This window comes from Bactrocera tryoni, chromosome 1 (genome assembly GCF_016617805.1).
Source record: "Bactrocera tryoni isolate S06 chromosome 1, CSIRO_BtryS06_freeze2, whole genome shotgun sequence".
NCBI lineage: Eukaryota > Metazoa > Arthropoda > Insecta > Diptera > Tephritidae > Bactrocera > Bactrocera tryoni.
In genome coordinates, this window is record NC_052499.1 from 47,480,719 (window position 1) to 47,552,807 (window position 72,089).

The window sequence follows — 72,089 nt, forward strand, 5'->3', positions numbered from 1 at the left end:
ATTTGGTCGCCCAGTCTTGGTTAAGAGCGTCCAGTGCGTGGGCATATTCAATAGTGCGCGTGCTAAGAACCGCTTGCATTGCTGCTGTGCTCGTGCAACGTGTGTAAAATTTAAATCCGCAACTTGCATTCATGCGCCTGGTCACTCGTTCGCTTGCCTGTTCTTTCGGTTTTGGTTTCGCCTCATTCGCCTTCAGTGTTGCGGTGACAATATGTCGCCCTATTTTTGGCTGAAGTTTGACTGCCGTTGCCGGCATTATAATCTTTATCGTTTTAGCAAACCTGCCGCGCACCCGTCGTGCCTTGGCTCGTGCGCTGTGCTCGCCTCCGTAGCTTCGTCGCTTCATCTGTGGTATGCTTCTGTTTGTTGTCGCCAAGTATTGTGACGCCACTTGTCTGTTGACATTTGCAAAGATTGGCTTCAGTTTCATTTCTGCTGGCTATCTCCGCTTGTTTAGCAACAGCTATAAACAAATACAAGCATTCATACTTATATAATATATAAGTATACATATATGGTATATGCATTAGGATGGGATGGTTTTCGGCTTGTTTTGGATATTGTTTTAGATAACTGAATAAGGGATATTTGATATGAGATATATGTTACTTGATATTGAATACTGGATATTTGGTATTGGACATGCGATATTGATTACTGGATATTGAGTGTTGGATGTTGGGTATTAGATATTAGATATAGGATATATGATATAGGATGATGGATATTGGATATTCGATATTGCATGTTGGATATTGGATAGATATTGATATTGACATTTCTGCTATTCAAAAGCGAAATTCACCCGCCTTAAAGCATTTCTCCACGTACGAGGTTGGTTAAAGAAGTACTTCATCTACTAAAAAAAAAACTAAAATTTTTAATAACGACATTTATTATTCTTTCTGTTCGACACGCTTGTCTCAGCATTCCTAAAATTTTAATTTAAAAAAGTTTAAAAAAAAATTGCCTTGAAGTTCGCAAAAAAGGCTTGGGGTGTCGTTGACCACCGCATTGGAAATAAAAATCTCGCTCTTCCCGGTTGCTTCGGTACAAGTTTGCTAAGTGAAGTCCACTCTTCGTAAGGTCAGCTGCGCAACGGAAGATCCACGTTTCATCGGCGACCGTGAAATGGCACAGAAAGGTTTTTGAATTGCGCTTTAATAGGTTCCAGCACCGTTGTGAAGAGAGCAAATGGGACAATGAGCGCATCGACAATTTTCTAATGCTCGAAACTTCTTGCATGGTGTGACCTACGCGATTATTTACGTCACGTACATACTAAAATATCTCGCTAATCAGGAACTGAATCCGCGAATACGAGATCGTATGTATACTCTAGTACGTTAACCTCAATCATAGCCATTTTCGGGACACTTGGTTGGTAAGGAACAAAAACCAATGTGCAACCACGTTGAAACTCGTTTGAATGACTTTTGCTGATCGCAGTCGTTGGAAAAGAGTGACGGCATTCAACATTCTTTGCATTTACCGAGAGATTTCCTTTCCAAAAACAAGAATTGAAGTACGGTCGATATTATTTTTTTCCATTTTGCCTAAAAACAGAGCACGTCCTCTACGATTCCGATTCGAGTCAATTTATAGCAGCAACTTTACAAAAGTATCGTGCGTTTTTTGAGCTAGTAGCGCTTTCGGCCGGCAAGACTAAGTAGTTATCGTACCGCTGCCGTATATATATCACTGTACATGTGTTTGTATGTGTGTAAATATGTATATGCTTGAACGAATTTTTTAAGTGAATAACACATACTACACATACATGCATACTTATGGACATTGATTACAGCAAGGGCGTTAAATAATATAATAGCAGTGCAATTAGTTCCTATTCAAACAGTATTTTCCATTTAGAATAGAGTGTTGATGTTCTCAATGTTCCAATCACAAAATGGGTGTTTCGAAATGATGCATATGTATATATTAGGGTGGGTAAAAAAAGTTTCTTTACTAAATTTATTTGTTACTCTGAAAAAATGGTTGATAGACAGCTCTAGATTCGTCAAGTATGAGCTCTTAATTGTAATCTAATCTGATTGTATCTAATTTTTCCTTATAATTGTATTTTGAGTACCAAGCGAAAAAATTGTATTGATTTTTTTTTTACCCACCCTAATATATAGATATAAATTCTCGCTGTAGCACTTGGCTAGAATCAGCAACACACAAATGCTCAATAAAAGGCATCTTTTGAGAAGCAACTTAATTTAGTAGTGTGAGGCGTATCTGTCGAATAAGGTCTCATATTGCACAATATTAAAATGTTTGCTATATATGTATATATTATTTTTAACTGTGACACAGCTGGTTAAAATAGTAGCAGTGATAAGAATAAATATATGTAATTATATAAGATAAGAAATCTGGCTTTTAATATAGAAACTAAGCTCCAAGTATACTAGCGATGAATTAATCTTCTAAAACTTTCATTTATGTTGCTGAATTTTGTACATACAAGTGTTAATTTCAAAAGCACCGCATTTTAAGTTCATCATTGCGTATACGTGATTTTTTTAACCGATGAAAATCAACCGAAAAATCAATAAATGCATGTCCAAATTTCAGTTCATTGTTCATGCATTTTTTTTGTTGTAATAATGTGGTTAATTTATCTTATGGACAGACATATATAGCTATATTCCATAAATCACACATATGTATATTAGGCCGGGTCGATTTGTGGGGAGGCAAAAAAATCGCCCATTGCTCTATGAAAATCATATTCTAGGGATCAAAATAAGATACTTTGCCGAAGGAACCATACCTCTGAAACGAATTTTGATGTCCCCCAATTTGGGTCGAACTTTTGGGTAAGGGCAAATTTTGAAAAATCCCACTTTGACCCATTCAGATTTGCTCCCAATCAGAGTCCAAATGTATGACCGACCCACTAACTTTGGACGGCTTATCCACCCATGCCAGTGGCACACCCCCTGGAACTCCCCTGGGGGGGTTCCCCATACCAATCATTTCAAAAAATCACCATTTTTGGTGATTTACATGAAAAAATCAGCTAAATTGCTATGTTTTTTCTTTATTTTTATTTATTTATTTATAATAATATCTATTTTTTCTCTTAAGAAATTTATTTAGTCAGAACATATGTAAATGAAAAAATACATTGTATATGGTTGGAGTATGAAGCATATGCCGATCAAATTGCAAAATGCCTTAAACAATTTAATAATTCTTTGAAATTAATTATGTTTTGTTTGAAATTCGCTTCAATAATGGTGCAGATTTTGCTCAATCAGGATTCATTTATATTTGATGAGTGCATACTTCAAAACAGTTGCTTATTGCCAAATGATAGTTATGTTATATTGTCTAGTTTATTAACCAGTATTATAACTATTCTAGCCGAAAGTTCCAGTAGCTAGTGCTTCTTTCCAATCAAAATGTAAAATAATAATTGTATTACTATTTTACATCTAATAATAAAATAACTATTCACTAGTCAGTTCCATACTTCCATTACTTTGTTCAAAATAATATAAGTTCCACGTAAACTAATTACGAAGCACAGGGCTATGCACGTTATTAAATATTCGAAAAAAAATTCTTTCCACACAAAACTTAAATTTTCAAAAGTCTTACATTTTATGAGCACCAATGCGTATACGTGACTTTTTTCAGTAGCATAATATATTATTTGATATTTAGACCATGCACAGGATTTATTAAGTTCGCTACGAAGTGGATAAGGAAACGTCGGAGGTCCTGTAAAATATACATACATATACTATCTATATAAATGATCAGTGTCATGCCCGTCACCTGGTCTATATACGAACTAGTGACTCAGTTTATTGAGCTATCGACCTGAAATTTTGCATACATCTTTTCTTTCACAAGAAGTTGCTCATCTGTTGGAACCGTCGAAATCGAACCACTATAGCATATAGCTGTCATACAAACTGAACGATCCGAATCAAGTGCTTGTAAGGAAAACTATCTCATTTGATGTGGTATCTTCACAAATTTTGGCATGGCTTATTGTCTAATGAAATAAAGCAAACTCCGAAAAAATTGTTCAGATCGGAAGGCTATAGCATGCAGCTGCCATACAAATTAAGCGACCAAAGCCAAGTTTTTTTTAAAGAATTTGTGAAGGCTATTATAGCTGCAATGAAACAGAAGTTAACATTTTTTTTATATTACTGAATATCTGGTGACTACTATGCTTTCATTGAACGGAATATACATAGTTTTCGTTTTGGGTCTTACTTCTCTTTCAAATTATCAGCTTAAATTGGTTATATACTGCTTCCATTTAAGCAAACTTTGTCTTCCAGGGTTCATAGCTAGCAAGCATGCGTATATTTAAAGTATCACATACATATATTCTTTATTTATTTGTTGCTGTTGCTTGCTCAAAACCATACATTACAATTTTCTAACAATCTTTGCTCTCATTTTTCTCAGCTTCATACTCATAACGACGATCTCATATAACAGCAAATTAGCCAATTCGTCGCGAAAGTGGCAATTGCTAGATTTGATTATTACTTGCATGATTGTATGCGTCTGTGTGTCTGTTTGAGTGTGTGTGTGTGTGACTGTATGTGCTGAATTAACTTGATATCTTGATGGCATTGACTTTGCTATACAATTCTATATTATTAACGGGATTTTCTAAAGGACAATGCCATTGACATTGCTGAGATGCTCTAAAGCAGCAACAATGCGAAGCAACCACAAACGCATTTTTGCATAGGTATGTGTGTGTATGCGTGCATTTCTCAATAAATGGTAAACAAAACTCACTTTTTACTGCATAATTCGGATTTTTACCGCTCCTGCAGCCGCACGCTTGTATGTTGTATGTGTGTGTGTGTGTGTGTGTGTGCATTATGTGCGCTTTCATCAAATCTAATTGAATTTTTCGCTGGCGTCTGCTTTGTGCTGCCACAATTTGTTCACACCTCATTCGCGCACCTTTCAACGAGCAGCCAACATATGCACAAACACACATGCATATATGTATATATAGTATATATGTATATACATATTTTATATATCTATGTGTGCTTGCGTGTGCGCGCTTAATTGGATATTGTTATTTCGGTTTATTGAAGCGCATGAAAAGTGAGCAACACTTTCAATGCCAAAGTGAAGATAAACTTGCCGCCGCTGCCGTCGTGTGTGTGTCTAACTGAGCAAATAGCCAACGCGTCGAATTGACTCATTTGAGGATCATCACTTTACGGAGTACATGTCTCTATGCATCATATATGTGCGTTTGTGTGGGTGTAGTGGTGCGAACTTGTGTGCTTATTTCACTCAACTTTGCTCGTGCTCCGCAAAATTGTCGATTTCTATGCAAAAATGTATTAATTCATTCGCGAGATGCGGTCCAAAGCGTTAGCACGGCATTGTTGCGGTAACGGTAACTAACTGTATAAGCAGGAACGAGCACAGTGGCGAACGAGTGACGCTTAAAGTGATTGCAAAATTTGCATTATAAGTGCATAGCGCGCGTCTAACGGTATATTTAATATGTACGTGTATATATGCAAGTGTCTGTGGTGACAAACTTTGCTTTAAAAAACAATTTGAGTGGGAATGTTTTAGGTGATAAAACAAAAAAAAAGCAAAACAAAAATTGTAAAAAGAAAAATCAAAAAATTAAAAAACCAAAAAAATAAAAAAAAATTAAAGAAAACACGAAAAACTTAATTGTGACTTGTAAGTTTACTAAAATTAATAAATAAAAAAATATTAAATAAATAAAAATATGCAATAAAATTGTAGCAAAAAGCACTGAGGTGCTCATTGATTACGTAAGAAGGTGAATTTCAAAATAATTTTTTTTTATAAAAAATGAAATTGGAAATTAATTGAGGCATGCAAAAGATCCTGAAATATTGAAATTAAAAAAAATGACCAAATTATTAAAGAAAAAAATATAAAAAATAAATACAAATATTTAAATAACATAAACAACATCAATTATGCGTAAATGTAAATAATAACATGACAATTTTAATTTATTTTAAATAAAATAATTTTTTTAAAAAAACAAATTTTTTTTAAGAAAATGTTAAATATGTATTAAAAAATAGTCGAAAAAGTCTTTTCGTATTTCTAATCAAACTTCAACGTATTTTTTTATATTTATAATAATAAATAAATAAACAGATATGTACCATTTTGGTCGACCACTTTTTGCCATTTTTCCACTAGAGACATTATTTCATTAGTGTAGAGCTTTCATTAGTGCAAATCGTTATTTCGAAATTTCCAGAATGGAAGCGAGCGAACCATTGTTTCGCTACACGAACTGATATAGCATCGTCTCTGTATATGTATATATATATATTTTTCCCGTAGTTCCTAGGTGGAACATAGGGCTTCTGTAAACTTTACAAATTTCATTGCTGGCTTCCTTTTCTATACAAAAATTTAAAAACAAAGCGAACTTCGCCATTATTTTCACAAATTTTTGAACAGCTGTTACTTTTTTTTCAAATTCCCCGAATTAAAATTTTTTGTTTTGTTTATTTTTGTTGAATGAAGCTTAAAATCTCATCTTTCCAACACCTATATGACATAATGTGCTTGGTAGCACTGCATATATACGACTGCAACGACATCTATTGACAAAATACGAAAAGTCTTTTTCGACCACCCAATAAATAAAAAAATATAAATATCTCTTCAATTGAAATGAGTTCAATTAAGCTTTGCAAAATTATTATTAAGCACGCAGGTAGAGTTGCTGTCTGACAACACACCTAGAAATTTACGAGGTCCGAACTTAAAATGCCCTCACTCTATTGTCTCCCCGCTGAACCAACCTGTGCTTCAAATGAAGTTCAGCAGTACAAAACTTGTTATCTACGCAACCTCTGAAGACCATCAAGCCGATAGTTGAGATTCTTTTCCTATATAATGCTTGGGATTCGCATAAAAGATATTGTAAAATCTCTTCTTCTTCTACCTCCTCTCAGCTTACATTTCGTTGTACTCTACTTTTTTAAAGAAAAAACACAGAAACTTCAAATTTAATGGATGATCTTTGTTCCAATTCTTTGGCATTTATTTTTTGAGGATTATCTCTTTCTAATAATAACCGCGGCTACGCCTCAAATAGTCTATACGCTGCGACCAATTTTCGATGACTCGTTCGAGCATTTCGACTATTTTGACTGATGGTTTGCTCCAAGGCCTGAGTTGAAGCAGGATTTTTCGCATAAAGTTTAGACACTACATATTCCCACAGAAAAAAGTCTAACGGTGTGATATCACACTTGATCTTGGTAGCCCAACGATCGGGCCAGCTCACCGAAGTGTTTTCTCAATAAATCGATTAACTGATGCGATGTGTGGGTAGTGGCTCCGTCTAGTTGAAACCAAATGTCGTCGAGACACGACTTTCCAGGCATCAAATAATCGGTTATCGTGGCGCGATAACGGTCGTCATTGGCGGCTACGGCGGCATCATTTTTGAGCAAATATGGACCGATGATTCCACCGGCCTATAAACCACACCAAACCGTTGTTTTTTCTAAATGAAATACCAGCTCTAGAATCTCTTTAGGTTGCGTTTCGTCCGAATTGCGGCAAATTTATTCATTTACATACTCATTGAACCGGAAATGGGCCTCACCGCTAGAGAAAATTTGCCTCGAAAAAATTTAATTTTCTTGGAACTAACGAAGTGGATTTCATATTTAGTAAGAAACTTTTTGATAAAAATAATAAAATTATTTTTTCAAAAAATTGGCAGACGAAATAAATGAAAATAAAAAGAAAATATCATGCAATAAAAAAGAATTAAATCAAAAATTAAAATAAAATAAATTTAGTAAAATAAAATAAGTTAGAAAAAAATTTATATTTAAATTAATGAGTTAATTTAATTTAATTTATTTAAATAAAAGAAAAATAAATTAAATTAAAATGAAGTTTATAATGTCAAATAATGTAGAAAGAAATAAAACGAAACAAAATATCACATATACATTATTCAATTTAATTAAATAAGTGAAAAAATTAATAGGAAAAAATAAATAAAAAAATAGCAAACAAGGCAGTTTTGATAAAAAATATTCCAACTAAAATGAACTAATTAAATATTAAAGAAGCTACAGATTAGTTTTATTTAATATTTTTCTTTGAAGTGCATGTACGAAGCGACTTTTTAAACTTGAAATAATGCATGAAGGCAACCAAATATGCAAACAGCAGTGATAACGGTACTTATATTGAACAAAACACTAACATGAAGAACAACAGTTGAAACATGAACTTCGCCGGATTAGCAATGAATCTAAGCTCCAATTTAACAGCAAATCAAACTATATACGACAACGACGATAACAACAACAACAACGAACTACATAACAACATAACTGCTCACAACAACTCCTACTATTATACAAGCAATAGCAACAGCGGCAAAATGTTAGAGGCGCAAAACATCACAACGGCATTACTGAATGCCACCACACAAAGTCTCATCGATCCCGAATTCGAACAGTACGAGGAAATCGATGAATTATCACCCGAATTACGCAACTTCGTGCGCATTGTTGTACCCTTCTGTTTTGGCATTTTCGCCGTGTCGGGCTTCTTCGGCAATACGCTCGTCATACTCGTCGTACTCTTCAATCAACAAATGCATTCCACCACAAATCTGCTAATTGTCAATTTAGCCGTTGCCGATCTGCTTTTCGTCGTTTTCTGCATACCATTCACCGCAACCGATTATATAACCGAGTATTGGCCCTTCGGTGATTTGTGGTGTCGTGCGGTGCAATACCTAATCGTTGTTACGGCTTTCGCGAGCATTTACACGTTGGTGCTGATGTCGGTCGATCGTTTTTTGGCCGTCGTACATCCAATACGTTCGCGACAATTGCGCACCGAGAAGGTGACGAAGATTGCAATCGTTACAATGTGGGTGATCATTTTGTCCATATCGTTTCCGGTGCCACTAGTGCATGGATTAACGGTAAGTGATGAGAGTAAGAAGGTATTGTTGTAAGAATTATAATTTAGATTTTAAGTTTGATTAATACTAGAGCAAGTTTTTCTTGCTCCAAGGTTAACCCTTTATAACTCAACTAAGTAAAAACGGAAAAACTGTATCGTTTCCAATAGATTTCGGATAGAAATGAAATACGTGTTTTATAGTTTAAACATTTTTTTTTATTTGGGTGAAAAACAACAAAAAAGGGGATGTGACAGATATGTCACATTATGTAACAACGTCTCTAAGCTCATTATATAATAATATTTGTATTTCGTGAATATTTACATGTTTTTTAAGAAGTGTGAAATTCTTTGAAGCAGTTGTTTTGCTTGTTGTAGCAAACAGCCACACCACATTTTTCACATACCGTTTGTGATACTCCAACACATCCAGGACACTTGCAACGAATTCGTTTTTCTGCCCATACCGGCCAGTGTCCAACTTGATCTTGCCTAACTGCCATAAAAGGAACATGTTGGGCTGGGCCCTTATGCTTTTTAGATTGTATCTCCGCTTCAATTCCTCTTCGTTCCTCTAAACGAAAATCAGCAGATGTCAACTGATTGCCCTCTAATTTTTTTTTATGAGCTCTTTTGTATAAGAGCCAAGCATTAGACATTTCAATGTCTAAAAAGTGATAAAATAGACGAGCGAGCCAACGCTTGCTTCTTAACAATGTTTTATAGCGGCCCATGATGCTATCAATGAGATCAACCCCACCCATGTGCCGATTATGCTCGGCTACAATATAAGGTCTTTCAATATCTATATACCTTTTGTTTGCCTTATCATAGCGGCGTTCTGTGGACTTCGGTAGCTCACCAGCGAAATTAGAAGCAAGAGTTACACTTTTGTTGTCTTTCCAGACAACAGTGGCTATATCTATTCCTCGCACATTTCCAACATATTCTAAGCTGTGACCACGGCTCTTTTTCGAAATATCCTTATCTGTTGGCAGTTTACAGTCAGGTATCCTATTTCGTCGTATTGTTCCTAAACTAAGAATTCCTTCCTTGGCCAAGTATTCTATAAGTGACAATGACGTGAATTAGTTTTCGAAATAAAGTTTATAGTTTTGGTTCTTTGGAATATTTCTGGTTAGTCTCATGACAACAATTGAAGCAGCACCTAAATCTGGTTCTCCGGGTTTCAAAATATTTTCAGTTTCAGATTCCACTTCAAAACCATACGCGAATCCGTTAGTGTCGCAAAGTACAAATATTTTAAATCCACATTTTTTCGGCTTTTTGGGGTTATATCGTTTTAGGTTATGTCGAGCTTTGGTGGAGCAAATTTGCTCATCTACACATAGCTGACTATGTAGCGGAATTTTTTTGCAAGTTTCGTTTAGTTTTGCCAATATTGGTCGAATTTTAAAAAGTCTATCAGCTTCAGCATCTTAGAATTGTCATTAAAGTGAATACATTGTCTCAATTTTTCGAACTTATTCGCTGCCACTGTTTCCTTTATGAAAGGTGTACCGATTTCGTTATTCCAATGTTTCGTCACTCTCGGGAGGTGCCCCAAAGACATCATGTATGTTATCGCGATAAATTGTTGAACGTCGATTTTGGATACATGGAAACTACATATTGTTGGGATCCTTTTCCCTTATGTATAGGTTAGTTTGTTGCGCAATATCTTTCAATTCAAGAGGAAATATTTTTAGGAAAAACTGAATGGGTGTTTCCAAATCCAAAATATCAGCAGGCAGTTCCAGTTTCCAGTGAAACGTATTTGATGTTCGTTTAGTTCAATATTCTTTTTCTTCCAGACTAAAATCGTTTTTAGTTTAGGGCGATATGACGATCGTTTCTGAGTGGCATTTGTAGGCATGGCTGATTCCACTAAGCGAACGTCAATATCTTCCGTTTCATTTTCCAAAAGAGCGTCATTTTGCTCACAATCGAGTTCAAAGTCTGAACTTAGGTCGCCCTTAGGTCGTCTGTAACGCTATTATCGTCAGTTTCGAACCGATCTTCACTACGTTCATAATCTATCAACTCTTCAAGAATTTTATCAGCAGATAAGTTACGAGACGCCATTTTGGTGAAGTATATAAGAAATCAACACAAACAAATTTTTAGTGACCCTTATTACTCAATGTTACAGAAATGGTACAAACCTAAATTTCACTATATATTGTATTAGTGAACATTTTTCGTATTATAGAAATTAAACATAATAGTGAACTTACCTGGATTTTTCCAGTAAATATTTTATTAAACACTGAAAATTTTCTTATTTTTATCTTTTCGGTAATTGCAAGCACGTGCATTCACTAACTTTAGCACAGCGAAAAAGAAAGTAGAATTTTAAAATTGAAAAATACGGAGTGTGACAGTGCTACTACATCATACTAAAAAGGGAAAAATTAATTTTCCTATGTTTTGTACCCTCTAAAAGGATGTTACAAACTCTTCACATGATGCTATAAAGGGCTAGCATAGCACCCCGTTCTGAGGACAAGAGTAAGGCATAGCTTTTTTATACTTGTTAACCCTATTGTACTAGGCCTTCGGGGTAGTTTCAGATGACAAGGTATTAAAACCATCAGTAGACAAGACTGATTCAAACTTTTTTTTTTAAATGTCTAGTAGATGAGTACAATATTCATCCAGGTTGCGCTGCTTCTTCAGATCTTCACTATACTGATAAAAACGATATTGACAAGTATTATTATAGCTAGCTGTAGGCAATATTTTTGGAGATTGTAGCGTTGTCTTGTATAATAATCCACACCAAATTTTGTATAGATACTTTATCAAATAAAAAGAATTCCATACAGAAACTCTATTCTGTGTGTGACAAATATCCTTCGTCCAGAGTACAAAAAGTAAATGAGTAGAAAAAGTAAAGGTGAAAGGTTATTCAAAAACTAAGTAACTTACTTAATGCGATCGAGAGAATTATTTACGACTCCAAACTTACAACTGTAAACAGTGGTATGGGAGCCAAGTCGCGAGTGTGAAGATTGTTTGTTTGATGACAACAGACATTTCATCTTGTCCTCGTCCACTGCCAGACCCATTTGCTTTGCTTTCTTATCAAGTTTGGAAAAATCAGAACTAGAGTATGGTACGGCCTGCGTTATAAATAGGGCATCTAAACAGAGGTGGTGCCTTCCATTTCGAGCTTCAGTAACATTAGACATTTTTATTATAATTAAATTACTCAGTATAAAATGAACTACCGAGAAAACCTCGTCTAAAATTTGAAAACGGACAAAATGACGGCATTTAAAAAGTTAAATTTTTCACATAATTTGGTCATTTTAGTGCTGCCTACATTGGACTTTTGATCAGATCAAGAAACTTATACATATGCTACTGTAATGAAAAAGTTAAGTTAATTTGTTTCAAATTAATTCTCGTCCAAGAAAACACACTATTACTGATTGTGGCTGGATTTTTGTTCTCGAAACAGTGCGAATAGGATTTTTCCGGTATGGCTTTCAAGACCTTCTACGATACTGTTTTTACCCCCTTAATCCGGTTCCGTGTTGGCCTTTTGAGTTTGCTGACTAACCAGAAGTCACACGGAGCCAAATTCGTCGAATATGGTGATTGCGGAACGATCTGAGTCGAGTTTTCGGCTAAAAACCAAGAGTTGTTCGTACCTTCCAGTCAAATAGCTTGATTAACGACGCAAAACGCTTAAGTGATATTATTTTTTGATTGTTTGGCGCGGCGGAAGGAATTCATAGTGCACCACACCACGATTATTAGCGAAAACTATTGGTGGATGTTGATGGTCGTCCAGAGTGCGTGCGGTTCGTTCTCAGCTCGCTTTGAACTCGTTCTTGTTTTAAGTAGGTTAGGTTTACGTTAATCTAGTAGACCACTAAGCCACGCATGGATCAGTTTTTCTCCTTTGCGATACCAGATGGAGTTCTCTTACCACCTCCATGAGGAGTAGACATCGTTTAGGATGCCTGCGCTTGACGCCAATTTTAACAGACTCTGTGCCCCACTATCAATAACTTCTCCAGTGTAAGTCAAGTACATAAGTACTTTCTAAAGTATAACATATCAAAATATGAGAAAGAAAAATGGATCTATTTTTATTTTAAAATTTATAACTTTTATTGACGTTGTATGATTTTTAAATCACGAAGCAACTCTTTGAAATAAAATTCTTTAAATTATTCGAAACCACAACCAAATACAAAAATGCTACATTTTCGTGTGGAAATTTCGAATTTCGCGTGTAAATTTCGAATTTAATTTATGGAAAATTTAGATTCATAATAACGACAACGATTATTCATTCATCATTAGCAGCAGCATAATTATATTTTTACCAACATACACAGAAATATCTGCCGCGCTATAAGCGTTGGCGCAAATATGATTGGCCATCTTTCAACACCTTTTGTTTGGTTTTTCATATGGAAAATTAAAATTGAAAAATAATTAAAACGAAATAAAATACTTTTGGCAAATTGCTCCAAGCGATAAAAACAACAGAGCATTTTTATGACTCCCACATACATACATATGCACAGATGTATGTGTGTCTGATGTGAGCTACTCATAGCAAAGCCACGCATTTGCAGCCTCGCAGCCTCACTGTGAGTATTTGCTTTGATTTGCATTTGGTAGCCGCGAGCAGACAACACATTCTTCAATTTATTGCTTTCGATCTTTGGCACCTTATTCTCCGCCGGGCAACTGTGCAGCAGCTAATTGCCCTACAAAAGCTTAGCCTCCACCCACTGAAGCGGCACATAGCCTCCACACTCACTACCGCTTAGAAGCATGAAAAGCTAGACACTTCTTTCATCGATTAGCCTACCAATTTGCCAAGCAGTCTCGTTCATTCGAACTAGTCATTAGCTCAGCCACGCACCCCATCCAAGTCCACCACCACCCGATCGTATATTTTGTATATTTAAGTCTGCTCAGTGTTTATAATAATATTCTCGTTTTACTTTTCAATTCGTTGTATTTATTTTCACTTGTTGCCTCCTTTGTTGCTTTTTGCATTTGAGCAAAATTTAGAAAGTAGTAAGTTCATTTAAATAAAATTCAAGTATTTATGTTTGCTTCCCGCACACGTGAATTTTATTACAAACACTTGGTGTGGCGCAGCTGGTGTTGAAAGCGCAAATAGCAGAGAATTTTATTGGACTATTCCGTATTAAAGCGAGAATTAATTTTTGCGAAAAGTTTGGTAAAAAAGTAGTGTTTGTTTGGAAAAGGTAGTACAACATATATTCTACGAAAAAAATTTTTTTGGAGGAACTGCTTCAATCAAATTTATTTCTTATTTTGCTCCATTCCAAACTATATTTCCATAAATATATTCCGATATATGAAAAAGTCAACCGGAAGTTTGAAAACCTCTAATTACTGACCCGATTCAACCTATTTTTGACAAACAGGTATAATACTATCAGGAAATGATTTTTTCTGAATTTGAATTATATATCTCACACATTAACCGATATTTTCGGTAAAAGGTCAACTGTAAGCACTGGGTCCACATGCATATTCAGTGCCTAGAAGCTAGAGCAGTTTTGATTCGATTCAGGCACGTTTTAGTCATAAAGTGGCACATCTCAAATGCACTGTTCGTACAGTGTTTTTTCCAGGTATATTAATTGCTTCTTGATTTGTGTGCTGGAAAGTGCAAGTCTCAAATGGAATTTAAAATTGTGTTATATGAGAAGTAGGTAGGTGTGGCAATTTTGGTCGACCACATTTTGCCATTTTTCCGCTGGAGATTTTATTCCCTCAGTGTAAAATTTTTCTGCCTTCTCGTCGTTGTCCTGATGGAAGACGAAGCCCTTTCTGTTGATTAGTTCTAGCCGTTTTTTTTCGATTACTTGCTTCAATCTCATCAGTTGTTGACAGTAAAATGTAGAATCAATCGTTCGACCAGGTTGGAGCGGCTCATAGTGGATGATTCCTTTCCAATCCCATCAAACACTCAGCATAAACTTTCGTGGCGTCAATCCTGGCTTTGCGACCATTTGTTGAGCTTTTCCATGCTTGGACCATGATCCTTCTCGCACATTATTGTCGTATTTGATCCACTTTTCGTCTCCTGTTAGCATTCGCTACAGAAATGGTTCGATTTCACTTCGTTCCTGCAAGGAATCGCAGATGTTAATTCGGTCCATTAAATTTTTCACAGACAATACATGTGGTACCCAAACATCGAGATTCTTTTTGTAGCTAGTATTTTTTAAATGGTACAAAACCATTTGATGATGAATGTTAAGTTTTTTGGCAATATCATGGCTGCTCATGTGACGGTCCTGGTCAATCTTTTCCATAATTTCATCGGCTTTTTCAAGTATAGGTCTACCAGAGCGAGGTGCATCTTTCACATCAAAATTTTCAGAATTGAAGCGAGCGAACCATTGTTCTGCTGATACAGCATCGTCTCCTTAAACTTCACAAATTTCAGTGGTGGTTTCCTTTTTTCATACAAAATTTTCAAAATATAGCGAATTTCTTCATTATTTTCACTCATTTTTGTACAACTGTAACGTTTTTTCAACGAATTTAATTTTTTGGTTAAATGAAGCTTAAAATCTCACCTTTCCAACACTATACTATATGCTATGACACAATGTGATTGGTAGCACTGCAGATATACATACGACTGCAACGACCTCTATTGAAATACGAAAAGCTTTCTCGACTATCCAATATTATACTCTGTAGCAACATGTTGCAAGAGATTAACAATTTGCGAGGAAGATAATGACAAGAGTAGGAAGGATATAAGTTATCATTTTCCGATTTTCTTTATTTACACTTTAGCTGTTATGTATATGTATATATTGGAGGAGAAATAATATGCTCTTAATGACAGTAAAATAAAATAATAATCGGTTATATGGGACAAAAGTTAAACTTTACTTTAAAAAAATTGCTGGCTCGAAACCTGTTTAAGATCCAGAGTATCTTACATAAGTTCTGCAAAATGAGCCGTACACGGTTTGCCGCTTATGCGTTTTTATAAAGAAAAAAGTCTACCCGCCCTAATATACTTGTATATGCAGATTTATCAATATACTTGTCAAATAACAATGCTCTCAACATCGTGGATGTTAGAATAAGCAAATATTTATTTGAATTTTGCCTTCCAACAAAGTAAGTACATTGTAGCATTTGCTGCTTATCAGTTGACTATCGAATTGTCGCAACAAATCGTTTTCTGATAACCCCACACCCGAGCATATAAAACTGGTCATTACTTGTTCTAATCGGCTCGCGATGCGCGCTGATTTGAATTCCATAAGTAATTACGAATAAATATTTTTTGTTGCTGATTAGACTCGTGAGCGATAAGCTAGCAGTTCCAATTATTTAACAGCGTTTTTCTTTTGCTTTTGGTCTCATTAATTCAGGAAATCCAAATAACAAAACAAATGTTTATCTCTCTTATCTCTCGTTGTGTGCGAGACGCATATGACAATGCGCTCGTATCTGAGTACGCATTTTGGGTATCTATGTCGTCATACTATTCATATCAACTGTATATATGGAGGGAAATCATATTTTAGTCAAATTTAATAACAATTTATTTCGCTCAAGCAACTAAATATACTTTCCATATATATATGTATATAGATATATGTAGATACGTGTATATATGGGAGAGGTTTGTGCAATAAATGCTAACTGTATAATTCATCAATTACTCGACTTTAATTGGCACTGATAGTTGATCGGTGTGGCAGCCAGGCGTTTCCACCATCGCCATTTATTTCAAATTAATTTTGTCTAATGAGTTATTTTATGACAAAGCGTGGCATGGCGTAATGATGGCAGGATTAGTACGAGTAAATGAAATATGCTTTTGAAATGTGGTATTTTTGTGTGTTTATTTTGATTTTGGGAGTATAATGAAAGCGCTGGTTAATAAGAAATGTTTTATTATGCAGCTAGGTGAGTGACAAAAAAAATATTTAACGATATCCTTGTATGAACCTTTTGAGAACAAGTGGAGACATTTCAGTCAAACTGAAAGATCAAAATCATGTTCTTGTACGGCATCTTTGGTATTTGGGAATGGTATTCTAGCTTCGGTGTACCCGAACTTAACGATTATTTCTAAATTATATATTTCCACTTATTACAATATGCGAGATAGTGAGGAAATTCCATAGATTAGAAAATAACTGATTCAGCAAAGAATCAACTGTGATGCAGTCACTAAGCTATCTGCGGAGTCCCTCAGCGATTGGCAAAGTTATCTAGTCTTTTTGTAGTGCAACCTAAGAAGTTCTAAGCCCTTATGTGCCCAAAACATACTAAAGCAAATCTAAATTGAAACTCGAAGAAGTTGCTCAAGGGCTATAGCTCGCTGAAGAAAAGGCAGAGCGGTTTAACCATTATTCTTTGAAAAGCTGTGACAGCAATATTGGCTTATACTACTGCGAAGATCAATAACGAATCAGCTTTCTGCGAAAAATTAATATTTTTTTTTGCTTTGGTTTTGAATAAACAATGATTTCAACTAAAGTCGTTGAATTTAGGTACGCAGTAATTGGACATACATATTTTTGGATCAAAAAATTGCCTTCAAAGAGGCATTGACTTAGCTCAATAAATTTGTTGCTAATAATAATATTGATATCATTTACCAAATAAATAGTATTTATTTGACCTAGTTACGAATCGATAACGGAGCTGTCTGTCACATTTTTAGTTACTAAAATGGAGATGAATATATGCCATGCATATGACTATACATATGTACATACATACATATACTCGTATGTGTGCATGCATTTTTTTTTACATCGTTATTATTTTTCCAAAAATAATAGAATCAGAATAATATAAAATATATAAAATTGATAACTTCGCTCACTCGAAAGCACTCGTTGGCATATTTATTTTTATGACTTGCCAGGAAAGGGCATTGTGAACAATAAGCCTAATATTTGACTAAGCACATACGTACACACATATATGTCATATATATTTTTATTTGTGATACACGTGCATATACATATTTACATGCATGTGCTTAATCACAATTAGTTTTTCTATATCATGGCAGTAGTATCGGGGAAGTATCTGTGTGCCGTCACTCTGCCATAAAAGTGTGTTTGATAAAGTGCCAAATCTATTTCGCCCAACACTATTTCGTCGAATAATTAAAATGCATCAACTGCAGACGTTTATTGCCAAGAATTTCCAAAAATAATCAAGTAAATACTTATATAAGTTTACATATTTACACATGTGGACGTAGATATAAATCTAGAAGATATATGTGTGGATGTAAATTATTGACTGCATGCGCCATAAAATTGTAATTGCAATGTGCGTATAGGCATACCCTGTAGGGAAAACACACTCAATTAATTTGTAGTATTCTGCAGTTTTTTACACGATCTTTTCTACTTTTAATGTAAGGAAGAAAGAATTGTCAATTGACATTATCTTAACTCGCTTTATAAGCAGAGTTTCGAACGCGTCCAAAGTAGTCTAAGTTATAATTAAATAATAAAAATAATTTAATAAATTATCGCTCTTAGGCTGCTCATGGGAAAGTTCTCCATTTATTTCTGATCAATTTCTTTCTGAATTTTTACATTATTTTTTCAAATTAACTTTGCTGCTACGAACCTCTTTGCCATTCAAGGCGACATATTCACAATTTATGCTTTCAGTTTATTTACCATAAACTGTTGCCACTTAGGTGAACTTTCTCTGCTTCCAAGTTGCAAAATTTGCCTGACTAAAACACAACTCCCTACAGGGTGCATACAACCAAACATTGTATTTACAAGAACTGGCATATATGTATACTTTTGTGTACATATGTGTGTGTGTTGCTGGTGTGTGTGAGCGAAGGTGTTTTGTATGGCCCATAAAGGTTTGTTTGTAAACATTTCACATTACACGCCTAAATATTTGCTCATCCATAAAGTAGGTGTATATTTAGAGGAAGAAGAATCAAAAATAAAGAAAAACTTGTGTGCATTTTAGATAAAAATGCCCGTGGAAATTCATCAAAATGCATGCAAAGTACGCAATTTAATCATTTTCGTTTCAACTTTAGCATTTGGTTTCAAAATTTTCGAAATGTCTGCTAAATTATTAAGTGAACTTAAATCGTCAATATACAATACGAAGGCAATTTCGAAATCGACATTAAAAATCAAAAATTTATAGTGATTTTTAGTTGCACAAATTTGGCGAAGACATTGGCAATTTATGGTTATGTTCAAAAATATATATCGATATATTTGAGAATATCGATTACCGATATAAATTTAATGGTTATATGTGTTATCATTGTTGTGGCAGAATTCTACCGAGTTAACTAATTTGGCGACGACATTGGAAATTTATCGATGTTTTCAAAAATATATATCGATATATTTGAAAACATCGATTAACGATTTAAATTAAATTTTTATATGTGTTATTTTTGTTGTGGCAGAATTCTGCCGAGTTAACTAATTTGTCGAAATCATTGAGAATTTATCGACACTTTCAAAAATATATAGGTATCGACATATTTGAGAATATCGATTAACGATATAAATTAAATTTTTATATTTGTTATTGTTGTTGTGACAGAATTCTATCAAGTTAACTAATTTGGCAAAAGCATTGAGAATGTATCGATACTTTCAAAAATATATATCGATATATTTGAGATTATCGATTAACGATATAAATTAAATTTTTATATGTGTCGTTGGTTATGTTATTATAGCGACAGAATTCTGTCGAGTTGACAGTCCTTGACGGGATAAAAATACGGGTCCCTTCCGGTTACGTGGACCCGAATGTCTTAGTAACAGTTTTTTTGCTATTATCAATATCGCACACGTGGTACTATCATGAAGGAATGTAAGTGTTGAGATGTTTCCATCACGTCTTCTTCTATACAGCTTCTGCAGCTGGCTTCCGGTAAGACTCTCAACCTTACAGCATGGACGTCGTTAGAACAATGGACTCCCACAACTAGGGAGAAACCAGCTTTACTAAGAGGAAGGATCGATTTCGATCAACCTTTGGCCTAAAGGATCTTGTGACAGTGCATGAATCGGTGGTGGGCAAGCGTTGATCAAACTCCTGAGAAGCCCAGCTATCCAGCAACAGAACACACAAGAAGAGGGGAACACCGACTCTTTCGCATTCTACTGATATCGAGGCTATGATGGCTTTCAGGTCAGCTTTACAGTTACCTGCGATTCCGTTGTGGGCTGGCAGCCATAACAATTTCTTAACAAGCTGTGAACGTACGGTTAAGTAGTTATCTCAAGGCTAATATTACCGCACTGCTACCAGCGCTGAGAGTCAAAATAATACCATTCGTTTGTAATAATCGATATTTTTAAAACAATGACATTTATTTTTTGACGATTATCTCTTTCAAATGCTGACCATGGCTACGTCTCAGATGGTCCATCCGTAGAGTTTAATTTTCGATGACTTGTTCATTGGTAGGATGACTTGTTCAATCGACCGGCCAAGGACGTGAAATTATCAGCTCACCGAAGGGTTCACTTAATAAATCCATTAATTGATATGATGTGTGGGAGATAGCAACGTCTTGTTGAAACCAAATGTCACCGAAATCACGAGCTTTAATTTCATGCATCAAATAGTCGGTTATCGTGGTGCGATAACGGTCGCCATTGACGGTTACGTTCTCACCGGCATCATTTTTGAAGAAATACCGACCGCTGATTCCATCGACCCACAAACCACAGCAAACCATTGTTTTTTTCTGGATAAAATGGCAGCTCTTGAATCCCTTCAGCTTACTCTTAGTCTCAAATGCGACAAGTTCGCCTGTTTACATAGTCTTTCAGCCAGAAATGAGCCACATCGCTAAACGAAATATGGCTCGGAAACATTGGATCTTCTTGGATTTGTTCAATAGCCCATAGAGGGAGGCGATGTCGCTTGGGAAGATCGTGCAGCTGCAGTTCTTGCACAAGCTATATTTTGTACGCTTTCAAGTTAGGTTCCGAAGGTAAAATGTGCACGCCCGCTCGAGATGCCGCTATACGTTCTTCATTGCGTGCTAGACGTGGTCCACTCGATCGAATATTATCCAATAATGAATGAATATGCTTACTAGGCCGCGCGAAACACATTCTTTACAGAACATGAATTTTCATAATAAAGTTGAACGATTTGTAAATAACATGAGAGCTTGACACGGCTCACGCGTGTTCTGTCAAGAAAAGCCTTTTGAAAAAAGCTATCTCTACTAGGATCATCCGTTGTACAGGAAGTGTGCCAATATTGACCATTTATTTTATTGCCACGTATTTCTATTTAAAAATTTTCCGAAACGCTTTCGTAATCACATAGTAAAAATAATTAGCGAACAACCGAATTCTGTTATTTAGTTGCTAACATATTTATTGTCCACACACAACACACACACACTTACTCTTCACATGCATACATATGTACATACATAAATACATGCGAATTTGTAAGCTGAACGTAAAAATGCTAAATATTTGAATAAATCGAAATAAAGCTAATTCGGAGAAAATCCAAATTAAACTAAAATCAAATAAGCTGTTTACATTTTCTCTTTTTTTACGTGTTTTCGTTTTGCAACTCAATTAATGAAAACATTGCCAGCGTGTAAAACGAAAACAAAGTAAAAATTTATGTGAGAAAAATTTTCCAAAATTTTTTAAAGCCTCTATATCGCATTATAATCATTCCGTTGTGAAGTGTGAACAGAAATTATAGAATGAATTTTAAAAATAGCACTTGAGCTGTAATAAAATCATCAAATATAATTTAATAAAATGACTAAAGAAAAATGCAAAATTTTCCAAATGCATTTTTTTAAATATTTGAAATATTATAATTAAGTAAAAACTCAAAAAATCTATAAACAACAATTTACAACTTTAAATGCAATCACAATAAGGCAACGACTCATGCGGAAATATGTATCCATATTTAAATATATATTTACCTCAAGCGCTTGTCATTTATGTGCATTACTTAACTCAACTCGGCGGCAATATTTCAGCGGCCAACACTGAATAACTCATTAAATCATATTAATTTCAAATTTCGACACATAATCAGTGGCCATAATATTAATTTCGCTGCGCCGCAGCTTTGTTTATTATAAATATTACCGTGCTTGTTTGTGCATAGGAAACGCGTATGTTGCCATGGCGTATGAGTAATTTATTTATTTGGGCAATAAATGGACATAATTCAATGCGCCAATGCAATTTCAAATGCTTATACCGAAATTGAGGTTTTATTTATATTATTTTATTAATATGCAAGTATGTATTTGATGAGTTTATGTTTATGCATTTACTAGGGTGTGCAGAATGCTTTTTGGACAGAAATAGGAATCGATATTTTTGGACCACAACAGGAAACGGCAGTTTGACACTTCCTTTTCACTATTTTTTATACTCTCGCAACAAAGTTGCTAAGGAGAGTACTATAGTTTTGTTCACATAACGGTTGTTTGTAAGTCCTAAAACTAAAAGAGTCAGATATAGGGTTATATATATGTATACCAAAGTGATCAGGGTGACGAGTAGAGTTGAAGTCCGGATGTCTGTCTGTCCGTCTATCCGTCTGTCCGTCCGTCTGTCCGTCCGTGCAAGCTGTAACTTGAGTAAAAATTGAGATATCATGATGAAACTTGGTACATGTATTTCTTGGCTCCATAAGAAGGTCAAGTTCGAAGATGGGCAAAATCGGCCCACTGCCATGCCCACAAAATGGCGAAAACCGAAAACCTATAAAGTGTCATAACTAAGCCATAAATAAAGATATTAAAATGAAATTTGGCACAAAGTATCGCATTAGGGAGGCACATATTTGGACGTAATTTTCTTGGAAAAGTGGGCGTGGCCCCGCCCCCTACTAAGTTTTTTGTACATATCTCGGAAACTACTATAGCTATGTCAACCAAACTCTATAGAGTCGTTTCCTTCAGGCATTTCCATATACAGTTTAAAAATGGAAGAAATCGGATAATAACCACGCCCACCTTCCATACAGAGGTTATGTTGAAAATCACTAAAAGTGCGTTAACCGACTAACAAAAAACGTCAGAGACACTAAATTTTACGGAAGAAATGGCAGAAGGAAGTTGCACCCAGGCTTTTTTTAGAAATTGAAAATGGGCGTGGCGTCGCCCACTTATGGACCAAAAACCATATCTCAGGAACTACTGGACCGATTTCAATGAAATTCGGTATATAATATTTTCTTAACACCCTGATGACATGTACGAAATATGGATGAAATCGGTTCACAACCACGCCTTCTTCCAATATAACGCTATTTTGAATTCCATCTGATGCCTTCTTCTGTATAATACGAGTATATACATACATTAGGAACCAATGATGATAGCGGAATAAAACTTTACACAAATACGGTATTTGAGAAATATGTAAATGACGGATAATGAAATCTCGATTATCAGTTTATCCTGCGAGAGTATAAAATGTTCGGCGACACCCGAACTTAGCCCTTCCTTACTTGTTTTAAATTATTTTCCTATCAGTAATATTAAAAAAATATATTAAAATGTTTTAAGCATATTTATATATATATTTGTATATGGTTGTGTATTTTTATAATTTTCTTTCATAATTCTCTGTACAGTAATAGCACTCGCTCCTTATTGCTTCATTCTAAAATTATATCATTTTCACCCTAAAATTTTAGTTGTGCATAATTTAGGTAAATATCCGTCTATACGTTTTTCTCCAACTTGACAACCTTACCAAACCGACCTAGTTTTACTCACTATGAAGTACAAAAACCCGTATTCAGACTGCTGACAAAGTTAAGTTCAGACGGCTCATCCTAGACAGGAAGTTCGCCTGGAAACCCGATAGCAAGGAAAGAGCGAAAAAAGGTAATGGTTGTCTTGTGTTGCCATAGGGGAGCCATTTGCAATAAATGGGGACTCTCACCAAAGCGAAGCAAAGAGCCAAACTATGATCAAAACCAGTGAAAGGAAGTCTTGACTCCTTGTCTCTAACATCGATCTATTTTATGAATGATGAATGAAAGATTCATGGTGCCGGTATTGCATGAAACTGTTAGGCTGATGAGTTTGCTAGGGTCTCAATGATTTCAAGAAACAAATAGAAAATCAGTTGGTTCATTGTGGTTCTCTGTTGGACTTTTGGTCCTCAGGCCAACTTAGAAACCTTATTTCATAAGGGTTCTATGGAACTTTTCGCTCTCAGCAAGGTTGAACTTGCAATGGCTGTTGGTGTTCAAGCTGAACACTTTTCGATCAGGTTCATGCAGTAAGACTGAACATCTTACTGGATGCCAACCGTATTAGCTGTTTCGAAGAAGATGAGATAGACATATGACTCTTCCTCCTAAACTGTCCCGCTTTTTCCAGCATAAGCTAAAAATACCCTCGATTGCATAATCTTGGATTCATTCATTCAGGTGAAACAGCCGATATAGAAATAAAACATCTAGGCAGATTTGTTAGATTCAGGGCTTTTTTGCCGATAGCAAATATACACCAATCAGAGATTTGTCGTAGAGATTCACAAAGCACCGCACTTAACAGTCTAAGTGTGATTATCCGTTCGGTAGAACATTCATCTAACCTAACCTTTATTTTTGTTTAACAAATTGATAGCTGTTTCGAAACCTCAGACAATAAGTAAATCCACAATTTGAAAATAATAAAACTTTTGCACGAATAATGTATTTAGTGTGTTGCACCTTGTGACCCAAAATTTTTTAAATCCAATAAAAACTGTTCAAGCCCCTAGGTACCGAATATTTAGACCTCGGTACCTATAGTTGACTTTTGATCGAAAATATCGATCAATGTGTGATACATATAACTGAAATTAAGGTATAATCCTACTGTTATAATGAAATTTTTGTATGTCTAAAATGGGTTGAATCGGACCAATACTTCCATCATCCAACATCAAGATTTTCGAACTTCCGGGTGACTTTGTACCGCATCGGCCAATAAGTGAGTTATCCCAATGGAAATAAGAGAACGTGTTTTATTCATAGCAGTGTATTTCTGTGCCTAAAATAGATAAATTTTAGCGAAAACTTTGCCTAGTCCTTATAGTATATCTAATAACAGGATTTTCGAACATCCGACTGACTTTACTCTATATGATTGGTTTTACACCTTAAACTACATATTTCCCTGGTTTTGATTCTTGCAAGTTGCAAGAATACAAAATATTCGGTTGCACCCGAAATTAGCCCTTACTTACATGTTTTAAATATTATTATTTGTCTTTAATACCTGTGGCAACGCTTCTTTAGTATATTCTTTGTACACTTCCCAGTTGAACTAAAAAGTGTAATTGCCCTTAAAAAGTGAAGTTTACGATTAAAGCATTTGCCAAAAAAATCCAAAATTTGATGGGGCCTTAAAAGCTCTTTTAATTTCAGACTATTCGGACTCAGAATAACTTAACCACAAACAACGCTTTATATGTATTCACCTTTTTTGTGTTCGTGGGATGATTTTGCCCATCTTCGAGCTTAACCTTCTTATAGAGCCAAGAAATACGTGTACTAAGTTTCATCATGATATCTCAATTTTTACTCAGGTTACAGCTTGCACGGACGGACGGACGGACGGACAAACGGACGGACAGACGGATGGACGGACGGACGGACAGACGGACTGACGGACAGACAGACATCCGCATTTCAACTCTACTCGTCACCCTGATCACTTTGGTATATATAACCCTATATCTGACTCTTTTAGTTTTAGGACTTACAAACAACCGTTATGTGAACAAAACTATAGTACTCTCCTTAGCAACTTTGTTGCGAGAGTATAAAAAGTGTCCAACGTTATTAGGCTATTCGACCATTCACGGGTGTAACACTAATAATAAAAATAGTCATTAGTAAGTCATAGTTGAAGAATCTGAAACATAATTTCTCTTTATCCTCTACATCAATCAGCTGTCTATGCCTGCAATTATAATGATCTAACCTCAAAATTTGAACTTTGTCGACTCAGATAAATAATTAAAACAATTTATTTTTGTGTTTATATAAATTATGCGCAACAAACTAATTCAAATAAAATAATAAAAATATTTAAAATCTAAATATTCACAATTGTACTCACATTCATCTTGCCCGACAGAAACTGGAACCGTTTCCAAATGTCACCTATGCATTTTGTACATTCTACGAAGATAATTTGATCGTCAGCCAAACCAGCTATCAGCTGATATTCTTCGCCTGCTCGTATCTGCTGCCGCTCATGGCAATTAGTGGTCTCTATGTGCGGATGATTATGCGTCTGTGGCATCAGGGCAGCGGCGTACAGATGTCTGTGAAATCGCAACGTGGCCGCAAGCGTGTCACACGTCTCGTTGTGGTTGTTGTTGTGGCATTCGCATCGCTATGGCTGCCAGTACAGGTGAGTACCGTTAATGCTACGCTGCGAGCATAATTTACGCTCTACAAATAGAATCACAACAACTAAATGCTTTTATATATGGATGTGTCATGTATTCTGCATGACTCTCTTCAGCAATACTTTTGCAGAAGCTCTGCGGAGCTTCGTTTTGTTAAAAATTAAATATTATTTTTAGCAGAAATAACATAAATATATCTATGGTATAAGTAACTAGTACAAATATTGTATTTGCAAGAGTAACTATTCGCAGAATCGCATTTTTGGGTCTTCCAATTGGAACTAGTCCTGTGTTGGAAGGTTTAATATTGACATTTTGACACATAAAGTCATATTTCGGTCAACCATAGAGCCCAATAAATTTTGAAGAGCACAAAATAATGGGAAATCAGACGTGGCAAATATAGTAGTAATAATTTGATTCCAGGTTGAAACTATAATGTATAAGATTATCAAAACCATGCTCTCGAAGCTTCTGACGATTCTTTATCTATGCATATGGCCTGGCCTTTGTTTGAAGGAATACAATTCCTAGCCGATTGAACATAGCCGGCCACACCTAAGCGGTTGCTTCCTTCAGACGGTTCAATTGCTGACAGCACATGCTCGAATTCAGAGCTTAGCCGTTGAGGAGCGGCACATGGTAGAGGATCCTCTGCCAATTCCACCAGAAACAAAGTAAAAGCTTCCTGATCGTTAAACTTAGCTTAAGGGGTTACATGGGTTCCTTCGGGTAAAAAACAGTCTTTTTTTAAAAAATGTTTTCTAATATAAAAAATTAAATATTTTATATTTTTTTATTGTTACAAACATACACTATTAACAAAGAAATTCTGAATTTAAAAAATATATATATTTTAAACTCGGCCATTGCGACGACATTTCCGATAACCCCTCGGTAAAAATATGCACCCGCGTTGGCAGGATAACTCCTTAAAGAATCATCTGAAGTGAAAAAAAATACGAAATTTAGCTAAAATATTTACTTAGAACTTGGACGAAGGAAAACAATTTAAATTGGATTTTTTCCAGACAAAAAAATTTAAAGTTTCAGTGAAAATTTTGCGATATTTTACCTTTTCAAATAGTATTAATCGAAAAAAACGTTCTTCGTCCAAGTCTTTAAGAATTTTATCTCAAAGACCTGCGTAAAATTTCATGCAGATCGGTTGAGTAGTTCTCGAGAAATCTTGCCAACTATCTTCAAAAATACAGTTTCGAAAAAATGCGCGTTTAAAGACGGCGCACTTAGCCTAGCTAGCCTCGAGCGCACAAGTTCTCAAGGCTGTAACTCCGAAACTATTACTCGGATCAACTTGAAAATTTAGGACAATATTCTAGAGATTTAGTAGAATTTGATAAAACAATAAATAAATAAATAAATCGATTTTTTGAAACCCGTAATCCCATGTAGCCCCTTAACTACTGTTTGCTCGGGTAACTGATCTCTTTTCACTGTTTTCACTTGAGGTTCTCATAAGTGACCTACTTTTCGTCAACAGTAAATAACTGCTTCAGAAATGGATCGATTTTATTGCGATTGAGCAGCGATTCGCAGTTCAAAACTTGGCGCCTGAGCTTTTTGCGTTAACTTGTGTGGCATTCGTCGAACTTCTTTTTATACGTAGCCTTATTTGAATGGTACCAAGCCACCTTTCTGTGCCATGCTTGGTTAGAAACAAAGCCTAGACGAATGTCGAACTCGACGACAATTATTTTTTGTCACTACCGTTAGCAATGGGTCCGTTAGCAATGGGTCCTTCTAATCGTTCTGTATTTTTGAAAGCGAAAGCAACGGAACGGAGTCGACCATACCGAAATTGCGCATGATTGATCCCTTTAACTATCAGAAGCATAAAACCACTTATATTACCAGCCACTTGACTAGCTTTTTTGCCATTGTCGTAAATTAACATATTTTTCCATTTCTTATGTCCCTCTTTGACAAGTGTCCAAACAATATTGAGTCGAGCAATCACCACACCGTCTGACAGTATTCTTTGATACGAAATCTTATGTCTTTAATGATATATTACGCAAGAAAAATAAAGGATTTATTTTTAGTAGGCCTAAAATAAGTTTAAAATTATAAGATTTGCAAAAAAAGCTTTTCAATAGGTGAGATAAATCGAAAATCTTTGCCCTGATACGCGTCATACTCGATAGAAACGAATAAGTTCTAAGTCTTACTATTTTTTGCCCACTGTAGCTTTGGGTATATAGAGCTAGATCAGAGTCTGGATTGATATCATTGAAAGCTATGTGGCGATCAAGCAAACATAATATACATTTATTGTATATATATTTATCGATATATAAAGTATAAAACGAAAATCACCTTATTGGGTATATTGGTTCTAGAAGAAGTATTGAAACGTCTTAATCCAATTTTAGAGACAAGCAATATTAATGTACGAATAAAAATGTTCAGTAACACCAATAAAATTTCTTACATATTAAACCTTATTTTCGGCTCAAAATCAGCCGTAGGTACACATATAAAAATAAATTTTTACTCACAGAAACTGTGTGTGTGTAAGCACTACAATTTTTCAAATAATCAGGGCGCTATTCTTGTTTGTATGACCAACTTTTTGTAAAAAAAACATTAAATATTTATATGCACATACAAACAATTTCATATATACCCACTCATATATAAATATACACAACTACAAGCATAGCCGGCTGATTGCTGGCCAACCAATTCATTAAATGTCCTTTATTTCATTATAATTCCCCATTAATCCACTTTTAAATGCGTCCGCCTATTTACACTGCACTCCAATTTAAATCTTTTTATTTATTTCCACTCGCCCCCGCACACACTCATGCACCCGCCTCACCATTGGTCGTCGCTCATTATCACTGTACGCTTTTATCTCTCATTTCATGTGTCCTCAATCAGCTGATTTTGCTGCTGAAAACGCTCGGCATCTATCATTCGAACACGAAATTCAAACTTCTGCTGCAAGTCATCGCCCAAACGTTGGCCTACATGAGCTCCTGCATCAATCCGTTGCTGTATGCCTTCCTCTCCGACAACTTCCGCAAGGCTTTCTATAAGGTGAGTACCATCATTTGCTGCCGCACTTGATATTTATTATTTATTTATTCATAAATATTAATTGAATTAATTATAAGTAAAGTTGCATTTGTGCTGGCGTAAATATTGTCAGTATTATTAAAATCCGAACTGCCGGCGATTTATGTCAATAAATATTCGTAAACAAATGTAGCTATTTGCATAACAAAGCGATTACTCGCCATTATTCGCAGTCGGTTCGGCTTTATTATTATCGCCACTTTTCACGAGTACTTTTGTGGCAATACTTTTGCGGCTCTTCTTCACTAGGTCAGCATTTCATTTTGTTGAATTGATTGCAGCCACGAGGCTGTTTCTCTTTCTATTGTTGTTTGCTGTTATCGCCCTGTTTATTTCACTTCTATATGTGGCTTTGGATAAATAAGACGAAGTGCTGTTCAAATTTATTACTATAAAGCACAACAAATATTGCATTACATAGAATTTAGTTTATTATTTTCCATTTGTTGATATAAAAATAACGTAAAAATTATAGCTTATTTCTTCTATCGAAAAAGAAAAGTTTCCAAAAATGAAAAAAAATGTGCTAATTAGGTTAATCAAGTAGGCCAATGAGCCACGCATAGGCCAGCATTGGTCCTTTGCAATACCAGATGGAGTTCAGTTTCTGGGTGCATGAGGAGTAGACATCCCTTAGGATGCTTACGCTTGACGCGAAATTTAACGGACTCTGTTCTCTCACTATTGATATCTCTTCTAGTGTATCATACCGTGGGGACCACAGACGCTTACAGCATTACTCTAGACACTGCCTGCAGTCTTCTCGATCTGTCAGGCCACTGACCAGTTAGTATTCCGATCATGTTCCCACCGTCTCTTCTATCGAGTACCAATAGGAATATTGTGTAATTCCGATCTACTGTGTTGCACACGACTTTTGCAGTTTTGCACCCAAGTAGCTAATTCCATCGGATTTTAATTTTCTTTACCATGCATCTATCCACATCGTCGAATAAACAATGCTTGGGTTTCCCAACATTGATCACGTTTTCGGTTACACCATTCTTAACAATATCGTCCACTATTTCATTGCCTTCGATACCTTTGCGCCCTGCATCCAGTAGAAGTGACGTTTCTTGCTTCTGGCAACACTTTCCACTGCTGCTCTGCTTCTCAAAACACATCTGGTCGATATGCGATACGAGGTTACTGTCTTGATTGCTGCTTGGCTGTCTACGTAGATGTTGACTGTGGAATTGCCTGCAGGTGCATTAGCGACCAGTTCCCCTTTTTTCGCAATAACAAAACCTTCGCTTGAAATATACTGCAGTGGTCCGGCAACTTAAAAGGTTGTCTTCAATAAATAAATTGTTTAAACTGAACCGAGCTCTGTTTGTTATCCTTTTGATAAATTGATATACTGAGCATCCTAACCTCCTTGCACCTTAGTTTCGGTGCGATTCTGGTTTGAGTATCGAACTAACATTTTTTAAATGCCTCGCAGGCGAAGACTTTCTGCAATATACTTTGGTAGAACACTGTAATTTAATTTTTCCTTGATTTTTTATATAAGTTTAGTAGTCCATCAACTTTGCAACATCTCTCCATTCTATGATCTTCTGAAATCTTGGCATTAACTTATTCTGTTTAGAAGCGAGCATCGCTTCAAGATAGGCAAGGTATCATACTCGGCGTTGTAAATGAACTCCAAACAAGCTGGTATTGCGACTGAATTAAGGAGGTCAACGATGATCTTAAAGCAATGTCTTCATTCCTTTAACCAGAAAGCCAACCGTCAATTAAGGCCAACCGTAGCGCCCATACAAAGTCTCATTGCGTTAGATTATGCAAACAGGCAAATGCTAGACTTTTAGTAGGTAAATTGGATAAAATCATTTGGATACCCTGTCATATAGAAAGAAAAGGCCATTGAAAAGCTGATGAGCGGGCCTGCTTGGGGGCAGTTTGAGGCAAAATTCCCCTAAACTGCCGCGATCCATTCAGCAGCTTCAAGAATTGTTGGATGCAATGGACCCTAGACAAACACCTCAGATCTTGGAACCCAAAGGCATACCACAAAGTTACTTTGTGCTAGTTTTGATGGTGCGGACGACCAAAAAGCTTCTACTTCTTGGCAATAGGAAGCTTAGTAACATTGTAAGGGTCATCACAGGGCATACATACCCTTAAGATCCCACCATCAGAAAAAGAGAAAAGTGGATTTGGTAAAATGTAGAGCAAGCACGGAGAGTGATGGGACGCTGGAACATAATCATTGCAAATATCCAGACATTAGCCAGATGAGAGGGAACATATTCCACGGCTACCAATACTCCAACTTAAGATATATTGGGCAGCTGGGATGGAAAAGAATAAGAAATTTCACCGAATTCACGGATTTGGTGGAAAAGGCTACTGGAAATAAGCATCTTCTCTGTGGTTCGCGAGGCTCTCTAGCCACGACTAACTCGAATAAATTACAACAGAAAAATGTAGACCAGTTTATGTCGTATCCAGCGTTCTTGGAGGCCATGCCACTGGCCCATAATGTGAGACAATGCGCTATCCGAAAGTTTTTTTCAATAAATTGATTGCTTTGTTGGCTGTATGGCATGTAACGCCGCCTTGAGGGAACCAAAGGTAGTCCACATCAATCCTCCAATTCAGGAACGAAAAAGTCCTTAAACATGTGTCTATAGCCACGAATAAATAAGAACCAATAATTCCATGAGCCCATAAAACACATGACATGAGCATGTAACGGCGTCTCAGTAATGGTTTAAATTTTTGATTGACCTTCATAGCTGAACAAAATCTTCTTGTGAACGAACCGAACGTTCGACACGCTTGTTGGCTGCTCGGCTTCATTTCTTGCACGAGTCGTTAATAGACCGATTATATTGCGCAACGCAAGCCTTAATGCAACTTTAATCTACTGCCCTCCTCAATAGGTGTGTTTAACAGATGTTAAGAGAACTGTCTCTCTAGGAAATCACATGCCTTTTAAAATCAAACTTTTTATATAATTTTTTCAGAAGTTGGATTAATGCCAATGAATAGGAAATTAAATGAAATCGTTTTCATTTGACTTTTATAAAAACCTCGAAAATATAAGTGGGGCTGAAGACATATTTTTAGTTAATGATGACGTTGTATTCATATTTCCAAACTGACAATGAAATTATATATTTCTCGAAGAAATCCCTTAATTAATAAACTGTCAGAAATAGAAAACAAAGTATGTTGCGTTTCGTATTTTAAGAAACACAGATGTTAGAGCTCAAAACTGCAAGGTCAACTACACAATTACTTTGCTGGAATTTCTCACTACTTGCGCAGAATTTCCGTTGCGCAGAGGAAATTTCTTTCTTGTCTGTTTTGGAATAAGTTTGCTGGCATGTGCGGGGAATTACGCGAGCATTGAACTTGCAGTAGCCAATGTATATACATATAGACCGATAGAAATATATTTAAATATGTTCTTATGCATATGTATATGTATGTATGTATGTAATGCCAATTACGCACTTGTATATTTTCGTAAATGGCATTTCCAGACATTCCCGACTGCACAATTAAATAAAAATTAATATATGGTAATATATGCGTATATATTTATGTATACATATTTATACGAGGGCTGCTATATATATTTCTGGCATCATAATGAAAATAGGAATATTTATCAACGAAAATGGTTTTGTTGTTTTTCAAAATATTCTCCATCAAGATTTATACACTTTTCATGCGCTCAAACCAATTTTCGAAGCACTTTTTCCACTCCGATTGAGACACCTCCAAGACATGGTTTTTGAATGCTTCAACAGCATCTTCTGGCGACGAAAATCGGTGACCACGCATTATTTTCTTGATGTGTGGAAATAAAAAGAAGCCATTGGGTGCAAAGTCAGGGCTGTACGGCGGATGACCCATCAATTCGACGTTTTGGCCGGTCAAAAAGGCGCTGGTTTGAGACGATGTGTGAGAGCTCGCATTGTCATGGTGCACAATGATTCGTCTTCTCTTGTTCGTTTTTCGAATTTCTCCGAAGACTTCAGGCCAACAAATGGTAGTGTACCACTCAGAATTGACCGTCCTACGTTGCTCAGGCGGAACAGTCGCCACAAGACCAGTTTTGCCGAAGAAACAGGCGACCATTTGCTTCGAAGTGCTTCTTCCACGAACAACTTTCGTTGGATTTGGCTCGTCTTGGAAGACCCACACGGTCGATTGCTGTTTTGTTTCGGGCTCATACGCATAGATCCATGATTCGTCACCTATGACGATCATATAAACGTCTTTTGAATCACCGCGATCGTATTTTTTCAGCATTTCTTTACACCAATCCACACGAGCCTTTTTTTGAGCGATTGGCAAATTGTGCGGGATCCAACGAGAACAAGTCTTTTTTACGCCCAGGTGTTCATGCAATATCGAATGTATGCTGGTGGGAGAAATGCATAGGCATGCCTTTATCTGAAGGTATGTTACATGACGGTCTTGCATTATCAGTTCACGCACGGCATCGATGTTTTCTGGCACAACGGTTGTTTTTGGACGACCTTCACGGAATTCGCTTTAGGCGAGCGTCGGCCACGATTGAATTCGTTGTACCAGTTTTTCACAGTGCTATAGGACAGTGCTTCATAGCCATACAAAGATTTTAGTTCATCGATGCACTCTTGTCGTGCTAATCCACGTCGAAAGTGGTGAAAAATGATCGCACGAAAATGTTCACGAGTTAATTCCATTTTTTGGCCGAGATGAAACAATTCACGATTAAATGACAAAACGTTCTGAGTGATGTTATGCTAAAAAATGTCAAACTTTCCAATGGAAATGTCAGATTGCACCTGGCAACACTTAGTGTTGCCTAGGCCAGAAATATAAATAGCAGCCTCCGTATATATATCATTATTATATCCGTCTGTATAAGCCCTGCTACTCATTGCCGTCTATTTGTGGCCCCATTATTTTCATTATTTTCACACAATATCACAATTTGGCAAATTTTTCTGATTGACGTATCGCATTCACGATCTGTTTAAACGTTTTTAATTGATTTGTGTGCGGCGTTAAATGAAATAGCGTGTGAAAGATATATTTAATTGCAAATAAATGAAAATATTCAGACAAGAATGGCAACTGGCAACCGACAGACGCCGCCTCCCAAGCGCTTTCGCTATGCTAGGCATCAAACGGCGCTTCTTCGCGGCGGTCGATCGCTGGACGGCCGCGCGGAGTGGCAATTGGAAAAGAAATAAAAATCTTTAGAAAGATATAAATAAATAGACTTGTAATGGCTGTAAATTATGAACGCGATCTAATGCGTAAGATCTGTAATGTAAACAACTGTGTGTGTATAAATATAGTTTATTTTTAGAATAGAGTAATTGGTTTTGAAAATGATACATTTAGTATACATCTAGCATTTTTCGTGTTTTTAATTAAAGTATATTTCAGATAAATAGATAATATAGAAAAAAGAATAAACAAAGCATATATGGCCTACTATACTTGTAAGAAAATCTTAAACAGGAATTGGGGCCTTAAACCAAGTATAATCATGTGGATGTACATATACGGCTGTCATAAGACCTATACTTACATATGGAGCTCTGGTGTGGTGGCCAGCGCTAAACAAACAATACAACATTAGAAAATTAAATGGAATACAAAGATCAGCATATGCGGGTGTTACGGGTGCAATCAGGTCATGTCCGACTGATGCGCTCAATGTGATCCTACATCAACTACCAATGGACATTTTTATTCACAAAACAGCAGCTATTGCGGCGATAAGAATAAAAGAATTGGGAGGTTGGAATCAGCAGAACTACGGACAAAGTATAATTCTAAACAAGCTCACCATTAACAAATCAGACTACATTCTGCCAAAGCTGGATTTCAATAGACACTTCCAGGTGAGGATACCATCTAGAGAAGAATGGAGAAGAGGTTCAATAGTAGAGGAAGATACCATCTCAGTCTATACCGACGGGTCCAAAATGGACTGTGGAGTAGGCACGGGGGTATTCTCCGCTGATCTAGGTATATCTCTCTCTATACGTCTACCGAACTCGGCTAGCATCTTCCAAGTAGAAGTACTAGGCTTAGAAAAAACCTGCGAAGCTCTATTAGAAAACCACGGAAATATAAATAAAGCAACTATATTTACGGAGAGCCAGGCGGCGCTCCTGGCCTTGTCTTCACCCATGACAAACTCCAGCACAGTACACAACTGCAAGAGAGCACTAAGCTCAATAAAAGACAAGCTCCAACTAAACTTAATCTGGGTTCCCGGCCGCAGGAACATTTTCGGTAACGAAAAAGCAGACGAGTTGGCAAAGGCAGGAGCTTTCCTCAATAAATCCGAGGCGGAGCTAATACCAAGTCCGCTAGGATCGATAAAAGGAGAGATCAATAGACAATTTCAGCAAATTGCAAACAACAGGTGGAAAAACATTACAAAATGCGTCATAAATAAACAATTATGGCCAACATATGACAGGAAAAGAACCAATGACTTATTAAATAGGTCAAGAAAAAGTATTTACAGAATAACAGCTACCAGAACAGGGCACTGGCCATTTGGGGAACACGCATCCAAAATGGGTATGCTCTACAACAACATCTGCCGTGGCTGCGGAGTAGCAGGGAACAAGGAAACAATCTTCCACTTTCTCTGCGAATGCCCAGCTCTAGCACAGATCCGACACTAAACACTTGGAATCCATCTAGCACCAAACCTTGAATGGATTTCCACCAAAAGCATATCGGACATAAGTAGTTTCATCGAAACCTCAAAATGGTTTGAGAGAGACAGTGAAAAGTAATAGCAGATACAAAAGGTTCTACGAATAGTGTATCAAAATGGCACATCAAGTGCTAATTGAGCCCGATAGGGCTGCACTCCTACCTACCTACCTACCTACCTACCTACCTACCATACTTTCATAAAAATGTTTGAAATTGAAATATTGAAGATACGAATTAAATATCCCTAGTAATGCGTGTTTTCTTTAGATATGATTTTCAATGCGACTACTGTTACTTGATATATGCTCAGTTTGCTTTGTCATTTCATAATGAACAGACTTACTGCAGAGTGATGATAATCCACAAGCCATTGTTGTTATGTCTCTACGCCCTCAAAAAGTCAGTCAGTGTTTCGTGTGCTTTATGGGCAGAGTTAATCATTTGTCCATATTGCTTCACAACAGAAGTCGGCCATAATGTTGTAGTCAGTGAGAAACACTATAAAATTTGATGTTGATGTGGACAACCTTTGGTTCGAACAAGGCGCTGCTGCTACATGCCATACAGCCAACCAAACAATCCATTGATTGAAGAAAACTTTTGTTTAGAGTATTATCTCCGGTCGTGTACCTGTGTCGTGGTCTTTTAGGTCGTGTAGTCTATTTTTAGTGTGGCTATGTGAAGTCGCTTGTCAACGCAATTAAGATTTGGCAAAGAAAATTTTTCGCGTTATTGCTCAAATGTCATGATCAAATGATGAGGAGTAATCTAGGAAGCATACATAAAATAAAAATTCAAATTTCTTATTTGTTTGCCGATAGAAACTGACCAGGCTTATGAATGAAAATTACCTTTTGTACCTGGCGATGGTTTCTTGAAACACCGTTGTCCGTCGAGGACCGCTTCTTCTTATTCTCTTTACTATGGTAAACATCGCTGCAGTGGTCATAGCCGAGTTTATGACAGCGCAGAGGCTGTTGTTTCCTTTTCATTGGAAGTATTTTTTTTTACGTGGCGGGTCCCAAACCTAGGGCAGAACCTTAAATTAAATATTTTATTACAATTTACTATTGTTAGAAACATATACTAATAATAAGAAATTCTGAAATTGTTGGAAAAAAATGTTTTAAACTAGGCCATTGCGACGTCATTTCCAGCGACCCCTCGGAAAAAAGATGCCTTACAGGATCATCTAAAGTGAAAAGAACAAAATTACGTAATTTAGATAAAACTTTAACTTAAAACTAGGACGAAGAAAAAAAAACAACGGAAAATTTGATTCTTAGCAAACAAAAAAAATTGAAATTTCAGTGAAAATTTCGCGACATTTTTGTTTTCAAATAGTTGTAATCGGAAAAAACATCCTGCATCCACCCTTGAAGATCGGTTGAGTAGTTCTCGAAAATCCTTGCCAACCGACTTCAAAAACACAGTTTTGAGAAAAACTTAAAGTCGGCGTACTTAGCCTAGCTCGCCTCGAGCGCACAAGTTCTGAAGGCTGTATCTCCGAAACAATATCTCTAAAATATGTTACTAAATTTTCAAGTTGATCCGAGTAAACTTGAAAATTTAGAAACATATTTTAGAGGTATTGTAGAATTTAATCAGAAAAAGAAATAGATTTTTTGAAACTCGTATACCCAATAAACCCTTAATAAAGTTCAGAAAAGAAAACTACAAATTACCTTACCAGAATAAAATGATAAACTTAGATCATTAGTGAGGGCTATAGACTGAACTAAGCCCTCAATTCTTGAACTGAATCTATATTTTAAAATAATATAATTGAGATATATAATGTATATGATAATGCTGAAAAGCCCAACAGCCCTGTCAAATGTGTGATAATGAGAGTTAATATCCACCAATATCAAGGCCGCTAGAAAAGTCGTCGTACTTGGAGATTAAAAGAAGGTTTTCATAAAAAAAAAAACGTTGGGTCCTTACCCCACATGCTGCGTAACTGCGAAGCTTAGAAATCTCTGCTGTTGCTCTGCGCAAAAATCTGTTGATGCCTTTTAATCGGCGTCAAATTTATTTGTGAAGTTTTGCAAAGAAATTTCGGTCCCTCTTGAGTTTTTTGTGTAATATAGCGGCAATATGGATTGCATTCAGAGAGTTTCATGAGCTGTAATGTTGCTGCATATTTTCATATTGCTTAGATCTAGAGTCAGCGAAATAAGGACGATTCATTTGGATTCGGCCGCTAAAGAATCGTGAGTTTTTAGTTTGGAGCACTCTGAGAAAATCACTGTTTGTGTTCTTTCCTTGATACTTACAGATTTAAATGCTCTGTGGTTTCAGTAAAGAAGATATGAGAGATCGTTGCTCAGTTGCCCGAAAAATATTTCTGTTTTACGCGATAACTCATATGGAACTATTGATGAGTATATGCGCTCTCAAGGATCATTGAAACTACAATTCTTTCTTATTGAAAAAATTGAATGTAATGCAATGTCATACAACCCTCTGAATGTAGTATATTTTAGATAGAACGACTTGACAAAAATATTGTTTCCTAAACTTTTGAAAAACCACATTTATTTCCTTTTTATGAAATACCTTCTACCTTTGTGCTCAAAGTTCTCACCCTTAAACCCACTTTAAATGTTTTACGAATACATGGAAGACCGAAGAAGTTTAAATACTAATTAAAAATTGCATAAAATATCTCGCCAAGTAATCCCTGGAAATTACAAAATTTCCCAACCCAAAAGAGACACCGGAACGCCACCAAAATGACACAGATTCTTTTCAATCATCATGCCATAAGAACAACTTCAGCAATTAAAAACAAATTTAAATTTCCACCGAACTCCTTGCCCGGCTTTTTTGGAAAAATATAACCGTCATATTTGTATTTAACGCCAACAGCTTACAACAAGCACGTGCAAATGCCAATATGATACATACAAACATTTTAAGTCAGCTGCTGGCAGGTAAATGATTGCTGTCAACAAGCGCCACTGCGGACAACGGCAACGAAAGTGAACCTACAAAAAGCCAAAAAGGAATCGAAATACTCTCAAGACGCAGGACGGAATCATATATGAAATTGGGTTATGCGAAGGAAGAGTGGAAAAGGCCTGAGTTGATGAAGAAAAAAAGACGCTTCACTCGTGGTGATTTTATTGAAATTGTTTATGTGTATGCATGTATACAAGTATATTAAAAAATGTGTGTATGTGGAATATTAAGGGTAAAAGTGGCAACGCTAAATGCTTGTAGGAGGAAGTTGTGGCTATAAAGTGAGCATATGAATATAGTAGGGTGGTACTAAAATAATTTTGTATAAAAAAATGGAAAGTAAAATATTTTAGCAGGACTCCTTTTAATAGAAAAATTTTGAATACTCCAATTATTCATTTATTATGCCCTGAACAGTGCAGAAACCTTTGAAAATGGTAAAAAGTAAAAGAATTCATCATAGTTTGAAACCCATTGGAAGCGAAAGATAAAACAATAGAAGTCAAAGAACAAAGGAAAAGCAATATACGTGCGAACTGTGGTCAGGAAGAGGAAGAAAAAGGGGAGGGGCGTGTTTGAATTTTTAAGGGTTAAAAACGGCTTACCTCGATTTATGGCAAAACTGCGTGGCTTAAAGAAAAAATTTCTATGGCAAAGTTGTAGCTAATGAAAATAACTACAACTTTTCTACGGACACGTTTTTCAGGTAACCTCCTTATTTCGATATAAAATGAAAAAAAAATATATAATTTTCAAACAAAAATTGAAGAGTCAAAATTTTGTTTTTATTTTTAAATCAGTAAGCTTTATGTTTGCTGAAATCTCGATTAAATCGAGTTCTTAATATCTTTGTTTTACCTTTTCGTTCGACGAAAATTTCTTCCCAGCGAGCATTCGCTTGAGATCTGGTCCTTCAAATGGTCCAATAATGGGATGTAATAGTCGCTGTTGATGGCTCTTCCTTTTACAAGATGTTCAATTATGTAAAATTATTCCTTGCGTGTATCCCAAAATACGGAAGCCTTAATCTTGCCACTCGACTGTTGCGTTTTCCACGCTTTGCAATGGGTTCACTTGCATAACTAACGATTGGACTTCGGAGTGAAATAATGGATTCATGTTTCATCCGTTGTCACTTATAGATGCAAATACTCGGGTTTATTGGCCTTGAACACCTGAAAAGACTGCTCCGGAGTTGAGTGTTATTTTTGGCCAAAAGTGGCAACCACAAAAACCTAATTTGTTGCCAACTTCCACGCCGCTGCTTTGGTGCTAAGGCGAAAGAATTTATCTGAGCCCATTAAAAATTTAGTTTTTTTTTAAGACGTCATTAAACTGATTCCAAACAGCACACATTACACCATTTCTTATTAAATTTGTCAAAGCAAATAAATTAGTTTGAAGATTATTTTACTCCATCTCCAAATTGAGGTAAAATTACGCTCCATCGTGTATATAGTATATATATTATTAACAAATTAGTTTTAGGAAACTTTCATTACTAAAAGTCTTCCAGCATGGTCTCTTTACACTCGAAAATTTAATACTATAAAATGTATGTCACAATTATTTTCCTTAACGCGCAAACCACCCTAATACGCGAGAAAACACATATTGGCACATAACTGTCAAACATTTTCTTTCACTTTCATGCATGAGCACGTGTAATGCCCACGTTCAGCCGCACTTTAATGCGACCCAATTTGGGCCAAAACAAGCCAAGCAACAAGGTTGCATCGCGGACTTTGTTAGGAAGTAAGAAGAAAAAGAAAAAAAACGACAAAATTAAAACAACAAGGAAGAGAACTTAAATTAGCGCTGAAATCTCTGGTATTAATTTTTGCCACACTTTATGTAAATGCCAAGCGGCAAACTTGACCCAGCTACGTCTTGGCGCGAGTAAAGGAGGTGTCATTTAAAAATACCAAAAACACCACAAAACAACAGCAAAAGAAATTATAAAAAAAATCACATAAAATTGGGTATTTCTTGCGAAATGCCATGCGGCGCCGCGTCTCTTGCGGTTTGGCACAATCGAATAAGTGAGGCAATGGCTTCTTCGCGCTTCACGCCTCGCGCCTGCCGCCCCTTTTATTTTAACTCTTGTTGTGTGTTTGTTGTTGTTGTTGTTGGTTTTTTTCAACACAACAAATTAATGTAAATTATTTGGAAACTTCAGCAGCAACGGACGCCTACGCAACAACAACTTCTTACCCTTGCAGCGGCCACTTCATAGGTTTACAGTTAACGTGACCTTTTTCTTTCGTTTTCTTGTTACACCCTCAACAGGGAGTTTGGCACGAAGTTGGGAACGAAGTTTAAAACACTCAGTAGTGAATGTCAGAGACTCTATAAAATGTATTTACGGTACGTAAATGATCGGCATGATGAGTTGAGTTGATTGAACGAACCATCTGTCTGGGTACCACATATGCCTCAGCCTGTATATATGCGAACTAATCCCTCATTTTTCTAGATATCGCTGCAATCTTTTAAACACGTTCTTTTTCGCCTAAGTAGCGGCTTATTTGTCGGAACCGCCGATGGTCCGACGACTATGGCATATAGCTGTCATACAAACTGAATAATCGGAATCAAGTGCTTGTATGGAAACTTTTTTATTTACAAAGATATCTTCTCGAAATTTGATACACATTATTATTCAAGATCTAGATATAATATCCGAACAAATAGTTCAGATCGAAGCACTATAGCATATAGCTGCCATACAAATTGAACGATAAAAATCATGCCGTTGTGTGGATTTTTTTTATTTGATAAGATATCTGCGCGATATTTTGCAGAAATTATTGTTTAAGTCATGGATATAATCCCCGAAAAATTTGTTCAGATCGGAGCACTATAGTATATAGCCGCCATTTAAACTGAACAATCAAAGTGAGCTCTTCGAAGAAATATTTTGCATTTGTGAAGGATATTATAGCTTCGTTACAAGAGAAGTAAATGTTTTTTCTATTTTATTTTCTTCTCCTTCTGCTTTTTTCAAGTCTTCACTGTGTCTTCGTTTAAGAATATAAGAATATACATATATTCGTAAGATGGGGTTGGCCAACGCTGTCTTCTGCTCTACTTTTGGCTCTGCAACGCAGTTTGCTAGCCTTTGTTTTAATCCCGTTATTTAGAAAATGCGGCCTGTTGGTCTTTGTTATTCCTTAGTGCTGCTTATTGTTCTTATTATACCATTTCGACCTTTTTTTTTGTTTTTGCTTTTGATATCTCATTTGTTTGCGATTTTTTCCCCCCTTTTTTTACTTTCTTTTTTTCTTTACTTATTATTTTTTTCTTCTTTTCTCTTCTTTTTTTTTCTTTCTTTAATTCATATGCCTTTTGCATGTCTTTTTTTCGCTTTTCGGCGAAGCTTAAACGAATTTAGTATGCTTTTAATTACTTCTAGTGCATACTTTTAGGCTATAAAGGCAATGAAATCGGCCATTCTCTGCTTTGCATTACTTTCAAGCGCTTTGAATTTCTCACACGCACCCGCTCTCCGCTCGCTTCTAGTCACTCTTTTGTGTGCTTATGCATTTCTGTTGTTTGTGCGACCATGCCTCTCACGCTGCACTAGAAATGCTTCCGTTATGTTTATACATGTGTGATTTTGGCCTTCAATCACTTTCAATTAAATTTTCAATACTTTGAAACCACATTAAATGGCTCTTTTTAGGAGCTGTGCTGATGTATGTAAGAAGCGTGCGCACACTCACACACACACACACTTGCATAATTACACTGACACGAGTTTTTCACGCGCTATTTGTATATTTCATAAGCGCATAAATTTCCTGGAAATCATTACAAGGCTCTGGTACTTGATAAGCTGCAAATTTAATAGCGAAAAAGTGAAAGCTCTCCACCTCGCGCGCGCTTCCCGTTGCCTTCGCACAACATTTCGCCGCGCCTAATTGATGTGTTTGTCAAGTCGTTAAAAGAAAATTAATTACTCTTAATTAATTTCAGTAGTTGAGCCCATAGAATAGCATTTTTATTTTGCCACTTTGCAATTCCGCCATTCTCTCATTACTTTCTATTATTTGCCACTCAACCATATACACTCACATATGCACGCTTGAGCGCCTAAAAATAAACCGGCATTTGGTTCACTTATTTGCCTGCTGCCTTGTCTCGCAACAGCATTTCAATGAAACGGTGTTGCCACACTTTCCACACAGTTTTTCTTTTATTTATGCCTCCTCTCCTGCAACAGCCGCCGTCTGAGGTGTAAGAAATTTAGTTACTCCGCTGTCCTAGCGATCGCCTGCCACTCACATGTTGTCTGCGGAGCGCAGCGCCGTCAACGCTGACCATTACTGTCCGCGAGTTTCGTCGGTTCGTCTGCTGAGTGCCGTGGTGGCGGCGTTGTGGCATTGTGGCGTTGTGGCAGTCGGAGACAGGTGTCTGTCGGTCGCGTGGCTGCTAATTGATGCCGAAATGTCCTGCTGTCAACCAACTTTTGTGCCATTTAATTGGCATTTGACTGTTCTCATTCGCTTTTTCATGAATAGCCATTAGTTTCGGTTTTTCCATTTGCTAAAAATTAGCGGCACTTCTTCCCTCTTCTTGCTCAACTTGAGAGCGCAGAAAGTAAGTGATTGTTTGCTGTTATTTGTTTGCCATTATTTGGAAGAGGCGTTTAATTTGACAGTTAAAATTTTGTATTTAAGACTTCCGTCAACCAGACCGCCTGCAATGTGAAGCGGTGGTCACAACAATTAAAAAAAAGCAAACTTTTTGTTCTGACAAGCAGTGTGTTCCGCTATAATAATTATAACAATATTTTCACTTAATGATTCTGAACAATGAGCATTTAAGAATTCGAGCTATTCATTAATTATCTTCAAGGTATATATTTATACATATAGTCACGCGATTTTAAAATACCAGAGTTTATTAGGGTTTCGTTCAAGGTAGTAAAGGAATGCCTTGATCTTATAGTGGATTTAACATTTTGTTTTACGATAGACCCGCAATGGATTCCAGGGCATAGTGACATCCGTAGTAACCGCGAAGCAGATAAACTAATCAGCACAGGCACTACCCTACAATTAGACTTTGGAAAAGAGTTACACTTCCAGATATTTAACCGACACTTTCTAACATAATATTTCTCAATACAAAGCTTTGCCAATACCACACAGTGGTTCGGCTTATATGAAGCCGCGGTCGTAGATACTTCCCGTTGAGGTATCTATATAAAATTTTCACCAATAATCAAAAAAATATATTTGATATATATAGTAAAAAATTAGCCACATCGAACCACTACAACCTATGGCACACATAGCACAGTAATTGCACTTACGTATATGGCGACGGTGCCCAAAAATACTACCCTAGGTATCGGAGCACCAAATGTTGAAATAAGGCTTTGAAAAAAAATGTTAAATGAGATTTGTAGTTAAATTCTTTCCCCATTCAACCAGCAGCTTTACCTATAAGAATAATATCAAACAAAAAAATCCTGTAGGAAAAAGACAATTTATGTGTAAATGGTCTGAATGTAAAGGAACTGAATTCAATATGTCGGTATTTGTTATAATGCATGATAGCTTTTGGTTGTGATTAAGTTTACAATTCTTTAATTCCTTATTCTTGAACTCTGCAGCACTTTGATCATCCCTAGCAGTATCGAGGGCATATTCATTAAATTGGTCCAAATTAGTTTTGCACCTCTCGGCAATAGCTTGAAGTATATTAGCATAATGATGGACAAGGTTTTCAATAAGTCCTGTAATTTTGGAAGCCTATTTCGGGCTTGAAACAAATTTTCTAGCCTCAATACCATCGTTCGGCGATCCTCTACCTCCATCTGTGGGCTTGTCTACTATTACACCCATCAGCCGTTATTGATTGGACTACATTCCTTTGAAGCTCCGAAATTCTCGATGCAGTATTGTCTAATAAAATTCGCAACTCGATTTTAGCATAAGATTCATCTACAGAAATATTCTCTGGGTATCTGCTTTTTTGCATTTACTATACTTTGAGAACTTGGAAATAAATCAAAAGATATTTTGGTATTCTCGAAGTTTCTTATACGTAAAAGTCATGGTGTTTAGACAAGGCGGTCTTCATTGTGATTAAATTACTTCATTGGGATCTGGTGCCAAAAAGTTTTGCATTTCCGGTTCATTGCGCATCTATTTCGGTCAGATGAGCTTTGCGCCGTTGCTTTGTTCTCGCTAAAGCAAAGCCTTCGCGAAGTCAACCTTTGGACGACTTCGACGAGCGCTTTCCACTATTTGCTGAAATGTATTTTCGGTGGATTTCAATACAATTAGCTTCTTTACATTCATTCAACCATTTTGGTATTGCAGGGTTAAATATTTTTTCCGAACGTAACGATTTCAAAAACCACCAATTTTTTTTTTTTACATACTTAACCAATCGATTTAAAAAGTTGGGTCAATTCAGATATGTAACATTTTGACAAACAGATTCTGAGTTGGATTTTTTTGATTTTTGGCCGTCTGTAATATTTTGCAAGAAAATAAAATTTTGAGTTACACCAAACTTAGCGCTTCCAATCTTGGTTAATAACTCTGTAAATAAAGTCCAGGATGTAATGAAGCCTATAATCTTACATTTACTCTTGGTTTACCATACAATATACTAACACTATTGGAGCTCTATTGTATTAGGTTGTCAAAAAAGTATTGCGGTATTTTCGCTAGTTGGCGCTGAAAGCGCGTAGTTCTAGTTTTATTCGTCGCATCGGATCATGCTATACCTTTTTGGAAAGCTCATTTCTCGCGCTAACACGTGTTTGATTGATTGTCGTTTCTTTTAAGTCGTTCGTGAGTTATAGCGTCGCAAACATGGAGCAAAATAAAGAGAAACTACGGCATATTTTACAGTAATACTACGATAAAGGCAAAAATGCATCTCAAGCCGCCAATAAAATTTGTGCAGTTTATGGACCCGGTACAGTTTCCATTTCCACCGCACAACGATGGTTTCTACGTTTTCGTTCTGGTGTAGAGGTGGTCGAAGATGCACCACGCTCCGGAAGGCCTGTCGTCGAAAATTGCGATAAAATCGCTGAATGGTCGAAAGAGGCCGGCATAGTAGCAGCCGTAGCATCGGTCAAGAGCTGGGCATGAGTCATCAAAAATTCATTTCAATTTCAATAAAAAAAAAATCAATAAAAATACTGCAAGACTTTTTTGACAAACCATTATGTAGTTAGGTTATAGAATATATCAATGTAATACTAATGAGTAGACAAGCACATCAGTTATTCAGAAATTTGTGATATTAAGAGAATTTTCATTGCTAACAATAAATTATTAACCAATTAGGCGATTCCAAATAAATTTAAGAGAGGAATATTTCCAACGGTATCTATTTATACGAGCAACTTGCTACACTTGCGGAAAACAACAAAATGAATAGCTAGTCAAAAGTTCTGTATATAAATCTTAATGCAAAGCAAATCTTACATAGTTATAAATAGATGCCAACACAGTATATGCTTACATAACCCAGTTCGAAGATCAATACATGTACTAGTACAACAACAACAGCAGTAGCAAATAAATCATTAGTGAATTTATTGTTTATAAAAATTTGGTTATACAACAATATGCACGGCGAGTTAATAACACCGGTGAGACAAACTCTAGAGGAGTGACAACAATTTTCTCGCGCTATTTGAGTGGCAAGGTCTCAAAAGGTTTCGGGAATTGTACAACACTCGGCTCGAGATATTGAATATGAAAATATTTTTTCCGATTGTCAAAGTTAACCTACAAAAACAAACCCTTCGAGTTAAGCTTATTGGGAAGCCATTATTATTAGAAATAGTTAATAAAAATTACAAATAAGAACAGCATCTACATTTTGCTTCTATTTCGTTGGTGTATAATATTTTTCGATTTAACTTACTTGGAATCAAGCTCAGATCTTTGCAATTTTCCCTAAATTTCAAAAATTTTCGCCGGATTTTGATCACTTACAACATTAATTTTATACGCTTGACCGAAAGGCGAAGAACTCATTCACGCGGTGATGAAAATTTTGGGGGTCGCAACTTGCCAAATTTGCAGTGATGATGAGGAAGTGGAAATATCTGAGCACTTTCGCCTCCACTGCCCAGCTTTCAAGAGATTTAGGTTGAAGCTCCTCAATTTCCATACATTCTGCGAATCCGGAAAATTGGCTGAAATAGATATTTGCCGCCCCAACAAATTTGTGGCAGGCTGTACGCGTTTTGACGATATGCGACGGTCCTTTTAATCCATACCTAGTAGTTCTCGACATACAACGAACAGACATCTCAAGCTGTCCAAGTGGGATTATTTGTGGCAACAAGAGAAATCAGTTTATTTACCTAACTTAACCTTGACCGCAAATTGTTATATACCATAGAAATATCGCTTTGATGGCACATAGTTACAAAATATTTTTTTCAAAACACTGCCGATTTAGATAGTTTTAGTTATGCACTATTTGTTGTAGCGTCATCTAGGCCTTCGATAGGCAATACATAACATAAAATATACAATGCAGCCGAAGTTTGATAAATGTTTTCGAAAATCATCGTTATGGCCAACCAAAGCTTGAGAATCACCGTGCATCGACTAAACCTCATACTACATATAACCGACTGTAACCGACTACATACTCGTATGCACACATATATGTTTATATGTTTATGTGCATTTAGACAAATAGAACATAATATTCGCACGAAATGTAAATAACATTTAGTAAACAACAACAAATAAAGTGAAAATCAGCACGTCGACAGCAATAGGAAAGAAAACAAACAAAAACGGCAACGCTTTGGCATAATCAGAACACAAATGATGACCAATATGAGTGGTTGGAATCATGCTGCTGCTAAATATTTGTTTGTGGTTATTTAAAGCTTATAAATTCACATAATTGTTGTCGAATTTGTTGTTGTTTTGACTAACTGAATCAGCGAAATTATTAAATAACAATGCCCGGTCCAGGGGAAATATGCCAAACCCACGAAATTAATTGAATATCAAAACTAATTAATCAAATAAAGCACAAACAACAACAATAATAAAAACAACAATCAAATTAGGGGATACCCATTCGGTGTGGAATTTTTGTTTGCTTGCAATAATTCTAAATTGATGAGCAAATTGGTGTTGAGTTGACATAGAGTCTTCATCAGTATGTTTGAGAACCCGTAACTAGCCAAACGCAAGTCTCATTGGCCAACTTTTATAATTTTACAATCTTCAATGTTGAACTGAAACTCGACCACAGTCATCCAAAGCCAAGATTAGAAAGACTACGAGAAAAGTGGTTACAACCCAGGTATGGGAAATATTTGCCTTCAGAAAAGTAACCGCGAATCAAACTACATGGTTTTCGATACCTTAGAGACCGTTTGTTCTCTATTTCGAGCCATATTATTTCAAAACCTTGGAATGAGAGATATTTTTATACATAAACAAGAAAAACGTTAACTTCGGCTGCACCGAGGCCACCCTTCACAGTTGCATTTCTTTTAGTAACTATGTGTTGAGTTTGTATGGAAGCTATATGCTATAGTTAACCGATCTGAACAATTTTTTCGGAGATTATATTATTAACTTAAGCAGTAACCCATATCAAATTTCTTGAAGACCACGACAAATGCGAAAGCACTAGATTCCGATTGTTCTGTTTGTATGGCAGCTATATGCTATAGTAAGCCGATCTTAACATTTTCTTCGGAGATTACATTGTTGCCTTAGAAAATAATCTGTACGAAATTTTGTGAATATATCTTGTCAAATGCAAAAGTTTTCCATACAAGAACGTTTCGATCGTTCAGTTTGTATGGCAGCTATATGCTATAGTAAGCCGATCTTAACATTTTCCTCGGAGATTACATTGTTACCTTAGAAAATAACCTGTGCCAACTTTTGTGAAGATACATTGTCAAATGCAAATGTTTTCCATACAAGAACTTGATTCCGATTGTTCAGTTTGTATGGCAGCTATATGTTATAGTGGTCCGATATCGGCAGTTCCGACAAATGAGCAGCTTCTTGAAGAGAAAATGACGTTTGCAAAGTTTCAAAAGGATATGTTAAAAACTGAGGGATTAGTTCGTATATATACAGACGGACAGATGGACAGACAGACGGTCTCCGACGCTTTCTTCGGGGTGTTACAAACTTCGTGGCAAACTGTTCAGGGTATGAAAAGCTTATCAAAGAACATGTCTATGAATTCTAGAATATTGAGACGCCGTTAATTCGAAAATAAAAATACAAAAAATAAAAAAAAAACATTTTACCTGTTCTGGAACCCTATGCGGTACCTCGATGCGAAAATGTGTTCTATTCGAAATTCGGATCTTTATTATAACCACCCTGTAGCAATATAAATACTTATATTTTTCGTATTTTCTTTATACAACTCAAAAGCTAATGCATATTTTATTCGAAAATGGAACTGAAAATACCATATTCGGGTTGCCGAATACGAAAAATCCGATTTTGAGTATTTTTTTTTTACGAATCGAGTTACAGAATAGGGCGCAAGATCAAAGTAGCAAAATTCGAAATTGCAGAAGGCTTCTTAGGATTGTAGATCTACTCCACAACACTTGAATGAAATTAGTGAGAACTCATCAGCTATCAACGCTCTTGGCTAAGCAGTTGATTTAGAATTTTTCTTATTCAATTTAGGATTTCATCCATGCTAGGCTGCGCATTTTTCGATACCTTCCTTTATTACAGGTGCTCAACTGATGCATATACTGGCTTCACTTTGTCTGCTTTCCGAACGCCTTACAACGTATTTATTTGCCATTATAGATCACCATACCAACATACCGTATGCGATATTCAGCCTTTAAAATGCCGTGTAGAGCCAATGAGTTACCCGAGGTATTATGTACACCCCTTTTGGTCCCTACAATCCTTTTACAAGTGGCAATGCTGTAGCTGCCTTATTTGCCGTAATATATAAGTTGTGTTTCCATGAAAGCTTCCTGCGCAAAATAAGTCCCAAGTAGCTTGCTCTGTTCCGTATTGTTAGCCTGGTACCAGTAATAATGTTAGTATAACCGAAGCCATCACAAACTCTTGCCTAGATCTACCAACATTTTGTCCATGATTAAGACCCGGAGAAGTTGAGATAATACGCCTCTTTGAAGTGTACCTCCTTCAACAGATCTGGAAATGATTGAAGCCCCTCGCATAGAAATTATTGACCTTACCATAAACGTGTGTTCAATTAATTTTCCAGGAGGCTCGGTGATGCCGGATGTTATTAAATGTGGTTTCTATGTTTAGGTAGGCTACGAGTGTATAGCCAGCTTTTCTAGGTGTAACTTGGTTCTTAAGTGCATATCTTTCCATCGTTTTTAAGAGAACAATAATTTGTCTCAAATCCTTTGAATTCGTATCTGAGCTTTTGCCCGCTTTTGGTATATACAATATATTAATTCGACTTTCCTCCATAAGAAAGAAATATTGTTTATTTGCAGCGCCCCTTTAAGAATGGTCTCTGCTAGTCTTATTGTGTTTCCAATGAACACATGGCTACGGTATTGTGGAGAGTGTTCCAAAATTTTTCGTGGGTTCTCACAACCACAAATATTTGAGTGACACAAGGCATTCGGTGAGGGTCGTGAACTTAACGCAAACTCTTCTTAAGCAAGCCATCTGTGCATCTCTGTTAATGATGATAACACTAAGAAAATTAAAGAACAGAACAGTAAAAAATACCTGAATCTTTTGCTCAAAAGACGTCACAAGAGAAATGTTATGAATAAGATAATCTAGCGAATGACATACCAAAAATGTGCCGAAATTAAAGAAACCTCCTTAAAGTAAGTATTTCGCTGAAAGCACCGAAGGCTTATAAGAAGTGTATGGAAATTTGGGTTAAGCATTTGAAATATATATAGATTCTAAGGCAGTCGGTCCTCTCCTTTGGCTACGACATTTTGCTTAAAGGTTTCCCGAACAGCAACCAGTGGACTGTTGCAGGTGTATTATTTTCTTCAAATTGGTGTGATCGCTATTACTGAGTGACATTAAACAACGAAGTAGTAATAGCTAGACTCTTCATTCTTGACAATTCAACAACCGCTAAACTGAGGTTGAAACATCTTAGATGTCATACTCTAGTTCAATACATTTGGCTGGAATGAAAATTAACTAGCTCAACAGACTTTTGATAGGTCCACAAATTTTTTTGAAACTCAAATGGCCCATGATCTATAGTTAACCCTCATCGCGACCCTCGAGTTTGGCCAGGCATATTTTGTTTTTAAATGTTATTTAAATATATTTAGAGTGTAGCAAACGACTTCCGCTCCCAGGTAGCTTCCTAAAATTTTATTGTCTATAGAATTCTGAAAAAAATTCAAGGATATCATATCGAAAAGGACGAAAAATGATATTATAATATCACACCTTGGTGCACCAATGGTGTTTGGCTAGACCCCATATATTTTGTATGAAAATATATGAACTTTGGTATGTTTCTATCACTTCGCACGGTTGATTTATCTGTTTTCATGTTCGTTACATGTCCAAATTGGTTTGTATGTTTATCTAGGTCAAATACTTTAGCCGCTAGAGCGTTTTAAAGGTTAAGAAAAATGTAATTTTTCTCAAAATGTTACATTTTTTGTGAACGCTATTGCCACGCCAAGGGTGAACAAGGCAGTCAATTTGATTTCAACCAAATCGAGAGGTAAGAAAATTTCAAAAATGTATCTATATTGTACATATATGAGCGTAAATACAACACGTATTTCCATACAAATGTATGTAAACTAGCCTAGGCCTAGCCAAGCACCATTGGTCTCAACTAAGTGTATCAGACCGTTGGTCTCGACCAGGGTTAAGACATTTTGAGGCAATGTTCCAGTGTTTCAACTGTCGAAATGAGTTCCCAGATATATTTGTCGGCGGAAATCAGCTCAAAAATCCAATTGAACCTAAGCTGGTGGATATTTTTAAGAAATAATCATCTTTTCCTGTATCTCCCACTGGGACATATTCGTTGAGATTTATCTGAAGACCCTCCAACGAGGTCGTTACATTGAATTCTCATATACTGCATATACTGCTTTTGGACTTCTAAACTTTTTAAGACTTTCGGCTCACCCTGTATATGTAAAAAGTTGTATATTTGCATATTTAAATATTTTCGAAAACGTGTTAATGCCTCAGCTATTATTGCTCTTTATTAAATATACTTGCTTAACATACACAACATATGTTTTCTAAGTGTGTGTGTTTGCGCGTCGACTGTCCGCCTTTTGACACATCATTAATCAAATATAGCGGTGCCGGAAGTGGCAAGCACACACACATACACATATGTAAAGGGGAAAAAACGCACATAACAAAGACTACGCCATTTACCCATCAAATTTCGTTAATCGTAAGCAGTTAACAGCAACAACAAAAATAAAAAACACACACCACCACACCAAAGCATTTAATATAGTCATTTATTTTATTCATAACCAACAAGGCGATTTAATATTTGTATTTACTTGCTGATGCATTGTTCATATTGTTGCTTTTGTTTTTGTATCCCTTGCAGGCCATACACTGCTCGGAGAGATATCAGAATTACTCATCGGATTTGCCGCCGCCAAGGCGTACATCATGCGCACGCACCTCGACCACTGGCCTGTGAATTACCTGCAACGGCGCTGACGACGAGAACTGCGCGCACAACAGGGCGTATGAGTAATAAGCGAAAGGACTGCGAAGTGACGCTTCTGCGGCGGGACTCACTGTGGACTGGCGAGTGTAATGATAAATTATGTCGCTTAACGCCAACTTTCGCCGCACATCCGGCGATTTGGGTGAACGAAGTAAATAAATATGTCTATGTATATACATATACGTGTATATATAAGTATGGATTTATGTTTGTAAGAATTTAATGACAACGTATAAATAAATAATATTTGTGGGTAGAAAAAAGTATAATAAAAGCTTTAATATTTATAAATATATAAATATATATTTATATATACATATACATATATGTGTGTATATGTACCAGTATAAGAAATTATATTAACCTTACTTTAAAAAGCGCAAGAAAGTGAAATGTGGCAGCGTGTGCGAGATATTCACTTTCTTCTGCCTCCCACTTACTCCCGCTTATTTACCGCAAAATGCGCCATAGGCAATGCAAGTTAAAAGTTTTTAATGCAGCAGCAGCCAATTAACGCCGAACGTGCTTCTTTAATTAAGGCTTACGCTTTCGCGAAGATGATGGAAAATGCGAAAGCGCAGACTAATGAAGCCCTCACACACATATATACAAGCGCATAAGCACAGATGTGCGTGTGCAGTGAATGGAAAGTCTTGCTTGCCTACTTCTAGGCGCTTGCCACAGAATTTCCCATCGGCCGCCTTTAAGCCTTACAGACCCAGTGACTGATTTGTGCGTACGCTTTGTGCCGATAATTGCCGAACATTGACCACTGATGCCCTCTGAAATGCCGCTAATTTGCTTTGCTCGCCACTGGATTGTCGAAATTTCGTTTGACTGATGGAACGAAGCAGACGCTGTTGAAAGTGAAAGCGCTGACTCGTGATGAATGCAGCGATATATACAAACAAACATACTTGTAGTATGTATATACAATTAATATTGTTGTTGCTGCTTTATAGTCGCGTCCCTTTGATTGATGACTTTTACAGTATTATTAGAAGCACTGACATACTGAAACCCAAACACACGTATATACACGCCAGTCGCTAACGCAAAATAAGCACAATAAAGCAAATCCAAATAAACAAACAATTAAGCATATAATGTGTTGACAGTTAGCTTATTGTAAGCCGTTGTTAAGCTACTTTTTGTAGTTGTCATTTTTTTGCCGCCAAAAAGTACTGTATTTAACTAATATAACTGTAAATGCTTAAGAAAAATTAAATTTTGTTTCTATAACTTCTTTGATGAGATTATTTTGTAAAAGCATATAAATTACTTAACGCGCCTAATGGTAAAAATATTTAATTTTTCTAGCTTAGGAAGATTCGATTTAATGTTAGCATAACAAAACTCTATGTGTATGTGTACATACATACATATACATACATATGAAATTAGATATATATGTATTTATAATAGTTATATAACCTAATAATAAATATAATTTATAGTTAGTCGCTGAGTAATTAAAGTAAAATCTTTATTAATTAAATTAGTACTTTCATGAAAGTTTACAGAAATTATAAAGCATAAAATAAATAAAATAATAAGTAAATGAAAAAACACCTTATGTTAAAATTGCTACCATATATGCACATATATATATGAAAAATTATTATTAAAACATGTAAAAAAAATTTAAAACTAGAATTTGTAGTGAAAATACGAAATAAAACTTTAAATTTAAGCTAACTTTTATTCATACGTATTTTTTTGTTATTGCTGTTATTTGACTTAGTTACTTCTACATTTTAATTAAACTAACTCCAAATTAATTAAACTAACGTTGCTACAAACTGGGCGAACGGATTTGCGCGAGGAATACTTTATGGATATGAAGGCCGCCATCAAGTTGACTTAAAAAATATTGCGAGAAGTTATATCCAGATATTATGCATACAGGGTTTGTCCGGAAAGTAATAGGACTGAGTTGAAAATTATTCAAAAACGTTCAAAATAAGCTCCTTCTCCGTTGATGCAACGCTGCCAGTGTGATTTCCAAGCATTGAAGACGTCACGAAGGGCATTCGCCGGAATAGCCTTGAGACCCGAGTTGCATGCTGCTTGGATACCCTCTGTCGACTCAAAATGCTTGCTTTAACCTTTACCTTTTCAGGCAGGAAACAAAAACATGGTCAGGGGACCACATCTTCGCTGTAGGGCGGCTGCGGTAGCGTTAGGATGCCGGCCTTATGTAGCTACCTGTTCACAAAAAAGGCGGTGTGAGCCGGGGCGTTGTCGTGGTGCTACTTCTAATCGACGACGATGTCTTGTCGAACCCGATTCACCCGTCATTTGAGTCTCCTGAGAACTTATACGTAAAACTTGGCATTGACGATTTGTCCATGAGGAACAAATTCATGGTGGACGATGTCGTTGATGTCAAAAAAGACAAAGAGCATCGTTTTCACTTTGCATTTGCTCATTTTTCCCTTTTTTGGGCGAGGAGACGCCGGCATGTGTCACTCGGAAGATTGCCTCTTTGTCTCGGGATAATACTCAAAGATCCATCACTTTGGGTAAGCCTGATTGATCACATGAAACGTCTATGTCGCAGATTTATCGAGTTTTACACAGAATTTAATTGCGTACCTTTGCTCTAATGAACTCTGCATTTGCGGCGTGTACCACTCATAGAAACACGTCACGCGAAAATGTTTGTCCTGACCTTCCAGATGCTCGGAGACAACTCACCGTTGAGTCGAATTTCTGTTGATTCGATCGAGCCTTACGATTAGTAACTTGCGAATGACACGCGTGATGTTTTGCTACAAGGTCTGAATGGAAGCGGTATTTCTGGCATAGACTTTAGACTTTATATATCCCCACAGGAAAAAGTCATACGGCCCAAAAAAAACGGTCAAAACGGTCAAAAAGGTCAAGCGGCTTCAGTTCTTGCACCAGCTGTATTTCGTACGCTTTCAAATTAAGATCTCGACGTAAAATGCGCCAAGTCGTTCCATACATCAGTCCGAGTTGCTGCAAACATCGACTCCCCACGGTTCGCGTACTCTTTCAGCTGCAGCTGCTATAGTTTCTACACTGTCGTCTAGTATTATCCAATAATGAATGCTGGGTCTCTAGAAGTGTGATGATGTTGCAAATAGTACGCTCAGTAGGCCGATTATGTGAACCATAAGTTGACTGAATCGCGCTATACACATTCTTTACAGAACGTGAGATTTCTTAAAAAAATTTAACAATTTGTAAATGTTGTTCAGGTGTAAATATTTCGATGATGAAATATCAAGCAATGCTGTACAAAAATAACATGACAGCTTGGCACGACTCACGCGTGATCTGTCAAAAATGCTTTTGAAAAAGCACCTAAATAAGTCTTTAAATTACTTAAAATCAGTTTGTATATGTATGTAGAGTCGAGTTTTTTCTTTTCCTTAACACTTTCCGTATTACCTCATAAACAAAAGAATAATAATACTAAATTTGCAAATTTCTGAAAGTTTACGCCGACTAAAAGCATTTTTACGTACGGATTTTACCTTAGAGCCGGTCGATTTTTTACTATAAAATTGCGTATGTGGGAAATATACTATAGATCATTCTGAACCGCTTCGCTTAAGAGACTATGGGTCCGGTTTCGAGCCTGCGATTTGTTCGGTTTTCTAACTCCCTGCTAATCGACTCGCTCTATCTTATTTCTGTTACCTCGATATAAGACGTAACTTTCTGAATGCAATTATTAACCATTTCGATAACATTTATAAGGTTGACATATTGTTATTGTAGGCCGGTACCGAAGTGAAAAAAGAGCAATGAAGTTCTCAATGCCGAGAATATAGAGAAATACAGGTTATCATCTTTCAAATACGCGAGGAATTGTTTTCCAAAGGCTACATAGCACCGTTACACAGGGAGTGGTTTCACATTTCGTCCATTTTTATAGTGCCGGTAGGAGCGCTTAAGGGATTCGTCCAGAACGAATTTGATAATTTTACTTGAATGATTTGGAAAATATGTACTTTAAAGCTATTATAGAACAGTCCCATGCCTACTTTTTCAAAATTTTAAGTTATACATATGTATATCTTAATTTAGTGCTTAGTTATGGCACTTGAGAGGTTTTCAGCTAATGGCATTTTGTGGGCGTGGTCCAATATCTTGATATTTACTCAAGTTACAGCTTGCACGGCGGAAAGACAGAAAATCATCCAGATTTCAATTCATCTCGTCATTCTGATAATTTATATATGTATATAAATCATATATATAATTTATATATATATAACTCTATATCTAAAAAAATTAGATTTGGCAGCCGTAGGAGCTTAGGAACTCCTTATACGAGCTTAACAACTCAAACAACTACTTAAGATATGTATACATTCTACGAAGTTTATACTCGTAACTGTACTAATTGCGTCGGGTTCAATATTTTTGATAGAACCACATAGGAAGTTCTCTAGAATTGAGTTAAGGAAGAACCTAATTTTCCCTCGTAATAATATTTAAAGCCTTGTCAGTCAGAGATCTCTTATCGATATTTGCCAAATCTTTTTATTTCTATACCCCGAACAGTTATAAGTTAGCCACAGAGTTTGTAATACCAATCAGAAAATGTCATACACCGTATAAACATACACCGTATGGCCACACACAAAACTATTGCGGCAAACAACCAAGATGCGTTAAGTGCGCCGGTAAGCAAAAAACATCTGAATGTTTGAAACCCGAGAAACAGCAGCCTAAATGCTGTAACTGTGGCGGAGCACATCCAGCCAGCTATCGAGGGTGCCTTGTTGCCAAAGAAGTACAGAAAATACGAGCTAACACAATTGGCCACAAAAAAGTTGATTGTCTATCCCAAAAAGTAGAAGATTCTGTAGACATCAGAACAAAAACCAATGAACATCAACAAAAAGAAGATCTTAAAGTTACAGCTGAAACATCAAACAAATTTACTTTCGCTCATGTTTTAATAGCAAATAATAATGATATTATATCCAATAACAGCATTTTAGCAAAGATCTTACAGAAACTCAACAAACAAGACCAATTCAACACTTCCTTACGAAATCGCTTATGCAAGCTTGAAAACTATATTTTTAATACCAAGGATGTCTAAATCTATAAAAATTCTTCTATGGAACTTAAATGGGTTAATCAAACATAAGAATGAAATCGAAATTGTACTGAGCTCGGGAAAATAGTGACGGATGTATGATATCGGAGACACATTTTACGTCACAAACCAATTTTAAAACTAAAAACTATGAAACTTACCATATCATTCATATTAGCAATTGAGCCCGTGGCGGAAGCGCAATATTAATTAAAAACACGATTCAACATTTTGAGGAAGAAAAACTTTAAACTGATAAGTTTGAAGCTACAGCAGTGACTATTTACGGAATTAAAAGTTCACTCTCACTTACCTCTGTGTACAGTCCTCCAAGGGATCAAACCCAATTTGAAGACACTTAATAAGCAGTTACAGGTATAGGTTTCATAATGGGTGGAGATTTGAACGCAAAGAACACGCACTGGGGTTCAAGGCTTACGACTGCAAAGTGGAGGGAGCTTTATAAAGCACTGCAGTCATCCGGAAGTTACGCATTCCCGACGAACTTACCATCATATTGGCCATCAGATAATCGAAAGATTCCAGACCTGATAGATTTTTTTCATTGTGGGCAAAATATCCCGGAACTATTTGTCGATCAATCACGATTATGAACTTAACTCGGATCATTCCCCAATGTATTTAAGCTGTAGTGAATATATTAAATACAGGCCAGTTGGAATCTGAAATTTTACACTTTACAACAGGTATGCAAAACGTAGCTTGGAAAAGTACATCGGAATTAAAAAAAAAATTGATGGAAACTCTCAATATCCTAATGATATAGGAGAAATAATTAAATTAAAGAGAAAGTTACGACAAACTGGCATCAAACTCGTTGCACAGCTGATAAATCTATTTTAAGTAAAGTGTCTAAAGATCTTAACCGGAAAATTAAGAGTCTTAAAAATGAAAGTTTCGCAAAATATCTTCGGTCCCAAAGCAATGGACGAAATTCCGACTACTCTCTTTGGAAAAGCTATAAAAGACTACAAACACCAGAAACTCAGGTATGTCCCATTAAAATAAGTGCTAATAGCTGGTCCAGAGACGATTAAAAAAAAATATAAGTATTTTCGGATTATTTAGGGAGTTAGGGAAATAAACGCAGGAGTTCCACAAGGTAGTGTGTTGGACACTCTTCTTTATATTCTATTCATGCACAACCGCCAGCAGACTGCAATTATACAGCGTTGCTTGCTGTTGGTAGTAGTGAACACGAGTCTAATTCTAATAGTGGTGCAAGCCGAAAATGCAGTGTTCGTTTTTTCATTTGTGAAACTCGGTGAATTTGTGACAGAGACGTTTGATATACTATAAGCAAGCAGGTTTACCCAGATTTTGCTTTAGCAAAGACAAAGCCTGAAAAGACCGATGAAAGCCAAGCATTTTAAGACGATAGAGGGGACCCAAGCAGCATGCACCTCGGCTCTCAAGGCTATTCAGAAGAATACCTTCCCTGCCGCCTTCAATGCTTGGAAATCGCGCTGGCAGCGCTGCATCGATGAAGAAGGCGTCTTTCTTGAAAATATTTATTATTTTTAAAGAATTGTAACGATTGCTTCAATAAAATCGACTCAGTTCTATTATTTTCAGGGTTCGTCCGGTATATCGTATGTGAATGACAAAACACGTTTATGCAGTAATTAATATTATACATTATTACCTTTTTACACTCCACTTTATTCTTAACTTAATTACTTCAGCAATGACATATTTGTGGTCCTACGGAATAACGAAGTTGATCCAACTTAACTTAAGACAATTTTAATTGCCTTAAATTAAAGTGAATATAAAATATTCAAAGAAGTTTCGTAAATTTCAGCGCCACTTCCATTTAATGGACCCCAAAAACTTACCAAGCCACATGCCAGGATATTGCGAGACACTTAAAGGTATAAAAAATAGCTGCAAAGACACGCCGCACACACTCACACGATGACAAATACCAATAACAACAATGCAATATCGCAGCTAATAAACTTACTGAAACGTTTGTTGTCCATGCTGACTTAAGTGACTGCTATAAATGAGCGCATGCGCGTGTGCTTGTGTTTGTGTGCGTGCAACAAGCCTTTTAACCTTTCAACATTAATTTGGATGAAATTGAATGTAAACAGTCGAAGTATCGAAGAAATAAAACACCGAGCCGCCATACTTCGTTTGCGCATACAACGACATGGCAACACTACACGCACACCCACACACACCCTTGTGCGATCAACAACAATTCGCTTAACTCACATAAACCGCGAAGGTAAACAAATTTATTTATTTTTCAGCGTAAAATGTCAACCGAAAGCTTTCAGCTTCAGCGTCACTTCGCGTACCTGTGTCAGATGACCGTGTACTTTGGGTTGTCCGAGGTGTTGTTGTTGCTGTTGCTGTTGCTGTTGTTCTGCTTAATTTGATATTCACGCTTACTTTGGTGAGCACATTACATAACGACAAGAACAACAACAACAATCATGACATCAACAACAACAAGCATGAAAACAACAACAACAACAACAACAGAAATAACAGACTGTGACGACGACGACAACATCAAAAAAACAACAATAACAGCGCCTTCAACCACAACAACAATAATAACAACAACAATGATAACAACCAGTTAGCACTTCAGTCCACTTGCATCATCGCTTCCTCCATCGCGCACTCGAGCACTCTGTGGCCATTAGCTCCGGCCGATGGTAATTGATAGCGTTCGCGTGCCCAGCGGCCGGCAGCCAGCAGCTGTCGCTATGCCATGTTGTATTTGTGCCTCTTTGCGTCAGTGTGCTGCTTCCTGTGTTGTGCGCCGCTATTTTCAGCTGCACTTACTGTTGTTGTCGCTGTCGCTATCCCTATTGTTGTTGTTTTATTCTTTTGCTTATGTAACCGAGTGCCAAAAACACTTCGCGCCGTTTACTCTTGAATTAATTATAACTTCGGATGCAAGTTTTTGAAGTCGCTGGCCCCCTCCTTCACTGTGTAAATTCACCTCAAAAGCCCGACCATTTTATGTGCTCACATTTAATTTGGTGCACGGCAATGAATAGATAGTTAATAGTTGATGGCACAAGCATGAGTTGGCGGTGAGTGTAACCGAAGATGCAACTCGTTGCTGGAAATGCCTTGACTTACATCTCAAATTGTTGCTTCAGGTCGCTGCAGGTGCGCCGTGACAGCGTAAAAGGCGACGGGCTAAGTAAATATAGCGAAATCCAACGGTATTCAGTGTAACGGTGCATTATTGTTATTATTGTATATGCCTTTGGTGGACTCCGTTTTGAAGTCTTCATCATTTTGTTGGTTATTTCACTTAAAGTTAATTAGCATTAATGTGTTTCTCTGCAGCATAGCTGTAAAATATATAACTGTAAAACACCATCAGCTTGAATTAATTTCGGTTTTAGTTTGGACAAGAGCAGGTAAGTAGATTCTCCCAAAATCACTCAAATCAAGTGAGATGACAGTTGCTACTCGTGTGTAAACAAAAGAGCTTCCGAAGCAGATCAAAGCTAACACGATCTTTATAAGATCATAGAGAAGAGAAGTCATAGCCTTTGACTCCAAATCCAGTATTCCAAAGTATAATATTTTGACTCATCCTCGGCAGCGATCACCGAAAAGAACCGTTTCATCTCAGACAAAAAGCGTCGTTTTTCATTGTGAGATCAGAAGAATGCAGTGTAAGTTAGTGGTTCAGCGAGCAACTTATACTGAGTTTTAACTCTGTTGCTGCTACCATTACAATTAATATCCTTCGACACGAAGTGGTCCAATTGAGTTTGTAGAAAGTAACAGATGCGTCTGATAAGCCCTTTTCTGTAAATTAATCGGCAAAGGCGGTGTTACTCCCACTGATGGTTCTTCTTCTTCTTAATTGGCGTAGACACCGCTTACGCGATTATAGCTGAGTTAACAACAGCGCGCCAGTCGTTTCTTCTTTTCGCTGCGTGGCGCCAATTGGATATTCCAAGCGAAGCCAGGTCCGCAGAACTTTTCTCTCGAAAACTCGCAACGTCGACTCATCAGTTGTTGACATCGTCCAAGCCTCTGCACCATATAGCAGGACGGGAATTATGAGCGACTTATAGAGTTTCAACAGTTTAAACAGCCCACTGATGGTTAGGTGATTTAATAAAAGCGTTGAAGCGAACCTCATCAAACTTTGATCTGAATGAGATCTAGGTGAGTCTTCGGCTACATGCTGGTCTTGCCGAAAATTGACACAGTATTGCCTGTTAAGCTCATGCCAAAGCTAACCAGCAAGCCATTCAGGTATAGAAAGTGTTATTGCTGGTCCTATAAACGCAAAAAAAGCTACCCTTGCCCGTATATTATTGTAAATTTTATCAGTTTTCAATCTTAAAAGACACTAAAATGACTACTACTGATAATAATGCAATTTCTTGAATTGGCCTGGACTTTGTATTGCATTAAACCAACAAACAAGCCAAATATCGATATATTTCCAAAAATAGCTGCCAGACGATCCAAATACTAAATACATATAGGATTTGTCCAGAAAGTAATAGGACTGAGTATATTTAAAAATATGATTGAACCAATCGTTACAAATCTTCAAAAACTTTCAAAATAGGCTCCTTCTGCGTCGATGAAGTGCCGCCAGCGCGATTCTCAAGCACTAAAGGCGTCAACGGAAGGCATTCTCTGGAATAGTCTTGAGAGCCGATATACATGCTTCTTGGATCCCCTCTGTCGGCTCAAAATGCTTGCCTTTCATCGGCCTTTTCAGGCAAGCAAAAAAAGCCGGAGGACCACATCTGCGCTGTAGGGCGGCTGCGGAAGCGTTGGGATGCCGGCCTTGGTTAGGTCGCTGTTTACAAGAAAGGCGTTGTGAGCCGGGGCGTTGTCGTGGTGCAACTTCCAATCGGCTGCGATGTCTTGTCGGACCCGATTGATCCTTCGTTTGAGTCTCTGTAGGACGTCCACGTAAAACTTGGCGTTGACGATTTGTTCAGGATGAACAACAAGGACAATGAGCATCGTTTCCACTTTGAATTGGGTCAGTCCTCCCTTTTTTTGGGCGAATAGACGCCGGTGTGTGCCACTCGGAAGGTTGCCTCTTTGTTTCGGGATCATACTCAAAGATCCATGACTTCAGATTACTCAATGGGTAAGCTTGCTTGATCATATCAAACGTCTCTGTCGCATATTTACTGTTTTTCACACAGAATTTAATCGCGTATGACTCCATGATCACTCCATTGGTAAGCTTGCTTGATCATATCAAACGACTCTGTCGCAGATTTACCGAGTTTCACACAGAATTTAATCGCGTACCTCTACTCTAACGAACGCTGCATTTTCGGCTTGCACCACTTACAGAAACACGTCGCTCTTAAATGTTTGTCCTGACTCACCATGTGCTCAGAGACAACTGACCAGCCGCTCGTTCGTTAGCTAGGAACGCCCTCTTCTGAATCCAGTCGGAGCGCGAACGATCTGAAGTACAGTCGCGGTGGAAGAAAATCGGTCCTATCACTTTCCGGACAAACCCTGTATAAACAAAATATTACCGAAAGAAAATCAGAGAGGTTACAAAATTATAGTAATCCTAACACAAAACAACAACATAAAATCTAACATAATTCCAAAAAAGAATAAGCCTTGCATTTGCTATTTACTTAAACAACCAGCTACAGCAGACAGTAAGCTCGATTTCCTCCCCAAAGCCATAGCAAACCCTGCAGGAGAAAGTTTTAGATATTATAACACATTAAACGTTCCTGTTTTCGATTAGATTCCGATATATGCAACAAAAGTCTTGCATGGAAAGAGACCCAGGAAGAGGCTAAGCACCACTTACATGTCCACTTAGACCAAATTATCTAAAATTAAATTATCTCGTTTTCTGGTCCTATTGTAATACGACTTCAATAAAATAATGATACATTTCCACCATATAGGGTTCTAGATAACTGCAGGTAAAGGCCTCGTATTGGCTCCGGTTGGGTTCGAGATATTCGCTACAACAACACAGCACGTAAGAATGTCAGTACACCCACAAACTATTGATTTCATATTATGTATTCTGAGTAGGCATTTATATCCAAAATATTCATATTGAACTAACCTACATATTTTTCACAACCACATACATACATGCCTATCCTGAGAGGTTAAATCCAATATTTGCCTATCAATTTCATTTCATAAACAGCTGTCAATAAATGTCACACCCGGCGACCGCAAAAAGAAATTAAAAATCAAATAAGTTTAGTGAAGTTCCTTTAATCGGTTGAAAAGCATCATTTGCCTCACCACACACTCACGCACCAACACTAAACCACTCTCGCAAATAAAACATGCCCCAGACAAGCCGAACAAGACGCAGCTGTCCAACAAATCGTGACAACACATCCACAGACACATAAACACATCATTGTTGGCTCAACAGTAATTCATTTGTCCGGCAGCGCACACTGCAAAACACCTTGCCCCACCATAGTCGCATGCCCCCTTTGTATGCGGAACAGCAACAAAACCACCTACAATAAACTACCTCGAGTACAATAAACTGTGGAGTGTCAGGAGTGGGGGTGGACGGTTGGCATTGTGGTACTATAGCCGATGTAGCGCGGCGGCGACTTGGCCAGCCGAATAACGTCACACGAATCGTATGCTGGTACTACTGACCTAGACTACGTCGACAGCCGGGATTCGTGCACAAAAAGGTGCAAATACGAGTACGAAGGTGCAAACGCACAGCTGCCAGGCAGCCCCGAAAAGAGAGCGAACAACAAAGCGAGCGACTAGGAAACGAGTCGACGATAAGGAATGAAACGGCATGGAATTCGCTGAAGTCCAGTGAAATTATGGTTACTTGGCAGTGGAACATGCGAGTATAAGAGTTCGGGCTAGCAGATTTTGTTGAATGTTGGAGTCTGCGCGCTGCGCATGTGAATACTCCGAAAAGTGTGGTGAATTTCGAAATAAGTTGATAAGTGTTGTTACTGAATTGAGGTGGGAACGGTATGCATGGCAATGAAATATTTCGAAGTGGAAATGTAGAAGGTGATTGCAAATAGAATTCAGTATTCCGATGAATGTGTTGAAAATTAGATGTGCACACGGCTCGTAGATAAAAATGCAACGGAACTCAGGGTGTAGATATTTTTAGAAATTAATTATTTGTTAGTAATAATCCATTTTTTAATTTATAATGCGACCTACCCCTCTAACTTAAAATAAAACTAGAAGAATTGGTTAACCAACCGCAAAATGTCTAACTCACCCGTCTGTAGGCTAACAAAATCGTCAGCTTACTTGACTTCATCTTTAAAACACCCTCAACAAAATTTACTGGTCTTCCGCAAATCTTCGTCTTGATTGGCGTAGCTTCCGCGGTTATAGTCGACGTTTTCATTGGGAGCGCGGAGGAATGGTTCACCTTCTCTCTTTAACACGCCTTCAATGTTCTTTGGCTACCCAGATGATACTTAGTCTAATGCTGGAAGTCGTGAGCTGCTTGAGCCGCATGTAAAAGAATCTTTTTCTGGCCACTCCCAAGTGAACGGCGCTCAGAGAACTTTCCTCAGCTGTGTGAACTTCTACACATGGCTCTATGCTCCACATATTTCTGTCGCGAAAAAAACTTTTATATTTAATACTTATTACAGAAGCACAATGTATTTGAAACCTTTCGACTACAATACATCCAGACTTGTTTGGACTTTTATGACCGGAGATCAACACAAATTGTCTGCCCTTTTCCACAAAAATGCAATGGCGTTTTCCAATACTCCATTAGGCGCGTTCTGCAATTTTCATGACCTCTGCTTGAAAGTAGGATTTGCGGCAAATAAGTCTTAAATTAATTTCTTTGAGTGGATGATCTCTAAGTAAGGATGAATCGCTGTCCTTCCATAGACTGCGTATAAGTGTCTCAGCTCTAACGGTGTTAGACATGCTGGAGACTTGAAAATGAACTGAAACGGCATGTCTATGAACCACCAACTGATCTAAAAACTCCAAACAAGTTGTTGCTTTTGCCGTTTAACTCAAGTCGGATTATCGTTTGACGAGACCTCTCGAACAGCTACATAAGGTCGATTGCGATGTCGAGAATTAACTAACTTTAAGTCCTACAATAAACCCACAGATTAGAAACCAACTGGCCAGTGTTACCTTCAGCAAACCAGGAGACATAGCCGAAACTGACAGTGGCCGTCTCAACAAATTTCCGGTACGCTGAAAGCGCTTTGCCGATATTTAAGGGCCTTATGATCTATAAAGAAAAGTTTTAAGTAATATAATGCACTGGCATTCTAAGCTGTCCAAGTGTGATCTTTTTCAGTATCGACCTTTAACCTAAACTAGTTCTTGACCTAGAATAGCCTTGAGAATTATACAAAGCTTATTGGCCACAACGAATGCAGACCGAACGGATTTGATGAAATTACTTTACCTCAGTTTTTTTTAATCGAAAACACACTAGAAAATGAGAAAGCGCTATTCACAGAAATACGTCGATGGAACGACGGCAAGGAATGTCAATGCATCATAATGAAAGTAAGTGTATATGGATGTGAGCTATGATTGACAAAAAGTTGCATATGTTATTTAAAGCGTCCATTAGCTCATTGAATGCGGCATAAAGAACTGTAATTTTACCAACGCCTTCAACAAAGCGGAGCCCGCAAAAGAAAGCCTCCTTCTAATTCAATCCAATATACTCAACTGTAGGTGTACTATATGTATGCACCCAGCAGGAAAGTGCTTTCGCCTTCAAGCATTTGACTCTAATGTAAGTTCCCTTACTCACTCAATCCTCAACATTGTCATGTAACTAACTGACACATTCAATCTTAAGACAGTCAATAGACAGGTGATAACCTTGGTATGCATTCTTTTTCACCACTAATGTAGCGCGTGGTTGCCAAAAATCTGCGAGAGTTGACGAAAAGAATTGAAAATATAAACTGGGCCAAATAGTGGCAAAGCAGCTGATAGTTTGAAGCGCTGATTAAAATCTTATTAAATTGAGGTTCACATTTGTCTAACCTTTTCCTACAGGGTTTATTCCTCACTCAACTCACTCCTACTTTTGCATATGTGCTCATGCATAAAAAATCACTCAGCTGTCTAACTGCCTATCAGATGTTATATTATGGCAAAACTTGAAAATAGCAAATACCCTTCTGTGGCGCAGACATCTTACGCAAAGCTGCGTCAAACTACCGCTCCTTTACTTCCACTGTCTATTTTTTTGATGCTGCATTATCCAGGCTGCCCTCAATAGATAGCAAGAGCCGCGCATACTTACCACCACTCACTCATGCCACGAGCTACGCGTTCGCAGCATACGAGGCCACAACGCTGCATGTTGACTTCACTTTTCATTTTAGCATTTTGATGCTTCAACTTTCAACTTCTTAGAATTGCGAAGCGAACTTTCAAGCTCACGAATTTCTTCGATATCAAAGGATAGCGAGCCATCAATGCCGGAACAGCGCCAAAAATAATGCAACGCTGTATTGTGTGAATGTGTGAGCGAGTAAGAGCAAAGAAGGCAAAAAACAGGAGAAGCGAAGGGCGACGCGGCGCGGGGCAGCAAGTGCAAGAACAAAATGGCCAATAAAAAAGTCAACGAAAAATGCAAAGTTTAACATTAAAGTGGCTCGGTTTGCAGCAAGTTGAAATTAATCATTGTCAAAGCGCATAAATCACCGTTGAACTTTTTTCGCTGCAACGCTTCGTCGGTGCGTCGTTTGTCAGCAGCGCGAACGCGTGCTTTACGTACGACTTTACTTTACGGGTTGTGACGCCAGCACTGCTTCGCTTCGTGTAGCGATGCATACTTATCGCGTTATCCTCGCTCGTGATCGGCGACACATTCGCTGCACCAAGTATAAATATACATACGGACAGACATATATATACATATATATATATCGAAACTTTACACTCACGCACACACCACAACAAGTGCAAGTAATTTGTTTTTTTCGGCTTGCTTATCTTCCAGCTGTGACTTCATTACTAAAACATGCTTGCTATGTGAAGTGGTATCCTCGTGAATTACTCGTGAGTGAGTGAGTAGGAATAATAGCAGTCAATCTCTCTCAATTTTTGTTATTTTCATAAGTAGTTTTGTTTTCCCAAACTAGCACTAAAGACACCAATTACCTCCAAAAGCGTTTTACTTTCGGAAATTAGTGAAAAAGAGTGGGAAGAGAAAGAGAGAAGAGTGAACGAAACCATAATTGTTACAATACAAAACCCGAGTAAAAATTTATTCTACTTTTTCTACTAGTTTTCCGACACTTAAATCTGGAATGCCACAGAGAACAGATTGAGGATTGGGGCTTTAGAAGCGATACTCTCCTTACAAACCTAACATGTAGCTTAGAACCAAAGATTAATTATCTTATAGTATGAGAGAGTCTCTTTAGTTCCTTTGTTACCCTAGACACCAACTTTTTAGAAATAAAAAATTAGAGCTTAAAAGAAAAAACATGAACGCTTCACAAATCCTAGAGGTCCCTTTCAAGAATGCAATTGTATGGCCGTGATATGCCAAGGAGACCGATATCGGCTATTTCGACATACATGTTATTAGAGTCTTGAGGAGAGAAGAGCATGAACAAAACTGAGGAACTAGTTGCTGTATATACAGACAGACGGACAGATAGAAAGACATGCGACTCGTCTCTGACGACTACGACTAACAAAATATCTCACAAATATTTCCTTGTCTATTTGAATAAGTTAGGCTAGGTTAACATAACAGGGATCTTACTAGAACTGGAAAACACCGGTCCGTTGTGGTACCTAAAAACTCATATACAAGGTGTGTTCCAAAGTAAACAGGACCTTGAAAAAAAAAAACAGAACAAATGGTTTTTTCGGCAAAATCAATTTATTTTATTCAAAATAGTCTCCTTTTGCTTCAATACAGCTTTTCACACGGTGCAAAAGCATGTCGAACGAGTGTTTTAGCTCATTGGCCGGTATGGCCGTCAGTATGCCTGTGCAAGCCTTTTGAATGGCCTCTACATCAGCTACACTCGAATTCACAGACAGTTTCGATAGAATTTCAGGTGATCACGGATTTTGATTGGTCCACATGTTGATCGTCATTTATGTCCTCACGACCACTTCAAAAACGTTGAAACCACTGGTGCATTCTGCTACGGGATAGGCAATCATCGCCATAAACTTGTTTCATCAATTGAAACGTTTCGGTAAAAGTTTTACCAATTTTAAAACAAAATTTAATGTTGTCTCTTTGTTCGAAGCTCATTTTTGCACCGATAACACGAACATACTGACACTTAAAACGCAATAACTTCACTTCCAATTGATCAAATCTCATGAAATTATCACTGGACAACCGATGAAGATAGCAAATTCTAACGCACCAGTTGACATATAGATGGCGCCACCAGGGGCGCTAGATTCAAAAAGTCCTGTTTACTTTGGAACACACCTTGTATACTTGATCTTACAATCCTTACAAATTGACTAAGCGCTTTCAGCCTATCACAAATTTGTTCAAACGGCTAATGTCACGTTCGGCTATTTCTTTGGTACGCCGACGTTAAGCCTACCGAGATGTTTCAGCCACAGTCTTGTAAAGGCTGGCTATGAAGGAGAAAGGGCCTGGTTGCTCCCACCTCACCTCTATTTGATTAAGTAGTAGAAGCAGAAATATGACCACCTAATTCGCTACTGCTTCGTGTTTAGGTCTGAGCTTTATAATGAGATCAGCTAATCATATGCTAGATCAAATTTGACGCGGACTCACAAAAAAAAAACATTCCATGTATTAAAATACAAGTCTTTATTATCGCCTTTAAAATAGGCTCTTGAGCCAATGCAAGCACTACACTTATTATAAGCCTCGATGGAATGGTCTTCAGTGTATTCCGTAAATTTGGTTTTTTGCGATTTTGCCTCATTTTTGAAGCGCCATTCGCTAAATTTTTGGACAGTTTTGTCGTTATATTCATAAAACCACGACTTGTCGCTAGTAATGATGCGCCTGAAGAATGTGGGCTACGTTGCAAATCATCTCCTTTACTACCTGTTCAAGTTTTTTGTTACGAGTCTAGCATTGACTCCCTTCATACTCAAAACATTCATCAATATTATTGTATGTTGAACAGATCCGTAACACAAGTTTCTCCGTTATTTTTCTGGTGCCGATGGCGATTGTTAAGCACTGTTTCTTGTATTTCTTCGATAAAAATTTTTTATTTATCCTATTTACGGATCGAGTTAAAATGGATTTTTTAGAGTCAAATGAGATCAGATCATCTAATACATGATGGTATTGGTACATTTTGACCTGAGAGCATTTTTTGAGAGCTTCTTACCGATTCTGACGGAGCTTTGCGGCGATATCAAGTTCAAACAGAGCGGCCCTCTATAGTTCCTTTTCTTGAATAATATTATTCTATAAATACTGAAAAGGTTGCTCTCGCATAAATATTCTTGATAATGTTCCAATATTCCATTAGGAAGATTCCTGTTTTATTCAACCAAAGTCTAGGGATTTAATTTATCACTAAACTAGTTTCTGCCTCATCGCAGACACGCTCAAAGCCTCTGCTGACATTATCCATGCAAAATCACTTTCCAGCAAAAGTCTATGACTTTCATCAATTGCCCAGGCTATTGAGCTTGAAATTGCTGCCAAGTGAATGGTGTTGAAGTTCACTACATCGCCGCTTGAGTGCCTGCAACATCATAGTGCAACATATTGTTGCAAATGCATTACAACAAAAACAAATACTACACACAGAAGTATGTCCTCTCTGCTGTTTTGTTGTTGTACAACAGCTACTTGTTTGCAATGATTGTGGTACATTATGACAACAAAAACTACAGCAACAACACGAACATGACGACATATGTTCTATGTATTTTCGCCTGACCGAGCTTTTGTTGTTGTTGTAATTTTCATAAATGTTGTTGTCTTGACAAGACATCTATGTATTGTGTGAGCGCTTGATTTTGCTACAACAACTAAAGTGGTGAGCTTTGAAGCATTACAACAACAACAACAACAACTCTTATCCCTTCTCCCGGCCAGCAGCTGTCGTTTGTGGAGATGGCCTGCTTAAGAATGCTTGGCTGAGTGAACTTTAAAGGTGATAATTAATTCATAATTCTCCAATGGATCAAGTGGCAATGAGTTAGTAATTCACACATATGAATACGTGTAAAATCACACAAACACACACTCATATATATAGGCACGGATACTTAGGCACAAGTGCAGTGCCTGCTGCAATAAGCACTGCACTCCGGCCGCACTTCATTCACTCATATATATACATATATACATACATACATATATATATACATATGCATATATATATATACATGTATGTGTCTAAAATAATAAGTATGTATGTGTATAACGGCACATAAGTACGCTTTAAATTTATGCCTTCTGAAGTTCATGCGCGCCAGCCTTTCGAACAACAGAAATCAAATTCCCGCCTCTGACTCTGACTTTGCATGCAAATGTGTTGGTGTGTGTTTTTTGATTGGAGCAATGCATTTGCCTGTGATATCACACACACATATGGAGTGCAATTTCATTTAATTTATACATTAAATCTTATAGAAATACCGGATTTGGAGATTGTTGCTAGTCCATAATGTGTGCGCTGGTCTGTCGGCGTGGTCAACTATTTATTTGGACGCTCTGGTGGATTTGCATAAAGAGTTCTTATTTGTATGCATTAAATTTGTATAGATTATCTTATTATGGCTGTGTGGGAATTGTAAACAATTGAAATTAGTTTGGAATTACGGTAATTAAGTGTATAATTTAATTAACAATAACAAAGCAATTATTATATTTCAGCATTTTTTCAAAATTTTGCATTAGTTTAACCATGAGCAGGCCAATAGCGACACGAAGTTTCTAACATTAAGCAGGAAATAGAGAGGCTATAGACGATAATCAAACATACATAATATAAATAAGTTCGTATCAAATAAGGCGACTAGAAAAAATAACGGTCTCGTTCTCTGTTTTATTTATTCATACAGTTGCCATAAGAAATGCGCCTCTGAGGGCTATTAAAAAGGTGATTCATTTCGTGGTTCCCTACTTTTTTAGTGAAAAAAAAAACACAGAAACTTCAAATTTAATGGGGAATCTTTATTATCATTCGAAAATA

The 72,089-nt window shown here is 36.9% G+C and overlaps 1 protein-coding gene across 4 annotated transcripts; it reads left to right on the top strand.

Annotated features, from left to right (window-relative positions):
- Nucleotides 1–5,385: 5,385 nt before the first annotated feature.
- Nucleotides 5,386–53,093, top strand: LOC120777704 (allatostatin-A receptor). Of its 4 annotated transcripts, none has more exons than XM_040109201.1 (5): nucleotides 5,386–5,519; nucleotides 8,145–8,977; nucleotides 26,114–26,392; nucleotides 29,298–29,456; nucleotides 52,722–53,093. In XM_040109201.1, the coding sequence occupies exons 2-5, from the start codon at nucleotides 8,267–8,269 to the stop codon at nucleotides 52,815–52,817; spliced, it is 1,245 nt and encodes a 414-aa protein (XP_039965135.1). In that variant the 5' UTR covers nucleotides 5,386–5,519; nucleotides 8,145–8,266; the 3' UTR covers nucleotides 52,818–53,093. The 4 variants fall into 4 exon arrangements, with proteins under 4 accessions (XP_039965135.1, XP_039965143.1, XP_039965126.1 ...); XM_040109209.1 differs by having other exon boundaries at nucleotides 5,386–5,506; XM_040109192.1 differs by lacking the exon at nucleotides 5,386–5,519 and adding an exon at nucleotides 5,668–5,706.
- Nucleotides 53,094–72,089: the final 18,996 nt, after the last annotated feature.

Coding starts and splice junctions, on each gene's coding strand:
- LOC120777704 (XM_040109201.1), top strand. CDS start 8,267: ATGAACTTCGCCGGATTAGCAATGAATCTAAGCTCCAATTTAACAGCA. Junction 26,393..29,297: donor CGCTATGGCTGCCAGTACAG/GTGAGTACCGTT, acceptor GTCCTCAATCAG/CTGATTTTGCTGCTGAAAAC. Junction 29,457..52,721: donor TCCGCAAGGCTTTCTATAAG/GTGAGTACCATC, acceptor TATCCCTTGCAG/GCCATACACTGCTCGGAGAG.